Source organism: Rhinopithecus roxellana, chromosome 3 (genome assembly GCF_007565055.1).
Source record: "Rhinopithecus roxellana isolate Shanxi Qingling chromosome 3, ASM756505v1, whole genome shotgun sequence".
NCBI lineage: Eukaryota > Metazoa > Chordata > Mammalia > Primates > Cercopithecidae > Rhinopithecus > Rhinopithecus roxellana.
Window position 1 is genome coordinate 4,437,863 of NC_044551.1, and position 72,089 is coordinate 4,509,951.

The 72,089-nt window shown below is 39.0% G+C and overlaps 1 protein-coding gene and 1 pseudogene across 1 annotated transcript; one reads left to right on the forward strand and one right to left on the reverse strand.

Moving 5' to 3' along the window:
• Nucleotides 1-14,254: 14,254 nt before the first annotated feature.
• LOC115896476 lies at nt 14,255-16,156 on the reverse strand. The gene is made up of 3 exons (XM_030927356.1): nt 16,060-16,156; nt 15,688-15,943; nt 14,255-14,453 (listed from the first exon to the last, which is right to left on the reverse strand). The coding sequence occupies exons 1-3, from the start codon at nt 16,154-16,156 to the stop codon at nt 14,348-14,350; spliced, it is 459 nt and encodes a 152-aa protein (XP_030783216.1). The 3' UTR covers nt 14,255-14,347.
• Nucleotides 16,157-51,217: 35,061 nt separating this feature from the next.
• LOC104681650 lies at nt 51,218-52,090 on the forward strand (annotated as a pseudogene).
• Nucleotides 52,091-72,089: the final 19,999 nt, after the last annotated feature.

A 72,089-nucleotide genomic window follows, 5' to 3' on the forward strand; every position in this document is an offset into this window, starting at 1 on the left:
ATGAAAAGAACCAGGCAAATAACACGTCTTGCAGTGTGCAGATTCCTGTGGCTGTATTATATAGAGTGCTCAGCTCAGTGTTTCGCCGTGGAGAAGAATGTACGTTGATATGCTTTCTGGGTTTGAGCTCTTTCTTCTTCATCCAGAAGACAGAGCTGGGTAGAGAAAAGGATAACCAGCAAGACAAAAGGCTTTGTCCCAATGTTATTTGTTTAAAACTCAAAGTCATATGGTGAAAATGAGACTTTATTAAATTTGCCTGATTGGAAACAAGCATGCAAATTGTACAAGACTCCTAAATGTGGCAAAATGGCAGGGAGGGAGTCCTGACAAGCATGGAGAATAATGAGTAATGCTAATGTCCTAACAGTGCACCTTGCCTTCATTGACTTTTGGAAATATTGTGAAAAAGTCGACCTTTTCTGCTCTGTCTGTGCAGTCTTATAGTGTTTCGTCTCTTTTTCTTCCTCTCAGGAGTTATCCAAAGCCCCATTCACAAGAAATGCTAGCTTTCAGGAATAATCGATCAAGCACACCTTTGAACAAATGTAAGATTTATGTTCATTCTATTTAGATATTTGATTTTGACATTGTATCCTTTATTTTGGAACAAAATGAATGTCACCTACATGCAGACAGATGAGGCATTTTATGCTTTTGTTGGGGGAGATATGTTTAGGGGAGCTCTCCCATTTGCAACCTGGCTTTAAACTCCACGTGGCATGAAGAAATCAATTAAACAGACAGAAACTCTTCTGGGATTGGGAATCTGGCTTCTCATTTAAATGAATATCCCTTTTTTTCTAACCATAATTAATTATAATTTTCAAGTAAAAGCTATTACATCAATTTTAATGTCAAATAAATTTTAAAAACAAGATGCAGACTGTTGGAAAAGATGGTGGAAATGATTATAACCTAAGCTTGGAGCTTACTGAAGTCAATCAGCTTCAGCCTGGAGCTTGCTGAAGTTCAGACTGCGCTTAGATGGTTTTGTTTTAGTTTCCCCATGTCAGTGTAGCGGAGGCTGTTTTGTTACCCGATCTTTCTTTGTGGAGAGAATGAAACTGCCTGAGGGACAATACAGTGCACTGGAGAGGGATGAAATAAAGTCTCAAGAGCTGCTGTACTATACCACCTACCTCAAACAGCAGATGTTACAGAACTGCTTTTTAAAAAACGTTGCCTTTCACATGTCATGCTACAAATGTATACCTAAAAAGACCTAAAAAAAAAAAAAAAAAAAAAAAAAAAAAAAAAAAAACCTTGAGAAGCAGGCTGTAGTTATACAAAAGCTATATGCAAGATCATGGAAGCAAAAAAAAAAAAAAAAAAAAAAAAATGCATAAAGACATATTAGAGCTTTCTTAAGTTCCAAGGGAGCTTTTGATAATACATTCAAAACATAAATGGGAAAGTCATCAGAGAATTGAATAGTTCCCGGGAGACTGCAGAAGTCTTTGAAATGGATTTAATAACATTGATGGGTCGGATAGGAGGCCCTTATTCCCTTTCACTTATCATCTTTCCTTTTCCTTTTAAAATTCACTCTGAGAAAAATGTTATGTGATCAACTCCACCTGGCTGACTCAAATTTGATTCTCGGTTTGAACTCTAGTTGTCTGCACATCTTACAGCTGTACCGTTCAGTTGCTTATCATGTGACTTGTCATTCTGACTGGGTTTGAAGCTTACAGAGGTCAAGAAACACATCTTTCATATCTTTGGGATTTCCTCTGTAATTTTGGTACCCTGATTGTATTTGCAGATGGTGTTTAACAAATGTTGCCTGGCTCACTGGATACTTCCAGATTTTAAAAAAAGTTAACAGAATGATCTTCAACTCTGCTTCTATTATTAATATTTATGTGCTGTATTCTGATAAACTTGTAGAAGACCAGATAAGACAAAAACAGGAGGAACAAATGGTAGATACAATAGTGAGCATGTAAAAGGCATTCAATAATGTCTTGACATGAATAATAAACATACAAGTATTAATGATACAATAACCTTACATTTCCATAGATTCTTGATTCTTCTAAAAGCACTTTCATATAATAAAGGACAGAGGGATAAAGGAAGGAGTGAATATAAATGCAAGGAATACCAAAGGAACGTAGATATGAAAAAGCAAGGGGACAAAAGTAAGACAGAAAATAATAGCCAAGAATAAAGAAATCGAGGGAGAACTTAGTAACAGCTTGGAACAGTTGTTGGCTAAGCAGCACACATAGCAGAGTATCAAATAAACATTGACAATGTTGGTGTTCTTGTAGTGGATAGAATACCGTATCGACAGAATACTCTGTCTATGTTTTGCCTTGTTTTCTGCTAAGTAAGTGGGGAAAGGAGTATCGTGGATTCCTTCACTTTCTTTCTCTTCCATTTTTATTCATAAGGATTAATATTGATACTAGTATGGCTATCTTTACTGCAGATAGTCAATCCACATCATCAAAAAGATATGGATGTGTGAATGATACTCAACTTCAGTAGCTTAGTTCAGTGATTTCATGAAAGCTCAGTTAGGCTTGCTACAGAGAGCACCAGTGAATTTTGCCCTTGTTGTAGGGTTCTAAAAATTTCCTGACCTTAGGAGGCAGATCTAAAATTATTGTCTATAAGGCTGAATATAGTACCATATTATAAAGAAATTCTAAGAAAAGAAGACATATCAACTATGTTATAGAACTAATATTAAATCTAGAACTGAAAAAAATACAGATAAAAAAGTTCTGCCTGTCATGTGCTAGAGGCTACAAGAGATCCCCAAAACACTTTTATTACCGCTTTGAAGGGATAAGCTCCCTCCAAAAGCATGGATCAACTCTTTTAGAGATTTAGAGATTGACACTGCTGTTTTGGCAATAATTCTACCTTCACATTTTGAGTTTTGGAACAGCACAGAAAACTCTTCTCGTTTGGCAGATTGAAAACCTGTAGCTCTGGTATCGTAGTGGCTGTAGTGACTGGTTGAATGATTTAATCTATTTCAGCCTCAGTTGCCTCAGCTGTTAGAGGAGTTAATTATATAAGGCGTGTCTTATAATCATAGCAATAATTCCCATTTTCAGATACCTGCCATGGGTCAGGTTCTTGCTGTGTCTTTGGCACATATTATCTTTAAGTCTCTCATCAACTCTGCAAGGAAGGAACAATCGTCATTCACAGTTTACAGCTGAGAAAGCTGAGGCTCAGATTATTTCAGTAAGCTGCCTGAGGACACGCAGCTAAGTGAAAGCCAGGATATAAACTTCATATGTATGTTCACCAAGTCCCTGCTTAGTCCTCCATGAAATTTTGAGAGTTATTTAAAATGACATATTTGAAAATGGCAAAGTTCCTGTAAATGCCTGTTATTATTATCATACTGATGAATATAAATTACTTAACATCTATTTACTGAGTTCCTTATAGATATTTAGCACTGAGTCAGATTTCATTTTGAACAATCCATGGAATTATTTCTCTAATGTAGTATCACATAAGATGCATTATAAATAAATCTTAAATATTTTCGAGTGGAAATTTCTTCCATCCTTGGAACCAGGTCCTTCTTCCTTTTTCCTTCTTCCCTCTTCCTTCTTCTGTCCTCCTTCCTCCTTCCTCCTTTCTCCCTCCTCCCTCCTCCTCCTCTTCCTCCTCCTCATCATCCTTCTTCTTCTTCTTCTTCTTCTTCTTCTTCTTCTTCTTCTTCTTCTTCTTCTTCTTCTTCGTCTTCGTCTTCTTCTTTCTCCTTTTTTTTTTCTTTTTTTGAGACTGGGCCTCTGTCACCCAGGCTAGGATGCAGTGGCACAATCATGGATAGCTTACTGCAGCCTCAACCTTCTGGGTTCAGCTACTGGAGAGGCTCCCTCCTCAGCCTCTCCAGTAGCTGGGACCAGAGTTATGGCCACCACATCCAGCTAATTTTTTTATTTTTCTAGAGATGGGGTCTCACTATGTTGCCTAGGCTGATCTCAAACTCCAGGGCTCAAGTTACCCTGTTTCAGCCTCCCAAAGTGCTGGGATTAGAGGCATGAGCCACCCCACCCAACCTGGGTTTTAGTTTCTTTTTGATCACATTTGGAGAGGAAAAGAAAAGAAGGAAATTTGCTAAACAAAATTGAGTCAATGTGTCAATAAACAAAACCAATTAAATGTAGTCCAACCTTGAGAATCAGCAAGTAAAAACCCCTGAAGCCAAGAGGGCTAACAGGAGAACTGAAGGAGAGGAGAGAAATGTAGCATAAGAATTTTCAAATCTCTGCTTCAAATTCTTGTATTTAGAAATGGTCTGGGCCAGCAGTGTAACTCTCCCTGTCTGGCTCTTTGTTGTTTGTTTTTGGAGTCTTTAATGACCAATCGGGTTGATGAAATTTACTTGAAGAGTTTATTCTTGATTCTGAGGTATAAGACTTTCTGTGTGAAGATGGCTGGGAATCCACACAACTCTCCTAAAATAAGCACCAAGTTTTGGAAAGAATTTTCTCTTGTGAAAAATATCCATTTCCAAAGAGAGGCATCAGCATGAGATTGCTTTTTTTTTTTTTTTTTTAACCCCCCCAAAGAGAAAGCTGAGGGGAGTCAGTCTGTGAAGCAGCCAGGAATCAACTTTCATGACACATTTAACATTCAAGGCAGACTTTTCCCTTGGTCTTTTGGAAGAACTGCTGACATCTCAATGAAAGTTCATGAAATTCTGTAGAGGAATCAGTTGAGTCTAGAAATAAGCTGTTCCTTATTGTTTCCCCTGTTTCCTTATATATAAAGAGTGGATAAAAAGAAGCACCTTAGAAAGTCATTGTGAGATTAAATGGCATAATGCATGCACATCTCCTGGCACAAACTAATCACCACTGTTGTGTTCTAAGCCAGTTTCATAAATACGCTTATCCAGTTGTTTTTTAAGTCTCAGTGTGAACTATTTATTCTGTTCGGCCCATGTGGATATCTAAAGAGTTCACAAAAATGCTTTCAAACTGAGAAAATATGGAGGAAGCCGCTTTTCTAGGCTTCATCAAGGATCTGTGTTGGGTGGAATAGAATCTTTGTTTGGGTTTGGTGAGAGTTTCATGACGCAGGGTTTTATAGAGAGGGAGCTAATGCCATTGGGTGGCTGATCACCTAGGTGGAATGAATGTGGGGCCACTCGTCCATGCATTTTTCTGCATGTGAGATGGGATAAGGTAGCCCTTGTACAGTTCTTCTGTCAGAGATCTTGGTCACATTTGAGTCTCCACTGGGCTAAGGCAGAAGCCCTTATGGGAGGATAGGACCACTACCTGGCCAGGCTTTGTTTTTTTTTTAGCTCAGAGCCTGGAATTGGCTAAATTTGAACAGACAACATTAAAAAAAAACAAGGCGGCCGGGCGCGGTGGCTCAAGCCTGTAATCCCAGCACTTTGGGAGGCCGAGACGGGCGGATCACGAGGTCAGGAGATCGAGACCATCCTGGCTAACACGGTGAAACCCCGTCTCTACTAAAAACTACAAAAACTAGCCGGGCGAGGTGGCGGGCGCCTGTAGTCCCAGCTACTTGGGAGGCTGAGGCAGGAGAATGGCGTGAACCCGGGAGGCGGAGCTTGCAGTGAGCTGAGATCTGGCCACTGCACTCCAGTCCGGGCGACAGAGCGAGACTCCGTCTCAAAAAAAAAAAAAAAAAAAAAAAAAAAAAAACAAGGCAATTATACAGTGATATTGTAAAGAAAAAGCTAGATACCATAAGAGCTGGATACCAGCCCAGTGTTGCTGTTTGGATTTGATCATATTCTTTCTTGAGTATAGGAACAAGAGGGCAGCCTAACATTGTCCCTGAAGTCGTCTGCCCACAGCCAGTCAGATCCATGTCCAACCTTAGCAGCTAGGATGCTGGCCATCCACGTGGCCCAGCTCCCATTTGCACAAGTTCTGGGACTTGGGTGAGGGTATTCTTTTTATAATGCCTTTTTAACACAATTCTGGCATTTTGGGAGAGAGAGTCAATGTTTTAAGCCCTGGGGACTCAACTTGTGCTCTGCTTCACCTTTGGCTAGGGTCCTCTAGTGGAATGGGCTCTGCCCAGGGAGTCAGTGGACTGCTGTTTGCTGGTTGATTTTAGACAAGTTCCTTTATGTCTGTGGGCCTCCTTTTCATCTGAACAAAGACATCTGTAACCTGAGTCACAGCACAATCTTTGTGGTCTAATTCTGGGGCATGGAAAAGTGTGTGTGTGTGTGTGTTTGCGTGTGTGTGTGTGTGTGTGTGTGATTTCTCCTCTCCAGTCACTGGTTCTGGGTATGTTCCTCCAAACTGTTCTTGCCTTGTTTCTATTATTCAAACTTTTCTGTGCAGAAGCACAAGATTTAAGTTTGAACAGATTATTGTTTCTTTTCAGATAAACAACTGCTGATAGTCAGAGGATGACCTATTTCTGAAGCAGACAAACAAGGAGAAGTTTATGGCTTTCTATTCTTTAGACCAAACCAGTGTTCCTTCTTTGAACATATGTTATAGAACTTGACTAATCGCTCTGACAATATGTTGCCAAAGTTTTCTTGGCAATAGATCAAAGTGTGTAATATACTAGCACATCAGCTTTGCAGAGCTCAGACAATGAGAAAACAGATAGGGGTGGGAGAAAGCACTTGAAGTTAATTTTGGAGTCAGACTTTGATAGAAAAGAGGATAGGACTAATTGATTTCTGAAAGAATTACAAGTGGCTGGTGTGCCCCATGCCTCACACTGTAATCCAAATACTTTGGGAGGCCAAGGTGGGAGGGTCTCATGAGGCCAGGGGTTTGAGACCAACCTGAGCAACATAGTGAGACACTGTCTCTACAAAAAATAAAAAAATTAGCCAGGCTTAGTGGCATGTGCCTGTGGTCCCAGCTGCTTGGGAGGTTGAGGTGGGAGTATCACTTGAGACTGGGAGGTTGAGGCTGCAGTGAACCATGTTTATACCACTGCACTCCAGCCTGGGCAACAGAGCAAGATCCTGCCTCAAAAAAAAAAAAAAAAAAAAAAAAAAAGAATTGCAAGTGACCAATACATAAGAAAAGATGCCTAACACCTAACCCTCCTAATTAGTATTGTGATTATAAAGATAACGATGCTATCATTTCCCTGTATCATTTTGGCAGAAATGTGAATGGGTGGTTGAACTTTGTGTGCCTGTGAGTTTGAGGAAATGGGCATGCTCATACAACTACCTGATACAACCTGTGGGAGGGCAGGTGGCCGATACATACTGAAATGTGAAATATATAATCTTCTTGCCCAGAAATTCTGGGTCTAGGACTCATCCTAAGAAGACAACTATACAAATGTAAAAATAGATTTATGTAGTGTGTCTGCAAAAACATATTCATGGGGAAAATGAGAAATAACTTCAATGTTTATCAATAGAGAACTGGTATAGTAAATTATGATAAATACCTACCTGAAATCCTGCATAGTCAATAGAAATGATGGTGTAAAGCTTCATATATTAATGTGAAAAATTACTTAATGGTGCAAAACAGATTATGAAACACAACGATCACATTTCTATACAGTTATATTACTAGAAATATGAGAAGTTGTTCATTTAAGTGTTAACAGTTAGAATTTCGGGCTCCCTTTACTTCTTTTGCTATTTAACTGTTTTCTCTCACACCTATCAACTCTGTGTCCTTAGGGAAAATTATTTAACCTTTCTCACTCTCGGTGAAAATGAAGATAATTCCAAACTCTTAGAGGTTATTGTGAGAATCAAGCAATAAAATACATGTCAAGCACCTAGTAAAAAATGTATTTTGATTTTTTTTGTCATACACAGTTTCCTTTTTTCTTTCATTATATGAGTACAAACAGCTGTGTCCCTATGCCCAAGATTCAAAGAGAGAAAGCTACGTTCCAAATATGTGGAGCAGTATCTAGTTCCAAATATGTGGAGCAGTATTTTCCTAAGGCTGCAGTGTGTCAGAAAAAGGCCATATTGAGTCATTGTTTTCTGAAGCCAAGAGAGGAGATTGAGAGACGGATGCTGATGGTCAGGCTAAAATAATATTTCATTCCTGTCATCCTTAGGCAGTTTAAGACCAAGTGATTCTGGATAGATCTACAGTTTCCCTCTCAGTTTGGAAGAACAAAGCTTTTGTTATTTACGTTCTTACACAACAGTGCTTTGTCCTATACTCAGGAGCATGCAAAGCAAACAGAAGATTTCCTGAAAGGCCATCCCATTTATGGTGAGGAGTGAGTCTAAGAGGTAAGTAGACATACTCAGCTGCAACCATCTGCAGAGGGCCCACACTGGCAGCAAAAGGAAATAGCCAAGACTCACAGGAGCACAATAGCCAGTCAGGTTTGGGATTCACTTCTCCGATATTGTGCCAAAGTTGGTGGACTCAGCCATTCTGAAACTCGCTGTTCACTTGGGGCCTGCTTTGCTCTACAAAACAAATAGCCCTGTTTTGCTTTCCATATCTGAGGCAGAAAAATAAAAATGGCAATATTTTGAGTGTTTTTTACATTGGGAATTTCTGGTCCATAGATAATTATTTCAGATACCCCTGTGTAATCTTTTCAGAGCTGCTGAAAACTGTGGAATAGGGGATAATTAGGGCTGAAGAGATTTCATTAATGGTTAAAGGATTATTAGAAGGACACATACTGTATCCCTCTTCTTATTTCTCTTCCTGCACTAAAACAACTCCTGGCTTGCTAACATACTTCTGCACCCATGTGCAATTTTCACTTAGCAAAAGGTCAAGTCTAAGTAGAATCTCTGAAACTGGGATTGATTCTGATTGGTAATAATGCTAGCTAGTAAGCATTGAAAACTTGTACCAGGTTTTCTGTTAAGTAGTCTGCATGCACTGTCTCAATGTTTCTCAAGGAGTGGTCCATAGATCACTGGCTTTACAAACATTGACGAGTGGTGGTGGGTGGGGGCAATGAAAAGGCAGATTCCTAGATTCTACTCGAGATCCATGGCATCAGCATCCTGTAGTGGGAGCAAGGGATCTACCATTTTAGCAGGTGCCTTGGGTCATCCTTATGCAAATGACGTTGGAGAGCCACTGTGTTATTTCCTAGTGCAAGTGTGACTCAATGTAATCTGCTTTCTTTCCACTCCTCTGATTTCTGTGTGTAAATTCTCATGACAAAAGTTAGACAAACTACCATGGACTGTAAGATATAGAGCAACTCATGTCTCTTTTAGTTGCTGGTGAGTACAAATGTATCTCTATGGCCAAATTGTTTTTGAGGCACTATGTGTGACATTTATCTCTATTGTGGGAGGGTTAAAGAAGTGAGAACTCTTTCCTTGCTTAGTGGTGGCCTGTGCTCTAGAGGTAGAGGGGAAGACACAGGGGCCATGGAGGTGGGACTTACAGGTGTTGTACAGGTTGTATAATCGTGATGGTTACCCTGCATGGAGAAGGGAGAGCTTGGCCTTTTCCTTGGCCCAGGGCTATGCAAATAGGGCTGGCCCACTTCTGAGAGGGGAAGGTAGCTGATATGCAGGTGTGATTCCCTGGGGCCCAGAAAGACCTGCCTGCCTTCTGTCTTTGCTGTCATGCTTCATGAGGCCTGAAATGTTCACTGGTGGTTATTTCTCTGGTTCTCAGCTTTAGTTCTAGAAAGCCCCTATTGAAATGACATGCCACTTGGAAGATAGCAGGAACATTTACTTATATTTTCACGGACTGGTTTAATCTGCTGCTCTGGGGATGACACACAAAGATTTAGTTGATGGGAGGGAGGATAGGCCCCTTTGTGGGCCACAAAGAAGAAGCAGGGGAGCCCAGGGAGACTGTTCTGGGGTCAGAAGTGAGGAGGAAAGGCTCTAAAGACAAACCGGACCTGTGTCACAGTTCCAAAGGCTGTCCTCCAGAATACATTGTTTTCCTGAAATTCTCCAGCCTCTTCCATCATTTTCTTCTCGGTGAATGTCCAGTGCTGAATAACTGCCCCCTCAGTCACAGGACTGGACTGCAGCAGTCCTGCAGGTGGTGAGGCTCAGTGGCACAAGTGGCTCTGGGAGGAAATCTTGATGTCGGATTCTGTAGCTGCACCAGCAGAGGGGGAAGAGGAGGTAATTACCCACCTCTGAATATGAGATACCCCCCGCCCCCAGTGCATTCTTCTGCCAGGAGCAGGATCATTAGAATAAGTGAGACTTAGCTTATCTCATTCAACTCCTTGCCAGGCCCCATGCAAAGCTTTCAAATATACAATCATTTCCAGAGACTATGTTGGGATCTCCTGCATTTCTTTATCCATTTGTTGAGAAGGACCAGAGATGATGCCTAAGTTTAGTCAAGAGTTTGTTTGTGGGTCCAATAAGCCTCACATTTGATTTTATTGGAATTTTAATCTTGCAGAAATTACCTTATGTTTCAATTTTACATCTTTTTTTGTTAAACTGAAAACATCCCTCAATTTTTCCAATGTTTATTTGTCCTCTAGTGCTAATTTATGTGGTAAATGGTACTGGCTCATTAATTTACTCAGCAGAGAGTAACCACCTTTCATGGGGAGGGAGTGGCTAGGAAGGGGTTTCCAGTGAAGGAACTCATTTTTCTTGGTGGTCATGGTGGGTGCTGGGGAAGGGTGTTCAGTTAGAGGGGCTGCATTTGCAGAAACATGACTCTGTGTGTGAGCCGGGACTCTCAGGAATAGGAAGCAGGTAGGCGTGGCGGGTGGGTATTTATGTGACAGTGGACAGTGGAGGAAGATGAGGACGAAGATCACTCATGAGTAGTGAGTGAATGAATGAACACCAAGCAGGCTCTGTTCTTTCTTCTACTGCTTCTTAGTGAGCACGTCTAAGTCTCGGTTGATATTCTCTTGCTCTGAGAAATTTCTCATCAATGGGAGGAGAAAATATAATTAGCTTCAACATTAGCTCATATTTAAGCTGAGAATTCAGCATGAATTCCACACATGGTTCATGTAGTTTGGATAATCAGCATAGCTGTTCATGATAGGTAACCGTCTTTTTCCTCCTCCTTCAAATCATTTTTGGTTTGGTTACCATGACTGAAGCTTAATGACTTCCATTTTTTTTTCCCCTTATGCAGGAATCTTTAAATGGTCTAAACTTTGTACAAACTATCATATGAATCATGTCTACTACAGTTACCCCTTCTGTGTCACATTCTGGGTTAGTGTCCTTACATGACACAGTAAAATGCAGGGCAGAGTTAAAAGCGTCAAATGAGAACCAGGCAAAAAACTGATAATTAATAGTGACCGACACACTTCACTGTGCTGTTATCTTAGAGGCCTTAAGGAAAAATCTTACTTACAAATATCAGTTGAAATGCAATATGTGATGTTAGTAGACACATTTCACCACATCTGGTAGTTCATTAATTCACCTTAATTTTCTTTTTCTTCTCTTCTTTTTTTTTAAATCTTTTTTTTATACTTTCAGTACTAGGGTACATGTACATAACATGCAGGCTTGTTACATAGGCATACATGTGCCATGTTGGTTTGCTACACCCATCAACTCATCTTTTACATTAGGTATTTCTCATAATGCTATCCCTCCCTCAGCTCCCTACCCACTGACAGGCCCTCATGTGTGATGTTCCCCACCCTGTGTCCAAGTGTTCTCATTGTTCAATTTCCACCTATCAGTGAGAATGTGCAGTGGCTGGTTTTCTGTCCTTGTGATAGTTTGCTGAGAATGTTGGTTTCCAGTTTCATCCATCTCCCTGCAAAGGACATGAACTCATCTTTTTTTATGGCTGCATAGTATTCCATGGAATTCACCTCCATTTTCAGTATTGTATATGTTTATTGCAGTGAGCTTAATCCTAATACAAATGACAACTTTATTTTTTTTTATGTTTTTTAATTTTTTTCTTTGAGACAAGATCTCACTCTGTCACTAAGGCTGGAGTGCAATAGCACAACCATAGCTCACTGTAGCTTCCAACTCCTGGACTTAAGTGATCCTCCCAACTTGGCCTCCCAAGTAGCTGGGATTACAGGTGTATGCTACCTTGCCCAGCTATTTATTTATTTATGTATTTCTCTTTTTTGCAGAGATGGGGGTCTTGCTATGTTGCCCAGGGTGGTCTCAAACTCCTGGATTCAAGTGATTGTACTGCCTTGGCCTTCCAAAGGGCTAGGATTATTAAAGGGGCGAGCCACCATTTCTAGCTGACAGTTTTCTTTTAATGAGCAGTCACCATATAATAGGCTCAGTTCTAAGCATGTATTTGCCCATTTCAAATTCACACCAGCCTAGGAGGTAGTTACTGTGTGTGGCACCCTTTCATATAGGAGGAAACTGAGGCATAATGCTGTAAAGTAGCTTACTCAAGGTCCAACAATTAAGAGTCAGAACTGGGATCTGAACCCAGGTGGCCGACTCCAGAGTTTCTACCAACCACCATGTTATACTGCTTTACATGTTTAAAGCAAAGACGTGGTTTTAGCATCAAATATTAACAACGCACTCCCCACATTTTTCTTATTAAATGTAATTGCCAGTTTTTATATATGTCATTGTCCTAATGTTTTTGAGAAACTTAGACAAAGAGCAAGACCACAGATAAATGGATCCTTCTGTTCAGGTCTCATTACCTAGAAGAGTTTTGACTACAATATATGAGTACTAAAGGTTGATGGTTTATGCTAATTTTAAGTGTAATATATTTCAGAATTTTGTCACATGCATTATTAGTATGAGTTCCTATTCATGGCCTTAGGAGAGACTGATTTAAACAATAACAACAACAACAACAAAATACAACAAAAAATTTCCCCCATGGGCCAAGAGCAAATTTTAATTTGAGGTCCATTTGTCCAGATAAAGTGTTTTGTTACCTGAACCAAGAACGTGAACTTTGTCCTTATAGTGACTACAGACTCCCATCTCTAGTATCATGATTTTTAATTTGAATTAAAGCATTTTTTTTTTTGCTTTGTTAAGGTGAGGCAGGCCTTCTTGCTGACATTTTAAAAAGCAACTATTTTTCTTTCGGTTTACACTATAAGGCTCCCTGTCCGCATTGAAACTGTCAGCAGATCCCTACCAGGAAACTGGTTCTGAGGTCTAGGGTTTCCTGAGGTAGAGGCTGGTCCTGTGAAAATAATGGGGCTATTTATCCATGTCACCTGGAATGGAGTTAATACCCTGCCAGTCTTAGTTGATTTGACATGCTAACAGGATGGGTCTGAACGTTTTCTATAGTTTACTCATGAGTGACTTTCTTTGGCTTACATAAACGGCAAGGCCAGACAAATTAGCTTACGGACCTAGAAATCATTCTTGGCCCAGATTTTGAGACACTTTTCCGTCAACCATAGTTGCTCTAATACCTGAGATTTGCTGACAGTGCTTGGTTCAGAAAAAGGTTCACTTTCCTGGGCAATTTTTCTTTTATTGGGATCATCTTAATTCTTGTTTGCAGGGTTGAGATGAAGGAATTATGAGCCAGGACTGCACTTAGCTATTTGGGTGACCCTTGTATACCATGAGCTTCTTAGATAGGGCCTGATGTTTTCTGATTAACCAGAAAACATTAATTGATCGTGATGACAGGAGATAGTCTCTCTAGCCAGAACCTGCTAATACAATTCCTGATGAATTGAGAATGAAGTCTGAAGGAAGCAGACTCTGACATGGTGCTTTAGTAATTTTAGGCAAAAGAGGATAATGGTACCAGTATGTATATTTTTTAGTTTCCTCTTCCATTGCTTTGTTTTGCACAGGCTGAAGAAAATAAATGTAAACAGCATATTATGGTGGCTCAGGGTGGATAATAATGGGACATCACTTCCTTTGTTTCAGTGTGAGGTTGCCCCTGATATATGACAGCTCCAAGGACTAAATATTTTCAATCCCCAGAAAAATATCGAGTCCCAGTAACACGTTTCAGGTTATCATGATTATTAGGATTATAGGAGGGGAAGGCAGTGCTGGTCTTTTAGAAAGCTCTCGTCATGAATGTGTTCTGGAGTGAATATTACTTACTAACAGATGAGCAGCTTGAAGTTGAGTCAAACAAAACTTTTAGTGTTTGTAAGGGTCAGGGAGCCAGGGGACAGTCTGTAACTCAGTTGTATGTTGACACAGAGAATGTACGAAAGCTGTGAAAGCTTCCACTCAGATGACTGTGGATGGTTGCTGGCGATTGTCTTGGACAGTAAGAGTTTTCTTCAGAATTGTAGGAGGTGAAGTCTTCCTATGGGAATTTTTGGACAAGAATACAAATGAAATGACTTGCATGCCTCAGTTTAGAGTATTCTTGGCCTTGTCTGTCAACAAATGGAGATTTGAACATGGGAATTCCAGGGGATTTTAATGAAATTTTATTAAGGAGATGAGAAGCAGGGAGTCTGTGTTGAAAATTCAATAAAGGGCTTGTTTTCCATCTCAGCCTGGATAATCTATGTTATCTCCAAGTAAAGGGGGTAACAATTCTAACAACCTGGCTTCCTTAGAAGTTTCCATTCTCACATAGGCACCAAAGGCAGCAGCACTGTCAAATAAACAAAGGTTTAATTAAATAAAAACTATTTAAACAGAGCAGAAATATTCTTCCCTGGCTAGTCACAGATTGGACAATTCAAAGAACAATCCCTGGGGGGAAATTGCCAATGGATTACTTTTTCTGTTTTCTGTCTATTGCCATGTTTTTCTTTCTGGTGTCAAATCTCAAGTTGAATTCAGTCAATTATCTACAGCCAACAAAAAGTGCATAAATGTCTCTTCTGTTACTGTTTATATTTCACCACTAAACAAAGCACAATTTTCTTCTCAGCTTCTTGCCTTAGGAGCTTATAAGTCCAACAAAACAAATAAAATATGTACATTCTATTGTCACTATGAAAGCATAAGGACTGATTTAGTTATGTACAAGTTTATTGCCAAAGTTTTTCTTGTTGCTAATGTTACACTTGCTAAAATGTGTTAAAGAAACAGACAATTTGCTGAGGATTTGGAAGGATTTGTTATTGTGTTAAGTACATTAAGTATCTAAGGGGTGTGGTGTTGGGGTTATTGTGTATGTCAGTTTCATATATTTTTTGCTTTCTTATTTTAGTTGCCTCTATAATAATTTTGACTTTAAAATGTTTTCTACAGATCCATTAATAACTGCAAATGTAGAAGTATAGTGTAACAAGTAATTGGTGTAACTAACACTAAAATGTAATGGGAAATAAGGATACTATTGTAAAGAAAACAAGAAAAACCTGGGGCAGGGGAGCAGTATTGATTCTCTCTTAGAATTCTTAAGATTCTCTGTTCCAACCCTTCTACCATGGAACAGTCTTATGTGGTCTAAGTGTCAAAGGTCAAAGGAACGGGGCAGTAACTTATCTTCTCAATTTTCTCTCTGAACATAGATTATTTTCTTTAAGATAGAAAAACTTTTCATTGTGCTCCTGAAACCCATCCCTCTCACGTCTCAGCCCCGTCGACTCTTCTTTCTGTGGGTGGGTGAAAAGCCTGCTCATCTGAGAAGGTAGCTCTGAAACTGTTCTGGAAAATCCTCTATTTTCCTCCACAAATGATCGTTTTAGTTTCAAGTTTATTTCAGGTACATTAATTCTCCCCCTCCTCAGACTTGATCCTGCACACGATCCTGCACACGATTAGAATAGGAAAAGATAAAATAAAATCGAAGCATATCTAGTTGCCTCAGCGACTTTATGCTTATCACTTTCAGTCAGCATTATTCTACTAAAAATAAAAAGAAAGATGAAAATTACCTCAGGCGTTTGCTGCCGTGCCTGCCCTTTGGTTTCTGGGACGACTCGGGTCCTGAAGCGCGGCACAGTTGGGATTGCAAAGCCGGGAAGAGACCTTGCTCCAGGTGTAGCTGCGTTTTTACCAGATCACCTGTCCTTTTCCCCTCCAACAAGGAAGCTGTGATTTTTCTCTGGCCTTTAGAGTCAAAGTGATTCCAGATAAGTAGATTAATGTGTAGAATATCTCTTCTGTATTGTTCCAGTGCAGCCCTTTCAGCTTTCCAGAGCCAGTTAGACTTGTTATGAGGAGCTAAGTGATTGGCTGGCTCTGGAGCTCAGTTTCATAGATTATAGCCCAGCGTACGAGAAGCACGAGTCCTATAGTTGGCGTACCCAGAGGCCTGCCAGTTCCTGCCTTAATGCATATGTAGTCGTAATTGAGTTCTGACACGGCCTTGGATGTTTCTGTCCTAAATAGCTGACATTGCATCTTCAAGACTGTGTGAGTAATCCTGATTTTTTTTTTTTTTTTTTTTTTTTAAGCTCAGTAAATTAATTACATGCCCTGGGAGGGAGTGATTGTAAGTAGAAAATAGTGAACTAGCAGATGATTCGTTTTTAAGGCGCTGTACTATGTGTATCAAGTTCAAAACGATGAATCTTAAAGCTTCTAAGACCTGGCAGGGTTATTCCAGCTTTGTGCCATGAATTAGTCAAGCTGCATTTTGAAGGAGGCTGTTTGATGCATTTGCTAGCTCTGTTTGTTTTATGGGGTCAGTAAAGTGGCAGAGGTCCAACAGGAGTAGGTTAAAGCAGGATGCTGGGATCAAAGCAGTGGCTTAGAGAGCACTTGAGTCAGGCAAGTTTTAAGGTTTCCCACCCCCACCATCTCAGTCCAAAACTGAGAGCGAGCATCAAATATTATAATAAATGCTTTGGAGACACGGGTGCACAGCAGATAGAGCACAGGCAAAGGAGAAATGTAGAATGATGGCAGCAATGCTTTCGTTCACTGTAATCTGCAGCCAGCTGAAGACACACACTATGAATAACGGAAACATTTTATATGAACAAACATGCTCTTCAGTGGTTCTGTTTATGTGGTAGAGGGCTGAATGAAACACCATGAGCTTGTTGTAAAAAGCCTTATAAAAGTACATTAAACACATACAGACACAACCATAACAGAAGAAAGTATGTGGATTGGAATTTGTGATTGGAGCAGATCAAATTAACCCAGGGAAGCCGTTGTTAGGTTTGTATGGTTGCTGGGGGTAACTTCTGTTGCTGACAAGGTTTAGGATAAAACTGGAGCAGACTGAAGTCAAAAACTAGAAAACATCAGCATTTCATTACCTTCTATAGCATACACCGCAGGATAGAATTAATACTGAGTATAGACTGGTAAAGGTGAGCAGTTTACTTTTTGCTTTTAAGTCATTATTGATTTCTCCTAGCCTATCACAAAAAATAATAGGGCTTTTGCCTATGAAATTAGAGCTTAGAAATATTTTTCTTCCTCCCAGATAATTTTTATACTTTTTCTCAATACAGCACAAAGCTAGGTCATTAAAAAAATTGGGTTGCTTTTCAAGTTGCTTTTTGTCTTATTTTTCCTCTTTAAACCTGTAGATACAAATGTATATATTTATGTTATGTATAACTCTCAAGCATAAATCATTTGAACAGTTTTTAAAATCACAGGCTCCTGTGGCAAATATAAGCTTTTAATAGTTATAGTTGGTAATTACTAGCCAATTCCTATAAAAATAACATTAGTAGTTTATTTTTGATTGCACTTGGTTAAACAACTGGCATGATTTAACCAGTAGGAGAGATATATTAGTTGTGTTTTGCATAATTTTGTGTTTCGATCACACTGGAAATGCAAAGTTTTGTTGTTAAAAATATTTTTGCTTTCTAAAATATTACCCCCTTTCAGATCACACCAATGAATGAAGTTTATAGAAAGAAAGAAAAGTAGCCAACATAGATTCCTTTTCTGTATCAACCAAATATATGCAAAACAGATAGATTTTTTAAAATATAATTTTAATACATTCCTTTAGAAACACATTTACTTCGTGAAAAAACAGTATAATGAGTTCATTTATTGACCCAGAATAGCGAGCTGATTTATTGAGTTTCTGTAGCCATAGACATGAATAGTAATGGTTGGCTCATTCTTAGCTATACATTCCTAACTGTATTAGTGGGAGAAAGGAGTGCATCTATAAAAGAAATATAATCCCATCCCTCAAGGTGGTTTGGAGCCCATCTAAGAGTAAGAAGTAGTAGAGTTGAAGCTGCTCTATCTGAATCAGCTCCTGACTTCAACTCAGCTCCTGTTTTTCCTTGGGTCCATGTGGCCCACTTGGTGTAGTATTCATATCTCCTTCTACCTTTTCATACCTTCATTATTTATGTTACCTTGCTTGGGTGCTTATTGAGATGAATCACATAAAAATGCTTAATTATCAAACATTAATCAGCTACCTATATAATTCAGAGGATGTTTAAAACCATGGCTCAGGGAAATTCTGGTGGGTGTATACTAGGAGTATTTATGTCTTGCATCCGTTCTTTCCTCTGGGACCTCCATCTCTTCAGTTCTTCCTGAGATGCCAGAGTCATATCTGTTACTTGTGAAAGAATAGAGCTCTAAGAAAAAGAGTCTAGAGGTGCCAGGTGCCCAGTGGACAGTGGGCTGGGGGCAAGGCATGGTGGGGAAAGCAAAAAAAATCTCCCAAACAGCAATAGTTGATCTTTCTTCTATCCACTCCTCTCAATTTTCTAAAGCCATTTTTGTCTAACTGTGGAAGTTCTTTTGCAGATAAGGCTCTGTAAAACTATGCATATCTGCCATAGACAGATGGATTTGACAAAAGATGTTTCCAAAAAGGAATGTATCACATCATGAACTTGCTAAGTGTTCATGAATACACACTGGCATTTGGAGACTATTAACACTACCTACTGAAGCAAAGACATAAATCCAAATTGAAAAAAATATTATTTCTTGATTGAATTACATTTTCCAATGGGGTTTTTTTTTTTTTTTTTTTTTTTTGAGTTAATTTTGTTTTTGGAAAAACTTACTCTTCCCTCCAACGTTTTTCCTGTGTTATATATAGGACTAATTTGATTTCTTCAGCTTGCCCAAGAATTTAATCATTTTTACTTTGTGTTTTCAAAAGAGTTGCTGTCTACCTTGAGCATATTAAAAAAAAAAAACAGAACAAAATGAATGAAACAAATGTCCTCCTTCCCACAGAAAAAGCACACCATCAAGGAGTTAAATGCCTTACATTTGTTTAAGTCCCTCCTTTTGTGGAGCTAGACACTGGTGGAGGAGGAGCTTTCATTTAATTTCAAGACAATCAATGATTCCAACTTAACTATAACTGTGCTCCTCTAATTTCTGATTTCAAGAAGCAGAACATTTTGGTGAATTAATCTTGGAGTCAATGGGACCACACTCAGGCCATGAAACGTTTTCTAAGCCTCAGTGTCTATGTCTGTAAAATGAAAATAATGATATATGTTCTGATATTTTACTGGATTGGTGAATACCCACATCACAATGAGAAAGTGCTTGTTAAAAGAACATTGTAATATGTAATTTGTAATGTGCTATACATGTACTCTATTATTATGATTGTAGCTTATCACGCTAGGGTTAGGACCCTTTACTTCTAAAAGCATATTCCCAGTAATGGACAAAACTTTTGAAGCAAAGAAAATCTTCACTGTTTGATCCTAATGTTATGAAGGCTTTTGGAGCTTACATTTGTTTAAGCTCCCATTGAGGATCCTATTGGAGCTTCAATGCTGATCCATCTATTACTTGAGTATTAAAAATACCAATAGGTTTACTGTGATAAATGAAGGTGGCATTGTATGTGAAAACATATTTAGTAAACTTCCATGTGTCATAGCCATATAAATGTTACATATTACAACAATTATCAGTATATTAATAAAAATACTTTTTCAAATTTTTAATTTTTAAAATGGAAAGTATCAGATATATTTCTTATTGATTAGATTGACTAACTTTCTAAGCTATGTCTGCTTCCCTCAAACAGGATGAATGTTCTTGTTGGTTAAGCTTGTACCATAATTTTCTTTCCACTTAGATATAGCACTAAGCCAATAGTTAGATAAGCATTCCTTCACAGCCTACATTTAGAGCTGCCAGTGACGAAGTTTTGGAGGACATATTTTCCTCACCGGAAAAAGTGGGTTAGGAAATTTAGACTGACAGATGTTCTTGGATTTTTTTTAATCCCTGTCTTGAGTCTCATTATTAAATTTTGCTAAGGAAATAATCTTGTAGGTTTTAAGGCAATGCTTGTTCCTAGTAGGTCTTTTCATCTCAGGGATACAATGAATGATCAAAATGACTTTCTGAATGATTTGAAAGATCAATTAGCAGCTTTGAATCCCAAATTTTTAGGTGGTTCTGCTTCAGAAAATCATTATGCTTTTTGGAATAATGTCCATAGCTGCATCCTACATTTCAGTGGTTTGAGCTCACTGCTGTTATAGTTTGATGATTTCCTAACAGCAATATTGGTTAGGTTAAAGCAGTTACCCATTTCACCTGTTGAACCCTTTTTAAAAAAATAGATGAAATCATAGAGGAATCACAATAAGTAAAACATATTAAAATGGAATGGATTCTCTCCCACTTTTATCTCACACAGCTCACCCAGAAATTCATGAGGGAACTTCCTAGGAAGGAAACAATTTCATTTGTAGTAGTATTTGAAAACTGGATCTAGGACTGTTGACCTGACTTTTTTGTGCCTTTGGTGATTGGGTAAGAACACTTCTTCAGTAATTTAAAACTATAGTGAAATAATGTTATTTTTTAAAACTTCTCAATAAGACTTTATTTATTCAGCAAAAATCAGCAGTTAGGTGCTAGAAACACAAAGATGAACAAGACATAGTTTCTTTGAGGAACTTATAACCTAGTAGATATTTATTTCACGTTTGCAGAACTTGTAGGATACTTCTCAAAGAAGAAGGGTTATTTATGAGGTTGCTACTTTTCTCCTTAAAATATTTACTATGTTAATAATGAAGGAATGACCAATCTGTACTATATACAAAAAGTGCTGGGTAGAAATATATTAATTTTCTTGGCTGGGCGTGGTGGCTCACGTCTGTTGTCCCAGCTACTTGGGATACTGAGGTGGGAGGATCACTTAAGCCTGTCAGGTCCATGCTGCAGTGAGCTGTGATTGTATCACTGCATTCCAGCCTGGGCAGGCAGCAGAGTGAGACCCTGTCCCCCACCTACCCCCAAAAAAGAAACATAAAAATTTTCTTATAAAATTTTACTTTTTAAAGTCTCCAACCTTATTTAGTTCAGTCCCCATATTTGACAAATAAATGGTGGAACCAAGATGTTAACAGGTTTAAGTTTCATATACAGTAGAACTGAGACAGGAACTTAGAGTACCTGGAACTAGAATCCAGATCTCTGCCCGTTCAGTTTAGGATGTACTGACAATATATATTGCTACTTAAAATGGCTAAAACAAAATTTATAAGCATCTATATATTTTGCAGCTAGGACAATTATCTACAAGCATGATATTTAATAGAAGATAAGGTAATAACATCTAAGATATACAATTATGCTATAAAATCCAAAATCAACAAGAAAGGAATAAAGTTGCACCATTCCGGGAAATACATTTCCAGAGCTTTAGATATCCTTATTAGCTTCTACATGTTAGTTTTGGTAATGTTAGCTGCTATAACATATAAAATCTGAAATCTTGTTGACTTACCTGAGAAGTTTATTTCTCACTCAGTCAAAGCCTAAAGTGAGTATTCTTGATGGGCAGATTCTTCTCATTCATTCAAGCAGTATTCTTGTGACTCCACTCTTATCACCTTGTTGTCACAACCAGCTTCCTGGTGCCTGTGCTTTGGCAAAGGAGAAAACTCATAGAAGTCTGCTCACCTTCTATTGGCCAGAGCTTGGTCACACAGCCCCATGTAGTGAAAGGGAAGCTGGGGCTATAGTCCTATTTGTGTCTGGGAAGAATAAAAAGTTGGTTTGGTGATTGTCTTAGTTCAGGCTGCTGTAACAAAGTATCATCGACTGGGTGGCTTGTAAACAACAGAAATTTATTTATTTTTTTTTACAGCTCTGGAGGCTGGAATTCTGAGATTAGTGTGCCAGCCTGGTCAGGTTCTGGTGAGGGCTGTCTTTTGGGTTGCAGGTGACTGACTTCTAGTATCTTCACATGGTAGAAAGAGAGTGATCTAGCTCTCTGGCCTCATCTTGTGAAGGCACGAACCCCATTCCTGATGGCTCCACTCTCATGACCTAATTATCTTCCAAAGACACCATCTCCAAGCACCAACACATTGGAAATTAGATCTCAGCATATGAATTTTGGGGTGACATAAACATTCAGTCCACAACAATGATCAACTAAGCTGTTTCTGCCATACCTTTTTTTCTTTTCTCTTTTCTTTCCTTCCTGTTCTTCAGTATGTCTATGTAGAATCTATGCCTTGTAACCAATAAAAAAAAAATTATAATATTTACCATATGGAAGAAATTAGGATAATGATTTTACTTTTAAATTCTTGATCCATATGTTAAAAAATTTCCAAGGCTATTAAAATATCACTGAATGTTGTGATTATAGAGATTGCTATGATTTAATACTTATGTTTGATAATGAAAAAGTAGTCCTGGGCTGTTTTTCTCTCTTTGCCTCACCTATCCTCTTCTATGTCAGGTATTTGCATCCCTTGCTTCATAGTTTTATGAAAAGGTGGGGAGAAAATGAAAAATTGTCAAGGAAGATGAAATGGCTAATCAAAATTCATTCATTCCCCATAGTTCCTTGAGTATTTTATAAACTTTGCAGTAAATGCTAACTTCTTATTGGGGAAAACTGCTGTAAAGTAAGTGTACAGGTAGGTTTTGGAGAAATTTTTCTTGCATTGAGTTGAGCAAATGGTGCAACTAGCGTAAGCTTGGTTTGTAGCTTCTCTATTTTTTAGAAGCTAGAAGGTTTTTCTCCACTGTGAACTTCTAGGGATCAACAAAAGTATTTATATCACAAATAAAAAAAAACAGTTACCTACTCAGTAAACAATGTTTTTTTCAGATTATTCTATTTAAAAAATCTCTCCAAATCTGTTCATTTTCTTTTAATAAAACATCAGGTTTCAATAAAAATCAAGAGCCTGTCAAACCAATTTTAGTCCTTTACCTTGGATATATTAGGTTCAAATATTTTTGTTGGGTGTTAAGCCAATCATAACCTCAGCTATTTTAACAACTAAATTATTTTCCTCCTATAAAGCAAATTTACAATCAACCTATTTAAGAAATAAAGACAACAAATAGAAACTGTTTTAATCTTCATATCCTGACCTAAAAAATAGAAGCACTAACTCATATCACATTCTCATATTTATCTGATTAGACTAGGAATGCCTAAAAAGAATTTTCCCATAACTCCATTTACTTGTTGTTTATTTCCCTGGCTCATTCCAAAAACAATTTTAAATGCAACACCAAAAGAGTAAAATATCCTCAATCTAATATCTGAGCAATCTTTTTATTTTGTTGAAACTGAACAATAATAATAGGCACTTGCATACTTCACTCTGAGGCATCGAAAACACTGACATGTCTCAGTTTTCAGATTCTGAAGATTATGTTCTATTTAATAGAGATTTTAAGCATATTTATTATATTTTTAGTCTTTGAACTAAGGCAGTCCATATATGGGTATAAAGTAATGCCTCAGTATAGTGTAGTAATTATTGGTGCTAAAGGTTGGTGCAAAAGGAATTGCAGTTTTTGTCATTAAAATGGCAAGAACTGCAATTACTTTTGCATCAACCCATAACTCTGTGGTCTCTGGAGCCAGACTGCCTGGGTTCATATCCCAGCTCTGCCACTTAGTACTTGAGTTACTCTGGACAAATTAATTAATCTCCATGTACCTCCATTTAATTATCTGGAAAATGGGATAACAATAGTACCTATCTGGTTAGGCTATTGTAGAGATTAAGTCAATTGATATACATAAAACACTTTGCATTTTATGTATATTAATTCCAAGATTGCTTGGAATGATGCGTGTCTCATAGTGCTTTATAAATGTTTGTCATCTTATTATTATTTGGGGAACTGATTATTTCGCAAAATACATGTTCTAGATAGCTGAAGTTTATTCAGTCAGTTTCAAAACTTCTAGATGTAGCCAGTTTTCATCTAAATGGATCCCTGTGTCTCTGTTTCTTCTGCTTTAGAGAGATTAAATGGAATCTTCCTTTGGTGATACTGACTGAGGTAATGCTGAGATGATTAAGAGGACATGAAGGAATTTAGGGAGAGTGTTTGCCCGTACACTAACTGGCCCAGACTGCTTTCTGCATCAACCCTCTGGCGATGTTCTAAGGGTTTGGACTTCAATCTACTGGACTATACTAGCACCTTACTTTAAAATTCCTGCTCCTATTTTGCTATAGGCTGTAAGCAAGAAAATAGCCTACTTTCTAAAAACTATGTATAAAATGAGAGAATAGGTGTCACTCAGGGTGTCAGTTCTCCCCTGAGAGTAAATAAGACATGACTGCATTTTTTCCTTCTGGGTGAGGGTTATGTTTTAGAGCAAGGGTTGGCAAACTACTGCTTCCTGTAGACCAAATCTGTTTTTTGTAAATAAAGTTTTATTGGAACACAGCCATGCTCATTTGTTTGCATATCATCTACTGCTGCTTTCACACACTGTAAGGGCAGAACTGAGTGGTTCCCGCAGAGACCGTATGGTCTGTATAGCCTAAAGTATTTAGTATCTGACCTTCTACAAAAGTTTACCAGACCCTGTTCTAGAGCTTTAAAATTGGACAGAGACAGAAATAAATGAGATGTTACTATATTTTTAGTAGTCCCCACTAACCTGCCTATTCAGTTGTTTGCAGCACCACATCCCTTAAATGTATTTTGGATAAACAAGAATTTATTGCAGTAGGCTATGTTGGATAAAGAACAAACAGCCCACAGTAGCACATTGTGAATATTAAGAGGTGGTGAAGCTGTGATTATCAAGCCAAGTTGTTTGGGAATCTTCATTGTAGTATTTGTTGCTCTACTGTGATCAGTATAAAACACGATGCAAAATTATGTAGCTTTCTGTTGTGTGCAGTAGGATGTTGTTCTAGAGATATTACCAGTTGGTAGCTCCTTTTTTCGTGCAATTATTCAAAGTAAATGTAAATATGTCTGCTGTCCTTTTCTCTTACATGAAAACTTCCCCCTCCCCAACACTGTAAGATTCAGGAGCATAGTGTACAGAAAAGGATCTTGAACTTGGGTTTGAATCCTGACTCAGTCACTTTATGAAGGAGAAACATCAAGTTACATTGCCACTGCCAGCCTCAGTTTCCTTGCCTGTAAAACACAGGTAGGAATCCAGGCTGTGCTTGCCACACAAGGAAGACCAAATGAGACTCAGCGTACTAGAAGGCTCTACAGTGCATATTATTACTTGTGTCTTTAATGTTCTCAATTTGGTTCACTTTCTCCTCATACAAAGATGTGTATGTTTATGGAACAGAATATACAATGGATTCTGCATGAACTAAAATTGTCAGCTGCACTGGGTGTGAGTCTGCAAGCGTGAAGGAGGCAGGGTGAGAAAGCCTCTTCAAACAGCATATGTATTCCTCTGGTGTCTGCTTTATTATTCACTTCTCTAATGTGAAAGTTTATGCTTTAGTGCAGAGCTCCTGGGAAATATGCAAAGAAAAAAGAAAAGATAACCTTGGAGGGGAAAATAGGTAGTGCTTATGCCAATACAAAAGCATGAATAGAAGCAAATAGGTGCTGGTTTCTTTTAGCTATAGTTCTTTAAGTGAATCTGGTATATATGCAAGAAGTAGTTAATTTTTTTAAAGATGAAGGAAGGAATAGTTCCTTTTAATGAAAATAAACTCTAGTGCTATGGAAATGAGAAGTCCTCTGTGATGAGGCTAGAGTAGAATTACTGAAGGAGGAAGTGAACGTACGTGGCTCCATTTCGTTTTTCTTGGAGGCCATAAAGAAAACCAAACAGCTTACTCAGTGTAAGTTATTTATACTTGTAAAAAAATCACCCCATTTTTATAATTTAAGGGGATGCTGATGGTTCAACTTTGGATTGCAATTACATTAAATGTATTTTCTCATAATCGTGTTTTCAAATGACTTAAAAAGATTTAACCAGAAAATTCAGAATTCTTTTGCTGAATTTGTTTTTTAAATGCTTTAGACTTTTAGATAAAATATTTTAAAATTATGACCTTGAATTTGAATTTAAGGGACTCCTTCAGCCTCCTCTTTTAATCTCCTTTGTTATTTGGAGGAATTATCCAAGTTGTATCAGTTAGCTATTGTTGTGTAACAAACAGTTCCAAAACATAGTGTCTTAAAGGATAATCACTGAAGATTTTCATGAGTCTACCAGTTGGCTGGGGAGTTCTGGTTATCTAAGCAGATTCTGATTATTTTAGCAAGCCTTACTTATGCATTAGGAGTTAACTGGCAGACCAAGATGACCTTTCTTGGTAAAGTCAATGCTTCTTCCCACATCTCTCATATCCCTCCAGCAGGCTGGCTCAGGGATGTTTTCATAGTGGTGTCTGGGGTCTAAGCATGGGCAAGTCCAATTGTGTAAAATGGTAGTTGGCAACACACGCGCACTTTTCAAGTCTCTGTGTGTGTTACATTTACTAACACCCCACTGGCCAAAGCAGTTTGTGGTGAAACTCAGAGTCCGAGTGGACGATTGTAAAGTTATGAGTCAAAGTGTGCATACATAGGAAGGCCATGAGTTGGGCCATTAATACATTCAGTCTACCAGAAGTCATTTCACCTTTTTTCCTCCATCTTAACAGCTTCCCTTCTGGAAATTTAACTATTACATACTGTGTAAAACCAAACCAAACAAACAGAAAAAAGCTCAACTTGCCTGACTACTTTTCAGCACTGTTTTTAAAGCTTGGTCAGGGAGTAAGCTGTTATTACAGGCTAACATTAAAATTTTGCTTATTTACTTACACACTTCTCCCCTAACTCCTCCTTTTTAAAGCAAATTGAGTTTAAGCCACAAATTCTTGAATAGTGAGGTTGGTTCTTTTTCAATTTTATTCATATCTATCCCTGAGCTCTATTCTGTCTCTAATCAATTTCTGTATTTTGGAGCCGCTATTACTATAGCATTTGCTGAATGAATCTGTGGGGTTTTGATCTTGCTTTCATATGCTCTTGCTGTTTGATTTCCTCTCCCTTAACTCCGGGTTTGCATTTCTTCCTGCCTATTCTACATGTCATAGAGGAACTTCAAACTGGACATGTTTTAAAGAATACTGGTTATCCACTTTGCCCAGTCACACATACCTTCAACCAACAAATATACATTTGTTGAGTGACTTCTATACTATTTCAGGCATTAGTAATATACTAGTGTAAAAGTAGACAAAATGGAGGCCATCCTAGAGTTTATAATCCAATGGGGATTGACAGACATTAAACAAGTGTGAATATATAATTTAATGCTTGTCAGTGATAAGGGTTATTGAGAAAATAAAGCAAGGTGAGCAGAAAGGGAATGATGGCTGAAGTGCTTTTTTGATTAGTGTTGAGACAAGGCCTCTGAAGTGAGGGAGTAAGCCACGACAATCTGGGCAAAGTGCGCTGCAAGCAGGGGCATTAGTGGAGGCAAGGCTGTCTGAATGACATTCGGTGCTGCAGCAGCTGTACTTCCAATGGAAAGAAGGGTATGAAATGAGGTGGGGGAGACAACCAGGGACCAGATTACGCAAGGCCTTTGTAGACAACAGTAAGCTCGTTACATTCCTTCTAAGTGCCATGGCAATCCATTGGTAGATTTAGGGCAGGGGAGAGACATGGTCTGATTTCCAGCTGCTGCATAGAGCACAGACTATAGGGAGGCAAGAGTGGAAATTGGGAGGCTATGACACTCATGTCAGAGACACTGAGGGGCTGTGTTAGGAGAGTAACAGTGGAGATTGTGAGAGGATGGCAGACTGTGGAGCTCTCCAAAATGTGTTTCATTTAAAGAAGCCAAATTTAGATACTGTGATCAGTTCTGCCAAGTCAAGCCTGGGGAGAAGTATCTCCCAAAGTAGATCCAACAGACTTCCGGTGACATCTGAGTTACTTTTAGGTGCTATGTCACATGCATGGACTTTTAAATTTTAATAGTTACTGATGATTTTAATGTGGATTAGAAATATATAAAACTTGCATGTAAAAACCATGATTTTACAGTTATTACTTGGAGTGAGAAAAAAGTATTGAGTGCAGTGCAGACTTGATGCAGAAATAGCAAAAATCTCTAGGGTTATATCTGAATGATTGGATTCAGAACATGCTGACAGGATTATTCATTAGGTTGAGTCCTGAGGGATAGTGAAGGATAACTCTGGTAGTATGTAATCAGAAGTAGATATTACCCCTTATTGATTATCTACTGAATGTCACTCTATGTTAGGCACTTTATATATGACATTTCACTCAGCTTTCACTGCAACTCTATGTGATGTGGGTGGTAATTGTTTTTCATTTAACAGATGAGAGAAACAAAGTTCATAAAGAATAAATAACTTGTTTTAGGAAGTCTCTGATTTTCAGATATTACATGATTACAAGAATTTACTCTGGTAAATTCTCTGCAAACAGGGGCTTAGTCTGTTTTGTACACTACTGTCTCCTTAGAACCTAGAAACATGTCTAGTATATGATAGACATTAATCAATACTTGCTAAATGAATGAAAGGAAAAAGAATGGTTCTTGTATTTAGATCTTACTCAAGTATGGTACATTTTGTTTTCCTCATTATAGAATGAATTTTAGGAAGTAATCTGTTGGAGTTTAATGGAAAGCCATTTTCATCATAGGGTGACTGCCTGTGTCCCCTAAATGCAGGTTTCCTAATGTCCAGACCTTGGCCTTATATTTTTCTTGTTATTCTCCTTTAAGGACCTGGCTTTTCTGGCTAAAATGACATGTGCAATCCCCAGATCTCAGTGTTTGATCCTAAACTCCAGTTGTAGGATGTATAAACCCACTAACAAACCTAGAGCCGCTTTAGGGCAACATAACCTTGGCCAAGTGACTTAACTGCCCTTGAGCCTTAGTCTCTGTCAGTAGAAGGAAGAGATGGAAGAAGAAACTGAGCCTTGATCTGAACAAAACCGATGGACACTAGAAGAAAGAAAGACAGGAGGCTTAGGGAGCATGACATTAGGGGAAAGAAGACCTAGAAAGCAAACAGAATAGAATTTCTATTCCTTTTGAGCACCCTTATTTTGTTTTCTATCTAGAACTTTTTCTAAGGAGTTAAAAAAAGACAATTTAACATAAGTTTTTTAAAAAGGCTTAAATTTCCTTTTTCTTAAAAAAGGTAAAGTGTTGAAAATAAGCCATTCAAGCATTTGGAGTCCTGGAGAAGCTCTAACCTGCAGCTAGAGCAGCTTCACACACATCCTTTCTCTGCCAGCAGCAGCTGCACAGAGCTTGCTGGAAGGTCTGAGGCAGGGTGGGACAAACTGACCTGACTGAATGAAGGGGCTTCTGGAAATGGGAGGAACTTCGTACAGGAACATTGTTGGGGGTAAGGCGAGCCTGTGGAGGATGTCACTCCTCTCTGCCTTTCCTTGCAGAGCTGGGAGCTGTGGAGAGTGGAAAGTGTGTCTGAATGACTTCATATGTTTAGTGAAGCTCATTGCCAGAACTGTGCCTTCCTCTGTCGCCTTGAATCTGCTGATCAGCCCTGGCAGCACACATTTTAAAAATTATTTAAAAAGGGACAAGGGTTATAAAGATGAATACCACATTTTTTTTTTTTATTATACTTTAAGTTCTAGGGTACATGTGCATAATGAGCAGGTTTGTTACATATGTATACTTATGCCATGTTGGTGTGCTGCACCCATCAACTCGTCAGCACCCATCAATTCATCATTTATATCATGTATAACTCCCCAATGCAATCCCTCCCTCCTCCCCGCTCCCCATGATAGGCCCCAGTGTGTGATGTTCCCCTTCCCGAGTCCAGGTGATCTCATTGTTCAGTTCCCACCTATGAGTGAGAACATGCGGTGTTTGGTTTTCTGTTCTTGTGATAGTTTGCTAAGAATGATGGTTTCCAGCTGCATCCATGTCCCTACAAAGGACACAAACTCATCCTTTTTTATGGCTGCATAGTATTCCATGGTGTATATGTGCCACAATTTCTTAATCCAGTCTGTCACAGATGGACATTTGGGTTGATTCCAAGTCTTTGCTATTGTGAATAGTGCCGCAATAAACATACGTGTGCATGTGTCTTTGTAGTAGAATAATTTATAATCCTTTGGGTATATACCCAGTAGTGGGATGGCTGGGTCATATGGTACATCTAGTTCTAGATCCTTGAGGAATTGCCATACTGTTTTCCATAATGGTTGAACTAGTTTACAATCCCACCAACAGTGTAAAAGTGTTCCTATTTCTCCACATCCTCTCCAACACCTGTTGTTTCCTGACTTCTTAATGATTGCCATTCTAACTGGTGTGAGATGGTATCTCATTGTGGTTTTGATTTGCATTTCTCTGATGGCGAGTGATGATGAGCATTTTTTCATGTGTCTGTTGGCTGTATGAATGTCTTCTTTTGAGAAATGTCTGTTCATATCCTTTGCCCACTTTTTGATGGGGTTGTTTGTTTTTTTCTTGTATATTTGTTTGAGTTCTTTGTAGATTCTGGATATTAACCCTTTGTCAGATGAGTAGGTTGCAAAAATTTTCTCCCATTCTGTAGGTTGCCTGTTCACTCTGATGGTAGTTTCTTTTGCTGTGCAAAAGCTCTTTAGTTTAATTAGATCCCATTTGTCAATTTTGGCTTTTGCTGCCGTTGCTTTTGGTGTTTTAGACATGAAGTCCTTGCCCATGCCTATGTCCTGAATGGTACTACCTAGATTTTCTTCTAGGGTTTTTATGGTATTAGGTCTAACATTTAAGTCTCTAATCCATCTTGAATTAATCTTCGTATAAGGGGTAAGGAAAGGATCCGGTTTCAGCTTTCTACTTATGGCTAGCCAATTTTCCCAGCACCATTTATTAAATAGGGAACCAAAACAGCATGGTACTGGTACCAAAACAGAGATCTAGACCAATGGAACAGAACAGAGTCCTCAGAAATAATACCACACATCTACAGCCATCTGATCTTTGACAAACCTGAGAGAAACAAGAAATGGGGAAAGGATTCCCTATTTAATAAAAGATGAATACCACATTTTTACCAGCCTCTGCAAACTCCTAATTTGGTGGCTGAAGGACACATAAATAAAATTTCCAGTATAAGGAGTGGAGGTAAGTGCTATAGTCTGAATGTCTGTATCCCTCTCAAATTCATATGTTGAAACCTAATCACCAAAGTGGTGGTATTAAGAGGGGGACCTTTGGGAAGTGATTAGGTTGAGGGCTCTGTCCCCATGAATGAAGTAGTGCCCTTATGAAGAGGCTTCAGGGAGCCTGTTTGCCCCTTCCATCATGTGAGGACACATAGCAGGTGCTGTCTATAAGGTATGAGTCCTCATCAGACATTGAATCTGCTGGCGCCTTGGTTTGGAACTTCACAGCTCCCAGAACTATGAGCTATAAATTTCTGTTGTTTATAAATTGCCCAGTCTAAGGTTTTTTTTAAATAGCTGCTCAAATGGACTGAGACAGTAAGCCAAACACAGAGTTCAACACCTGCCTTGGGAAGATAAAAAATTCCAACTGGGTGGATCCAGGTGATGATTTGGAAGGAATAGGATTCAAATTAGGCCTTGAGGCAAAGATGTGACAGATGCTTATCTTTAGGAAAAAAAGGTTGTTTTACTCTAGGTAAAGGAAATAGCCTCTTCAAAGGCTTGGAAGCAGAAAATTGCTGGGGGCTGGGCTGGGGTCAGGGGGTATGGTACCTCAAACAGTGGAGAGGGAGTAGAGTGCATAGTGTTGGGAAGAACACCATGAAACTGGAATGGCAGAGGTGAAAGCATATGGTAGTATGGGTTGAGTACCAGATGAGCTCTTTGGACTTTTTGGGTTGGCATGAGAAGCCATTGACACTTTGGTGAGGGGATCCGAGGAGTGGAGCGTCAGGGGAAGGCCACGATCAGCTCTATGTGTGCGCCAGGGCAGCAAGATTTGTTAGCTTAGAAGAACTTTTTGAAATAATTTTAATTTACAGAAAGTTGCAAGAATTGTCAAAAAGTTTTAGGATATTCTTTGTCTGAATTTACCAATTGTTAACATTTTGCCACATTTACTTTATCATTCTCTGGTTCTCTAACATGTACATATTACTAAGAGCACGTTTCTAAACATTTGAAACGTGTTTACAATGAAACGTGAAAAATTTGAAAGTAAGTTGCAGACTTCATACCCCATTACCCCTGTGTGGTAATATCTAATATCTGAAGTCTGATCTCAAGACTATTCAAATTTCAGCAGCTGTCCCAAAATATAGGAGGTCTCTGTCTTTCTCCCTTCTCCTCCCTTGCGGCCGAGCAGTAAGACGGAGTGCAAAAGGAGGAGGGAAGCTCTCAAAGGGAAGGAAGTGCAGGAAAGACTAATGCAGGAAAGCAAAAGGAAGGACGGAAGGAGGGAAGGAGGGCGGAAGGAGAGAGGAAGTAAGAGGGCGGAGGGAGGAGGGAGGCGAAGGGAGGAGGAGGGATGGAGGATGGAGAGGGAGGGGTGGGCAGGGAGGGCGGAGAGAGGGAGTGAGGGAGGGGAGAAGGGAGTACGAGAGAGGGGAGTAAAGGTAGACGGATCCTGGATCTCGTGTCATCGCTCTTCCCAACTCATACTCTCCATCACTCCTCCATCCTCCCTCCTCCCTCTTTCTTTCTTTCTTTTTTCTTTCTTTCTCTTTCTTTTCTTTCTTCTTTCTTTCTTTCTTCTTTCTTTCTTTCTTTCTTTCTTTTCTTTCTTCTTTCTTCTTTCTTTTCATTTTTTCTGTTTTTCTGTCTTTCTTCAGATGCTCCTCAACTTAGGAGAGGGTGTTGTCCCAATAAACTCATCATAAGTTGAAACTGCATTTAATATGCCTAATCTATCAAATGTCATAGCTTAGCCTAGCCCACCTCGAGTGTGTTCAGAGTACTTACATTAGCATGCAGTTGGGGAAAATCACCTAATATAAATCATGTAATAAAGTAAATTACATAAATATTTCATGTAAGTTATTGAATACTGTACTGAAAGTGAAAAAAGTATCCAAAATATGGTTCCTACCTAATGTGTATTACTTTTGCACCATCACAAAGGTGAAAAATCCTAAGTTGAACCATCCTAAGTCAGAGACCATTTGTAGTCTAGGTGACAGTGAAATAGGCTTGAGTGGAAGCACTGACAGTGAGAATAAGACAGCCATTTTGGAGTTGAACACAGTAAGATTTGGCAACAATGGGCTTTAGGGTGGGAGAGGGAGTAAATCTGATAATGAGGTTGTAGTTTACAGGGTTGGTGTCCTTAACCAACAAGGATCTCAGGAAAGAGAATCAAAGTGCAAGGGTATGCTTATATTTCGGATTTTTCATTTAATAATAATAATTAGATTTCTATAGTATTTCTATACTATAGTATAGTGCTTTCAAAAGCAGAAAGGCAGTGTGATTGGAGGCAGCTTAGGGTAGTGATCAAAAGTAGGAACTCTGGTGCTAGACTGTCTGGGTTAGAATCAGGCTTTGCTGCTTATTAGCTGTGAGACCTGGGAAAAATGACCTAAGTTGGCTGTGTCTCAGTTTTCTTATCTGTGAAATGGGAATTTTAACATAGTTTCCCTCACAGGATCATTGTGAAGATTAGATTAGTTATTATTTGTAAAGTGTTATTTTTTATAAAGTATTATAAGTCATTCTGACATATAGTAAGTGCTGTATGTGTTTGCTGAATCAATATAAATAAACTGATTCTCCTGTATTACTGAATCCTCACCAGCAAGTCTTTGAGGAAGGTACTATTATTATTATTGCTAATTGGGACATGGTTTGGGGCAAACCATGTAACTATTGGTAAAAATGCCCGTTCTGTTCCACGTACGAGACTGTCCCCGGGCTCGCTACATGAGGATACCTAATAGGCCATAGAAATGGGCTAGTGTCTCAGCACAGGCATACTTTGGGAGCTATTGTGGGTTCAGTTTCAGACCACTGCAATAAAGTGAATATCGCAACAAGGCAAGCCATGCAAACATTTTGGTTTCCCAATGCATATAAGTTACATTTATACTATACTGTAGTCGATTAAGTGTGCAATAGCATTATATCTAAAAAAAGGACATACCTTAATTTAAAAATACTGGTTGTTAAAAAAATGCTAATGATCATTGAGCCTGCAGCAAATTGTAATTTTTTTGCTGGTGGAGAGTCTTGCCTTGACACTGATGGCTGCTGAATGATCAGGATGGTGGTTGCTGAATGTTGGGATGGCTGTGATAATTGTATGAAATAAGACAACAATGAAATTTGCTACATCAGCTGACTCCTCCTTTCATGAAATATTTTTATGTAACATGCAATGCTATTTGATATCATTTTATTCACAGAACTTTTCAAAATTGCTATCAGTCCTCTCAAACCCAGCTGCTGCTTTTTATCAACTAAGTTAATGTAATATTCTAAATCCTTAGTTGTTACTTCTACAATGTTCACAGCATCTTCACCAGGAGTAGATTCCATCTCAAGAAATTAGTTTCTTGGCTCATCCATAAGAAGCAGCTCCTCAACTGTTCAAATTTTATCATGAGATTGCAGCAATTCAATCACATCTTCAGGCTTCACTTCTAATTCTAGTTCTCTTGCTATTTCCACCACATCTGCAGTGACTTCCTCCCCTAAAATCTTGAACCACTCCCATCCATGAGAACTGGAATTACTTCTTCCAAACTTCTGTTAATATTGGCATTTTGGCCTCCTCCTATGAGTCATGAATGTTTTTAATGGCATCTAGAATGGTGAATTCTTTCCAGAAGACTTTCAATTGGTATTACTCAGATCCACCAGAGGAATCATTATTTATGGCAGCTACAGCCTTACAAAATATATTTCTTAAATAATAAGACTTGAAAGTTGAAATTACTCCTTGATCTGTGAACTACAGAATGAATATTATGTTAAAGGCATGAAAACAACATTAATCTCCTTGTACTTCTTCATCAGATCTCTTGGGTGACTAGGTGCATTGTAAATGAGCAGTAATATTTTGAAATGAATCTTTTTTTTTTGTTTTTTTTTGAGCAGTAGATCTCAGCAGAGGGCTTAAAAAATTCAGTAAACCATAATATAAACAGATGTGCTCTCATCTAGTCTTTGTTCTATTTATGGAGCCCAGGCAGAGTTGATATAGCATAATTCTTAAGGGCTCAACGATTTTTGGAATGATAAATGAGAATTGGCTTCAATTTAAAGCTACCCCCTATACTCGCCCTTATCAGGAGAGTTAGCCTGTCTTTTGAGGCTTTGAAACTAGGAATGGACTTCTCTTTAGCAGTGCAAGTCCTTGGTGGCATCTTCCAATATAAGACTGTTTTGTCTAGATTGAAGTTCTGCTGTTCAGTGTACCTACCTTCATTGAAAATCTGTGGTTTAGCGTAAGCTACCTTCATTTGTTATCTTAGCTAGATTATCCAATTCACCTGCTGCAACTTCTTCATCACCATTTACTGCTTCACCTTGTGCTTTTCTGTTATGGAAACAGCTTATTTCAGTAAACCTCATGAACCAATCTCTGTTAGCTTCAAACTTGTCTTCTGCATCTTTCTTACCTCTCTCAGCCTTTGTAGAACTGAAGAGTTAGGGCCTTGCTCTGGATTCAGCTGTGACTTTAGGAAATGTCACTGGTTTGACTTTCTATTCAGACCACTCAAACTTTATATCAGCAATAAGGCTATTTTGCTTTCTTATCATTCATATATTCACTCGAGTAGCACTTTTAATTTCTTTCAGAACTTTTCTCTTACATTCACAACTTGGCTAACGTGCACAGGAGCTTTTGGCCATTCTTGGCTTTTAACCTGCCCTGCTCACTAAGCTTATTCATTTCGAGCTTTTGATTTAAAGTGAGATGTGTGAAACTCTTTTTTTCACTTGAACACTTAAAGGAAATTGTAGGGTTATTAACCAGCCTAATTTCAATATTGTTGTGTCTCAGGGAGAAGGAGACCCGAGGAGAGGAGAGATTGATGGGGAGAGCCAGTCAGAGAAGCTGTCAGAGAATACACATTATTCATTGATTAAATTCACCGTCCTATATGGGCATGGTTTGTGGTGTCCCAAAACAATAACAACAGTGGCATCCAAGATCACTGATCACATATCACGCTAACAAATACAATAACAATGAAAAATTTTTAAATATTATAAGAATTACCAAAATGTGACAGAGACGTGAAATGATCATACACTGTTGGAAAAATGGTGCTGATAGACTTGCTCAACACAGGGTTGCCACAAACTTGCAAAGTGTAAAAAACACAGTATCTGCAAAGTACAATAAAACAGATAAGGGCTGGAGGCTCTGGAGTTGAAAGCCCTCTACATGGAGATGATTATTGAAGACATGGGATGTATGCAGTCACTGAGAGAGAAGCTGCAGAAGAAAAAACTGAGTGTTGGAGAATGTTGCCTATGGGGTATACAGATGAAGGGGAGCTGGTGACTGAGACTGGGAAGGAGCAGTCAGAGAGTCAGGAGACAGAACAGGAGGGGGTGGAGTGAAGGAAAGGAAGAGATGTAAGGGCTTAAGAAGGACTTGCCCATTCTTTAGGCAAACGAGGCAGACAAATTCAGAGCAGAGACCTGGGATAGTGAGGAGTGGGTTTCTTAGTGACTGTAGTGAGAATGGTTCATTGACTTGTTGAGGACAGATGCTTATTTATGGGGCTCAGGAAGAATGGGAAGAAAGACATGGATTTTATAAATGTGTGCTATTCTCTTAAGCAGTTTGGCAGTAAAAGGAAGGAGAACTTTGAAAGAAACAGGGTAAAGAAATGATCTCTCTCCAAAAGAGGCAATTGTCTTTGTCATCCAGGTGGTAAATTTAGGCAAAGGCTTGAAGATGCAGGAAATGGTGGGGAGGATGGAGAGGGCTGGCAGGGATAGAATCAGGAGCATGGCTGGAGGGATTGGTCTCAGGAAGGAATAGAGACACTGCTTCAAGATTGGAGGGAAGGCTGGGCACAGTGGGTAGCTCATGCCTGTAATCCCAGTAATTTGGGAGGCTGAAGTAGGAGGATTGCTTGAGTCCAGGAGTTCAAGATCAGCCTGGGCAACATAGTAAGATCCCCATCTTTGCAAAAAAGTAAAAAAAGTTAGCCAGACATGTTGTCACATGTTTATAGTTCCAGCTACTTAAAAAGTAACTCTTACTCTTAAAAAAAACCTGAAGGCGAGAAAGAGACTGTGTGTGATGACCTATGACATTTCATGTGAAGGAAGGAAAAATAGAGATAATTCACCTAGAATTGCCTCAATTTTTGTTAAGTGGGCAATGAAGCTGTTTGTTGAGAAAGTTAGAAGTATATTTGAGAATCTGAAAGGACTGGAAAAGTTAGGATGTAGACTGGACATGGTGGCTCACGCCTGTAATCCCTGCATTTTGGGAGGCTGAGGCAGGTGGGTTGTTTGAACTCAAGAGTTCAAGACCATCCTGGGCAACATGGTGAAATCCTATGTTTATTAAAAATATAAAAATTATCCAGGCATGGTGGCACTCACCTGTGGTTCTAGGTACTCAGGAGGCTGAGGTGGGAGAATTGCTTGAGCCCAGGAGGCAAAGGCTGCAGTAAGCAGAAATCATACCACTATACTCCAGCCTGTGACAGAGCAGGACTTTGTCTCAAAAAAAAAAAAAAAAAAAAAAAAGAAAGGATGTGTGTTAGAGATGAAAAAGGGGACTGTCTAGTGAGGGAGGACCAGCATTTGGACTGGTTGAGTAGCTTGGTTCTACAAGGTATTATCATGGGACTTTCCTTAGTGACTGATATGGTTTGGCTCCGGGTTCCCACCCAAATCTCACATCAAATTGTAATCCCCATGTGTCAGAGGAGGAGCCTGGTGGGAAGTGATTGGATCTCGGGGTTGGGTTTCCCCCTTGCTGTTCTTGTGATAATGAGTGAGTTCTCATGAGATCTGAGCATTTAAAAGTGTGTGGCACATCCCCTTTCTCTCCTGCTCTGCCATGCCATGATGTTCTTGCTTCCCCTTCACCTTCCATCACAATCATAAGTTTCCTGAGACCCCCAAGTCATGCTTCCTGTTAAGCCTGGGGAGCTGTGAGTTAATTAGACCTCTTTTCTTCATAAATTATCCAGTCTTAGGTAGTTCTTTATAGCAGTGTGGAAACGGACTAATAGAGAAAATGTGACACCCCAGAATTAAGGCAGAAGAATTGGGCCAGTGTAAGTGTGGCTTTTAGTGGGAGGTTAAGAATACTAGGAAATCTCAGAGGTCAGAGAGAATTCAGTTGGAGATGGTTGACCATAGGCTGTGAAGGCAAGAGGAGGCTGAACAAGCTAGGTTAATGCTCCAAACTTTTCTTGTGAAATATCCATAATGACAGAGAAGAAGGAAAGCATATCTCTGAGGCTTCAAGTAGCCTCTTAGAGTTGGAAAATTCTGAAGTCTTAAGTTTTAACTTTAAAATATTTAAAATTCCAGGGCTGGGCGTGGTAGCTTATGCCGGTAATTCTAGCACTTTGGGAGGCTAAGACGGGCAGATCACAAGGTAAAGAGTTTGAGACCAGCCTGGCAAACATGGTGAAACCCTGTCTCTACAAAGAATACAAAGATTAGCTGGCATGGTGGTGTGTGCCTGTAATCGCAGCTACTCGGGAGGCTGAGGCAGGAGAATCGCTTGAACCCAGGAGGCGGAGGTTGCAGTGAGCAGAGATCATGCCACTGCACTCCAGCCTGGGCAGCAAAGCAAAAATCCATCTTGAAAGTAAAATACAATACAATACAATACAATACAATACAATACAATACAATACAATACAATACAATAAAATATTTAAAATTCCAGTCTGGATCAATTAAAATAAAGTAGTAGGTGATTGATTTCTCAGTAAATAGACACCTAAAATATATACGACATATTTTTCCATGACAAAGGCCTATACTGGGTGGGGGTAGGCTGGGAATTTTTATCCCAGTTTAAGAAGACTGGAAGAACAAAGAAAAGGAAGGACAAAATCAACTACTGAGAACGATGAAGGGACAGGATAAATTCAACAGGAGGGAAAGAGTAGGAAATGTTGAAAAATTTGAGACTGGCAGATCTTGAAAATGAGACAATCCTAGTTAATAATGGGCTTCAAAGTGTGATCAAGAAATCTCCCAAGTGATAGAGATAAAGAGATGGAAGCTGTCTTGGGTAATTTCAATCTCATTGAATTGTTCCTGACTTAGATTCCCAATACAAAATTTCTCTCTTGTGGTGCACAGAAAAAATATTAATGTTTAAAAAGATGCATTTGTAAAATGTTAAGCCAGACATTTATTTTTAAACATAGTCTTGAAGTCAGAGTGAGATTAATAGAGCCAATCTAAATTTTCTTAGGGAACATATTTGGTATCTGCCTCCTGTTGTACAATCTCCATGAAAAGTGAGAACAAGAAGAACTATAAAATTGAAATGCCAATTGTGATATCAAGTAATTTTTAAATGAATGCATCTTTCAATTCATTGATAGGATAAATCCTTATTTACTTTATCTGTGAGGGTCTCTTTCTTGAACAACAAGCAGCCAATTTGTGGAATTAGTGGCTGTTTCAGGAGGGTAAGTAACCTTTCATTTATGACCATCTCATTCTTATGTTTTAAAATAACATTGTGGACAAATATTTCCATTCAACCTAGTGGATGGATTTTGGCAATGACCGATCACACAAACAATGGATAACAATAGCAAAAGAAATGATATAGTCAGAAGTCTAATGTTAGCCATTTGTTCCTAGAATTTTGAAATACAGTCAGTCCCCAACTCATGATGGTTCAACATAGAATTTTTCAACTATTTTTATGATGTTGTGAAATTACATGCATTCAGTAGAAACTGTTCCCTTCCTGTTGAATTTACTCGGTCCCTTCATTGTTCTCTGCAGTTGATTCTGCTATTCCTTTTCTTTTTTTTTTTTTTTTTCACTTTCAGTACAGCATTTAAAATTACAGGAGATATCCAATACTTTATTATAAAGTAGATTTTGTGTTAGATGATTTTGCCCAGCTGTAGGCTAATGTGAGTTTGGAGCATGTTTAGGTAGGCTAGGCTAAGCTATGATGCTTGGTGGGATAGGTACATTAAATGCATTTTTGAATTATTGCTATTTCAACTTACAATGGGGTTATGTCCTAATATAACCCCATTGTAAGTTGGGGAGCATCTGTAGTTATAATGTCAGATATTGATAGCTTCCATTGGTAAGTAATTTCAATATTTACCACCCTTTTAAAAAAAGTTTGACGAGCATACAAATAATAAATAATAAATGTTTCTAGTAGAAAAGAGGTAAGTAACAGGAACAGAAATCTTGGACCATCTTAAATGAACCAATGGGAATGTCACCATACACATCCTTCCAAACTTTGTTTCAAGTGATTTCATGTCAAATTTATGCTTATACAAGTGGAATAATACATATGTTATGTCTTATGTTTTATGGAAGTCTTGACTTAAGGAAGGTGAGAACTTAGTCTCACTTTTTTTTTTTTAAATTTTTTTTAATTATTATACATTAAGTTCTAGGGTACATGTGCACAATGTGCAGGTTTGTTACATATGTATACTTGTGCCATGTTGGTGTGCTGCACCCATCAACTCGTCAGCACCCATCAATTCATCATTTATATCAGGTATAACTCCCAATGCAATCCCTCCCCCCTCCCCCCTCCCCATGATAGGCCCCAGTGTGTGATGTTCCCCTTCCCAAGTCCAAGTGATCTCATTGTTCAGTTCCCACCTATGAGTGAGAACATGCGGTGTTTGGTTTTCTGTTCTTGTGATAGTTTGCTAAGAATGATGGTTTCCAGCTACATCCATGTCCCTACAAAGGACAAAAACTCATCCTTTTTTGTGACTGCATAGTATTCCATGGTGTATTTGTGCCACATTTTCTTAATCCAGTCTGTCACAGATGGACATTTGGGTTGATTCCAAGTCTTTGCTATTGTGAATAGTGCCGCAATAAACATACGTGTGCATGTGTCTTTATGGCAGCATGATTTATAATCCTTTGGGTATATACCCAGTAGTGGGATGGCTGGGTCATATGGTACTTCTAGTTCTAGATCCTTGAGGAATTGCCATACTGTTTTCCATAATGGTTGAACTAGTTTACAATCCCACCAACAGTGTGAAAGTGTTCCTATTTCTCCACATCCTCTCCAACACCTGTTGTTGCCTGACTTTTTAAAGATTGCCATTCTAACTGGTGTGAGATGGTATCTCATTGTGGTTTTGATTTGCATTTCTCTGATGGCGAGTGATGATGAGCATTTTTTCATGTGTCTGTTGGCTGTATGAATGTCTTCTTTTGAGAAATGTCTGTTCATATCCTTTGCCCACTTTTTGATGGGGTTGTTTGTTTTTTTCTTGTATATTTGTTTGAGTTCTTTGTAGATTCTGGATATTAGCCCTTTGTCAGATGAGTAGATTGCAAAAATTTTCTCCCATTCTGTAGGTTGCCTGTTCACTCTGATGGTAGTTTCTTTTGCTGTGCAAAAGCTCTTTAGTTTAATTAGATCCCATTTGTCAATTTTGGCTTTTGCTGCCGTTGCTTTTGGTGTTTTAGACATGAAGGCCTTGCCCATGCCTATGTCCTGAATGGTATTACCTAGGTTTTCTTCTAGGGTTTTAATGGTATTAGGTCTAACATTTAAGTCTCTAATCCATCTTGAATTAATCTTTGTATAAGGAGTAAGGAAAGGATCCAGTTTCAGCTTTCTACTTATGGCTAGCCAATTTTCCCGGCATTTATTAAATTCCCTATTTATTAAATAGGGAATCCTTTCCCCATTTCTTGTTTCTCTCAGGTTTGTCAAAGATCAGATGGCTGTAGATGTGTGGCATTATTTCTGAGGACTCTGTTCTGTTCCATTGGTCTATATCTCTGTTTTGGTGCCAGTACCATGCTGTTTTGGTTACTGTAGCCTTGTAGTATAGTTTGAAGTCAGGTATCGTGACGCCTCCAGCTTTGTCCTTTTGACTTAGGATTGTCTTGGCAATGCGGGCTCTTTTTTGGTTCCATATGAACTTTAAAGCAGTTTTTTCCAATTCTGTGAAGAAACTCATTGGTAGCTTGATGGGGATGGCATTGAATCTATAAATAACCTTGGGCAGTATGGCCATTTTCACGATATTGATTCTTCCTATCCATGAGCATGGTATGTTCTTCCATTTGTTAGTGTCCTCTTTTATTTCACTGAGCAGTGGTTTGTAGTTCTCCTTGAAGAGGTCCTTTACATCCCTTGTAAGTTGGATTCCTAGGTATTTTATTCTCTTTGAAGCAATTGTGAATGGAAGTTCCTTCATGATTTGGCTCTCTGTTTGTCTGTTACTGGTGTATAAGAATGCTTGTGATTTTTGCACATTAATTTTGTATCCTGAGACTTTGCTGAAGTTGCTTATCAGCTTAAGGAGATTTTGGGCTGAGACAATGGGGTTTTCTAAATATACAATCATGTCATCTGCAAACAGGGACAATTTGACTTCTTCTTTTCCTAACTGAATACCCTTGATTTCTTTCTCTTGCCTGATTGCCCTAGCCAGAACTTCCAACACTATGTTGAATAGGAGTGGTGAGAGAGGGCATCCCTGTCTTGTGCCAGTTTTCAAAGGGAATTTTTCCAGTTTTTGCCCATTCAGTATGATATTGGCTGTGGGTTTGTCATAAATAGCTCTTATTATTTTGAGGTACGTTCCATCAATACCGAATTTATTGAGAGTTTTTAGCATGAAGGGCTGTTGAATTTTGTCAAAAGCCTTTTCTGCATCTATTGAGATAATCATGTGGTTCTTGTCTTTGGTTCTGTTTATATGCTGGATTACGTTTATTGATTTGCGAATGTTGAACCAGCCTTCCATCCCAGGGATGAAGCCCACTTGATCATGGTGGATAAGCTTTTTGATATGCTGCTGAATCCGATTTGCCAGTATTTTATTGAGGATTTTTGCATCGATGTTCATCAGGGATATTGGTCTAAAATTCTTTTTTTGTTGTGTCTCTGCCAGGCTTTGGTATCAGCATGATGTTGGCCTCATAAAATGAGTTAGGGAGGATTCCCTCTTTTTCTATTGATTGGAATAGTTTCAGAAGGAATGGTACCAGCTACTCCTCGTACCTCTGGTAGAATTCAGCTGTGAATCCATCTGGTCCTGGACTTTTTTTGGTTGGTAGGCTATTAATTATTGCCTCAATTTCAGAGCCTGCTATTGGTCTATTCAGGGATTTAAGTTCTTCCTGGTTTAGTCTTGGAAGAGTGTAAGTGTCCAGGAAATTATCCATTTCTTCTAGATTTTCTAGTTGATTTGCGTAGAGGTGTTTATGGTATTCTCTGATGGTAGTTTGTATTTCTGTGGGGTCCGTGGTGATATCCTGTTTATCATTTTTTATTGTGTCTATTTGATTCGTCTCTCTTTTCTTCTTTATTAGTCTTGCTAGCGGTCTGTCAATTTTGTGGATCTTTTCAAAAAACCAACTCCTGGATTCATTGATTTTTTGGAGGGTTTTTTGTGTCTCTATCTCCTTCAGTTCTGCTCTGATCTTAGTTATTTCTTGCCTTCTGCTAGCTTTTGAATGTGTTTGCTCTTGCCTCTCTAGTTCTTTTAATTGTGATGTCAGAGTGTCAATTTTAGATCTTTCCAGCTTTCTCTTGTGGGCATTTAGTGCTATAAATTTCCCTCTACACACAGCTTTAAATGTGTCCCAGAGATTCTGGTATGTTGTATCTTTGTTCTCATTGGTTTCAAGGAACATCTTTATTTCTGCCTTCATTTCCCTATGTACCCAGTAGTCATTCAGGAGCAGGTTGTTCAGTTTCCATGTAGTTGAGCGGTTTTGATTGAGTTTCTTAGTCCTGAGTTCTAGTTTGATTGCACTGTGGTCTGAGAGACAGTTTGTTATAATTTCTGTTCTTTTACATTTGCTGAGGAGTGCTTTACTTCCAATTATGTGGTCAATTTTGGAATAAGTGCAATGTGGTGCTGAGAAGAATGTATATTCTGTTGATTTGGGGTGGAGAGTTCTATAGATGTCTATTAGGTCTGCTTGGTGCAGAGATGAGTTCAATTCCTGGATATCTTTGTTAACTTTCTGTCTCGTTGATCTGTCTAATGTTGACAGTGGAGTGTTGAAGTCTCCCATTATTATTGTATGGGAGTCTAAGTCTCTTTGTAAGTCTCTAAGGACTTGCTTTATGAATCTGGGTGCTCCTGTATTGGGTGCATATATATTTAGGATAGTTAGCTCTTCCTGTTGAATTGATCCCTTTACCATTATGTAATGGCCTTCTTTGTCTCTTTTGATCTTTGATGGTTTAACGTCTATTTTATCAGAGACTAGGATTGCAACCCCTGCTTTTTCTTGTTCTCCATTTGCTTGGTAGATCTTTCTCCATCCCTTTATTTTGAGCCTATGTATGTCTCTGCATGTGAGATGGGTCTCCTGAATACAGCAGACTGATGGGTCTTGACTCTTTATCCAGTTTGCCAGTCTGTGTCTTTTAATTGGAGCATTTAGTCCATTTACATTAAAGGTTAATATTGTTATGTGTGAACTTGATCCTGCCATTATGATATTAACTGGTTATTTTGCTCGTTAGTTGATGCAGTTTCTTCCTAGCCTCGATGGTCTTTGCATTTTGGCCTGTTTTTGCAATGGCTGGTACCGGTTGTTCCTTTCCATGTTTAGTGCTTCCTTCAGGGTCTCTTGTAAGGCAGGCCTGGTAGTGACAAAATCTCTAAGCATTTGCTTATCTGTAAAGGATTTTATTTCTCCTTCACTTATGAAACTTAGTTTGGCTGGATATGAAATTCTGGGTTTAAAATTCTTTTCTTTAAGAACGTTGAATATTGGCCCCCACTCTCTTCTGGCTTGTAGAGTTTCTGTCGAGAGATCTGCTGCTAGTCTGATGGGCTTCCCTTCGTGGGTAACCCGACCTTTCTCTCTGGCTGCCCTTAAGATTCTTTCCTTCATTTCAACTTTGGTGAATCTGGCAATTATGTGTCTTGGAGTTGCTCTTCTTGAGGAGTATCTTTGTGGCGTTCTCTGTATTTCCTGAATTTGAATGTTGGCCTGCCCTACTAGGTTGGGGTCGTTCTCCTGGATGATATCCTGAAGAGTGTTTTCCAACTTGGTTCCATTTTCCCCCTCACTTTCAGGCACCCCAATCAGACGTAGATTTGGTCTTTTTACATAATCCCATACTTCTTGCAGGCTTTGTTCATTTCTTTTTCTTCTTTTTTCTTTTGGTTTCTCTTCTCACTTCATTTCATTCATTTGATCCTCAATCGCTGATACTCTTTCTTCCAGTTGATCGAGTTGGTTACTGAAGCTTGTGCATTTGTCACGTATTTCTCGTGTCATGGTTTTTATCTCTGTCATTTCATTTATGACCTCCTCCGCACTCATTAGTCTAGCTGTCAATTCTTCCACTCTTTTTTCAAGATTTTTAGTTTCTTTGCACTGGGTACGTAATTCCTCCTTTAGCTCTGAGACGTTTGATGGACTGAAGCCTTCTTCTCTCATCTCGTCAAAGTCATTCTCTGACCAGCTGTGATTCGTTGCTGGAGATGGGCTGCACTCCTTTGCAGGGGGAGATGCGTTCTTATTTTTTGAATTTCCAGATTTTCTGCCCTGCTTCTTCCCCATTTTTGTGGTTTTATCTGCCTCTGGTCTTTGATGATGGTGACGTACTGATGGGGTTTTGGTATAGCTGTCCTTCCTGTTTGATAGTTTTCCTTCTAACAGTCAGGACCCTCAGCTGTAGGTCTGTTGGAGATTGCTTGAGGTCCACTCCAGACCCTGTTTGCCTGGGTATCAGCAGCAGAGGTTGCAGAAGATAGAATATTGCTGAACAGCGAGTGTACCTGTCTGATTGTTACTTCGGAAGCTTCCTCTCAGGGGTGTCCTCCACCCTGTGAGGTGTGGGGTGTCAGACTGCCCCTAGTGGGGGATGTCTCCCAGTTAGGCTACTCAGGGGTCAGGGACCCACTTGAGCAGGCAGTCTGTCCCTTCTCAGATCTCAACCTCCATGTTGGGAGATCCACTGCTCTCTTCAAAGCTGTCAGACAGAGTCGTTTGCTTCTGCAGAGGTTCCTGCTGCTTTTGTTGTTGTTTTTGTTAACTGTGCCCTGTCCCCAGAGGTGGAGTCTACAGAGACAGGCAGGTTTCCTTGAGCTGCTGTGAGCTCCACCCAGTTCGAGCTTACCAGCGGCTTTGTTTACCTACTTAAGCCTCTGCAATGGCAGGCGCCCCTCCCCCAGCCTTGCTGCTGCCTTGCTGTTAGATCATAGACTGCTGTGTTAGCAATGAGGGAGGCTCCGTGGGCATGGGATCCTCCCAGCCAGGTGTGGGATATATTCTCCTGGTGTGCCCGTTTGCTTAAAGCGCGGTATTGGGGTGGGAGTCACCTGATTTTCCAGGTGTTGTGTGTCTCAGTTCCCCTGGCTAGGAAAAGGGATTCCCTTCCCCCTTGCCCTTCCCAGGTGAGGCAATGCCTCGCCCTGCTTCAGCTCTCGCTGATCGGGCTGCAGCAGCTGACCCGCATCGATTGTCCGGCTCTCCGTAGTGAGATGGCCCCAGTACCTCAGTTGAAAATGCAGAAATCACCAGTCTTCTGTGTCGCTCGCGCTGGGAGTTGGAGACTGGAGCTGTTCCTATTCGGCCATCTTGCTCCGCCCCCCGTCTCACTTTTAAACTTCCTTAGGAAAATGATCTAAAGCATAGTGAAAAGAACAATAAAGCAAGAGGAATGAGGTGTTAGTTTAATGAAATAGTAGTATGCCATGGACTGATATATTGAAGAGATATTTCTTCAGCTTGGCATGATTTCAGGAAGAAAGCGGGTGCATTTAATAAATTAAATTTTTATTTAATTATTTTTGTTTATTTATTTACTTATTTTAAAAATGAAGTTGTGCTGTCACTCAGGATGGAGTGCAGTGGCATGATTATAACTCACTGTAGCCTTGAACTCCTGAGTTCAAGCAGTCCTCCCACCTCAGCCTCCCAAAGAGCTGGGACTGCAGGCATGTGCCACCATGCCTGGCTAATCAAAAAACAAAACAAAAGTTTTTAGAGATAGGGCCTCACTTTTTTGTCTAGGCTGGTATTGAAATCCTGGCTTCACACCATCCTCTCACCTTGACCTCCGAAAGTACTGGGATTACAGTCATGAGCTGCCATGCCTGGCCTGGCCTTGCTTTTTTATTCTTTAGCTTTTATAGCTCCATACCCTCTAATGCCACAGGAGTATGATGAGTGGAATTTGGATACCATGTTTAGTACTGATTTGCTCCCTTGGCGAGGAGGCACCACTATCATGCTATGTTGAGATTTTTGGCAGCCAAGATCAGAGGGACTCTCTTGTAATGGCCCCATCCCTGAGATCTGAGGGAATAACCCAGGAGACAGGCACCGACTGCTTCCAGGGGAAGCAGCAATCAGTGCACTGAATGCCTTAGCAAGCTGAGTATCACTGAACTTCAAAACTGTGCCAGAGGAGTAGAGTTTTTTTAACTTCCTCTCCTCTGTCAACAGCTGACTTAACTGATTTTGCCTGTGATGATGACATCCCAGAGTGATGACTGGATTCTCATGATCTGCTTCTCTACTGTTGAGGGATTTTTACCTGATAGCATTTCTCTGATTTTACTTATTTTATTAATTCTTCTATGCCAGTTACTTATAAATTTTGGCTTATTTCTGATTACACTATACCATTTGTAAAACATGAAATTCAAGTTGATTGTAATTTTCTCCTGTAATTTTCTCCTGTCCATATTCTGATGAATCAAAGATGAGGCTGGCAGTGCTTCTTACCCTTTGAAAACGTTTGGTTCATTTTCACAAACGGAAAAATTACATGGCTTCCTGGAGACATTGATGTGTTTTTCCGGAAAGTTTGGGCCTCTATTCATTGAGAATCACTAATTTAACAAAAAGCCCACAGATCACTGTATGAATGTGTGTGGGATGGGGAGGAGGAGAGAGAGAAAGAAGGAAAGAAATGTGTTAAAATTTCATTTGAAAGAACCATTTTATTGTTGGACTAGAAACCAAAGACTGTCCATGAAAAAGAGGAACCATTCTAAAATTTTCATAACTTGCTGCATGTGTGTATTTTATTTCTTAATAAAGCTCAAGTAGTTTCTCATGAAAGTCAATGAATAGAGAGCCATTTCAGGACGTGTCTGAATTGGCAGTTGGTTGGAGCTTGGCCATAACGGGAAAGGACAGCTGTTTGTTGTGGGGGCTCGTCTCCATGGTGTTGGGCAGCACATCTTCAGCTCTTTCTGGGAAGACTCCAAAGTAGGAATAGACCGAGAAAAACAGCATGAGGACATGACTGCATGCTGGTCAGATGGAATTCAGCCTGTACTGCTCTAGCAGAGCTTCTCCAGAGGTTAGAATGTTTTGCTTTTATAGTCATCCGGATTGTTTGTTTACTAAGGGTAGAAAGGTCCCAGCCTCACCCGAGACCTCCCGATTCAGTCTCTGTGGGGAGCTGCTTGGGAATCTGTATGTTAGAGAAGCTCCCAGGATAATTGTGATGTGTGGTCATGTTTAAGAGCTGCTAGTGTAAATAATAGTGAGCAGCAGCACTGGCTGGAAGCACTGTAGAAGTTGCGTGTGTGTGTGTGTGTGTGTGTATGTGTATGTGTATTGTGCAAGAGCTATGAGATAAAATCAGGCTACTGGAATTTGCCAAGAAGCAGCACGGGAGACACATTAACCAGACGCCAAGGATGTGGCCATAGACCTTCCTAGAAACTCCCTCATCTAGAGTGTGCATTTCTGGATTGCACTGACTAGTCCTGATTAAATCCTGTATCCATAGACTCAGCACAGGCTGGGCTCCAGAAAAGGCCATCCACAATGTTTTCTTTTAAAATTCCACATACTATTTATCTTTGATTTTCTACCTCCTATGGGAACCCTAGATCCAACTTTCTTTGGTGAGTTTGCAGGGGTTTCTGATGGCTCTCTGGTTTCACGGGTTTCCTTCTTATTTTCTACCCCTTTTATTTGGAATGTCAACCTACAAACTTAAAAGATTGAGCAAACTTCATAGGAAAACTACAGAAGCTGGAACCACATATGATGCTTTCTATTATATGCCTGTTGTATATGATAAAAATGAGGTTTTATTTACTTCTTGGGTACACTAAACATAAACACTCTCTAATGAGGAAAAGAACCCAATGAGGGGGAAAAGGCTGGACGCCAATGGATGGCAGTGATTTATGGAACTCTGGGCTCAGTGGTAGTGAAGGATCATCATAAGGAAAGAAACTATTCTACAGTTTGGTGTAGCTGGGATGACTTTATATCCTAGTTTGCAAGACAGTCCTGGCCTCACTTGTTGAGCTGGTGTCCTATCTAGTTAAGATACATTTCATGCTGCCCAGTGTCCTGGTTGAGATAATCCATTGTGGTCACCGTGAGGATAGGAAACAGAGAGAGGAGATTTTTCTTTGGATCACTGAAGTACTCATTTCATTATATGATATATCCCATTATAGGGTCACTCCTAACATTTGAGGGCCCAGGACAAGACATCCCCCTATTCCATAACCTGTTCCTTCTCCTCTTGACCTGGCTCCACCGTGCAGCCTGAGGATCCTTGTAAGAATGTGTGTGGATGAGCCAGCCTGCTCATTCAACTTTATTCACACCCACATCCACCAGCTACCCATGAATACCCCTCAGGCCTAGGGGTGTGCACACCTGTGAGTTGATCTGCTTTGGAAGGGTGAAAACTCACACAGGCCCTGGAAGCTGGTTTCAGACCACTTGGGGCAGGAAATTCCAGGCTCATAAGTACCTGGGGAAGAGTCTAGAAGGGAAGTTGTTCCTGCAGGTGGGTGTGTATCACAGCCCTGCAGACTGCTGGCTCCGTGGAGAGGCATGGCTGGAGGAGGGCAGGAGAGGGCATTCTGAAGCATCAGCGCCCTGATTAGGGATACCTGGCCCTAGAGTGGTCCTGTCCTTTTCATTCCTGCTTTTCAGAGATCCTGCTTCTAACACATCCTTGAGCATCTCAGTAAAGCCAGCTTCCTAAGCCGTTCTGAAGTGTTTGGGTTAAGAACGTTTCACATGTGAATAATGCTTGGTCACCAGCCTGAGGTCCAGCGTATTCTTCATCTGGTCTGATAGAAATCCCTTGTCTTTAAATGTCATATATTTAAGGCAACAACTCAATTTTGCAGGTTGAAACAAAAACTTAAACTATATGAGTTAATGTTTTTAAAGTCAACCAAAGGGAAGGTACCTCTTCCCAGTGTGTTTCATCAATTGAAATCTGGTGAACGTTTTTTTATTTGCTGGTATGTTCCACCATGTGTGTAAGCATGAAGGTAGGAAAATGTTTGCTCAGCCATTTCCTCTGTGGTTTAGTTTGTTGGAGAATCAGTCAAATGGAAAGTTTTTCCTCTGATGTGATTACAGAATCAAATATTTTATAATTCCCAGGTACTTCTGAATCTTGAATAATTATTAAAGTCAGTGAACACTTTCTCTTTCTTTTCCTTGACTCGCTTTGGATTGAACTAACCCATAGGGCAACACAATATTATTTCCCTGGGCTAGGTGCACTTTCCTCTTCGTGGATTATTGGGTGCCTGTAGATAGAGTCCCCATGCACAGCAGGCAGACTGTGCACCGCATAGTCCTGGAGGTAAATTTCACCAAGAGTATGAGTGGGATTGTGCAACATGGTAGCCCTGGCTATGCATGTTTGGGGCAGGGATTCTCCTCAACTGTGTATTCCCTGGGAGGCTTGATTTTCCTCTTCTTTCTCTCACCGATCATAAGCATGTGGAGAACATGGGTGTTTGAAGAGAAAAAGTTGAAAATAATGTTATTTTCTGCACTTTCTCCCATTTTTTGAGAGCACTCATTCTCCTTCTAATATTAATGTAGATCAGGGAAAATAAAAGCCATTTGTTAAAGAACTAACTATTATGTAACAAATTGTCAAACAATCATGCCAAAGGTGTGTTTACAAACTCCAGTTCTATCTTGGTGGGTTGATTAGCTTCCTTGGGGGTCCAAACAGCTATGGCTTTTCCATTTTTATGAATGGTTCTGCATTTATAAAATTAAGAATGGACATTTACACGATTAAGAATAGAATTAATAGTGTAAAGGGATCCTTCAAGTACCCATGTGTTACTGCTTACTTTTAACCAATAAATCTTATACCAGAGTGTTCTGCCTGCTTCTGGATGAGCAAGGAGACTCATGGTCTGGTTCTTGGACTTCCCTAGCAGCATGGCCCCCAAATGCCAGTCTCCACTCCCACCTCAAAAGAAGAAACCAAGAATGCCTCTCTGGGACCGGAGGAGATATTGGCCTCTGCAGGCTTGCTGAAGAAGGGAGAAAAAGAACAGCAAGAAGCAATTGAATGCATTGATGAAGTACAAAATGAAATAGACAGATTTAATGAACAAGCCAGTGCGGAGATTTTGAAAGTAGAACAGAAATATGACAAACTCCGCCAACCATTTTTTCAGAAGATGTCAGAACTGATCGCCAAAGTCCCAAATTTTGGGCTAACAACATTTGTCAACCATCCACAAACGTCTGCACTGCTGGAGGAGGACAAAGAGGCACTGAGTTGAAATGACAGAATTTGAAGATATTAAATGAGGTTACAGAATAGATTTTTATTTTCATGAAAATCCTTACTTTGAAAATAAAGTTCTCTCCAAAGAATTTCATCTGAATGAGAGTGGTCCATCTTCAAAGACCACTGAAATCAAGTGGAAATCTGGAAAGGATTTGATGAAACGTTCAAGTCAAACGCAGAATAAAGCTGGCAGGAAGAGGCAGCGTGAGGAACCAGAGAGCTTCTTTACCTGGTTTACTGACCATTTTGATGCCGGTGCTGATGAGTTAGGAGAGGTCACCAAAGATGATACTTGGTCCAACTCATTAGAGTGCTACTTGGTTCCTGATATGGATGATGAAGAAGGAGAAGGAAAAGAAGATGATGATGATGAAGAGGAGGAAGGATAAACAGATACTGAGGAAGAAGAGGAGGATGAAGGTGAAGAAGATGAAGACGATGAAGGGGAGGAAGGAGAGAAGGATGAAGGAAAAGATGATTACTAGAACACTGACAGATTCCAACTATCCTTTTCAAAAAAAAATTCTCCAGTCCCTGGGAGCAAGTTCTAGTCTTTTCTTTTTCCTCTTGTGTTCTGTCACCCTGTTCTTGAGGTCTCTTTTCTCTACACCATGGTTCTCAACTTATTTTGGGGGAAATACCTTGAGCAGAATACAATGGGAAAAGTGTCTCTACCCCTTTCTGTTTGAAATTCATTTTTATCCCTTTCTGTCTGAATAAAAACTGTATGGAATCAACACCACTGAGGTCTGTGGGAAATAAGAAAAACCTGCTCCCTCCGCTCTGCTGGAAGCTGGAGGGTGCTAAGCCCCTGTGTAGTAGTCCATAGAATTCTAGTTTTTCCCCTCCTTTCTCTGTATATTGGGCTTAGAGGGTACACAGTGTCTCTATGTGAATATGGACAGTTAGCATTCACCAACATGTATCTGTCTATTTTCTCTTGTTTAAAAAAAGAGAAAAGAACTAAAAAAAAAAAAATAGGGTTATAGAAGGTCAGCAAAGGGTGGATCTGAGATGTTTGGGTGGGTTAAGTGCACATTTTGACAACATGGCTTCTCCTTTGGCATGTTTATTGTGATATTTGACAGACACCCTTGTAGTTTAAGAAGACACTTTTAAAATAAATTTTCTTCTAATGATGACTTTAGCCCTGCCACTCAATGGAAGAATCGGCAGAACCTGTAGGATCCTATTTGGAATTGACTTTCTCTATTGTAATTTTGTTCCTGCTTATTTTAAAATTTCCTTTTTGTTTCACTGTAAAGGAAAGATGATGCTCGGTTTTAAATGTGAAAAGTACAAGTTGCTTTGTTGTACAATAAAACTAAATGTGTACACACACACACACACACACACACACAAACTTATACCAAAATCACACCACTTTAGTTACTTGTCCACTGGAAAGGTACTCTTTGTTTTTGAGCTTTAAAGAAGCTAGTCTTCTTTTATTTGGCTGTAACTAGGAACTCAACTGAGCAGGAATGACTATTCTGATATGTGCTTGTTACATTTTTGGTTTTCAGAGGTGGCATGTTGAGGAGGTGCACTTATGGATTGCAGCATAAATATCCACGGGTCCTGGTGTGGGTGCGTGCGCTCACTCATTATCTTGATGTGCTACTCACAACCACATCTCTCCTTACACTATTGGAAACTTTCGTTCTTAATCATTTAATTTATCCCTAGCGACTCCAGCCTCTCATGACAGACTGAAAGACCAGACTTGATGAAGTCCAGATATATTTTAATTCTCTTATATTAAGCCCAAGGGAGAATTTCTTAGCGACTATGCTGACTTATGTGTCTTGAAAAAACTTTAACTGTGGGAATTTTGATGTATAATGAAGCCAGAAGAGGGACACACTTCATTCCAAAATGCTGCAAATAGAATTTAAGCAAGCAACATGACACACATTCTTTGTTTCTTTTGCTTTTTTTTTTTTGCGATGAAGTCACACTTTGTTGCCCAAGCTGGAGTGCAGTGGTGCCATCTCGGCTCACTGCCACCTCTGCCTCCCAGGTTCAAGTGATTCTCCTGCCTCAGCCTCCTAAGTAGCTGGGACTACAAGCACGCGACACCATGCCCAGCTAATTTTTTTGTACTTTTAGTAGAGACGGGGTTTCACTATGTTGACCAAGCTGGTCTCAAAATCCTGGCCTCAAGTGATCCACCCACCTTGGCCTCCCAAAGTGCTGGGATTACAGGCGTGAGCCACTGTGCCCAGCCGTGACACACATTCTTAACTATTCTCCAAAAGGGAGAACACTAGAAAAGTGGTAGTTTGAAAAAAGAAATGTCCAGTAGCAACTGGATGGCTCATAGCTCCAGTGGTTCTGATAAGTGCTCAGTAGAGAGTCTGATACACATTAGGTGCTCAAGAAAATATCTGTTAACTGAATAAACAAATGAATCGGATCTTGTTCATATAAATTCCAAAGCAGAGAATATCTGCCACAAGTGCTCACATCAGCTATGCCTATTAAGCAGCACTGTGTTGTTTGCTTTCACAGAAAGGGATTTGATTTGGTATTTGCTGAAACAGGCCCCCATCTTACAGATGGCATTGAGACTCAGAAGAGTTAAATACTTTCTCACAGCTACTAAGCACTAGGACTAGAATTAGAATGTGTGCTTTCTGACCCTGAGTCTAGGATTCTAGGACTTCAAGGGTTTCCTATCTTTTTGAAGTCATGGGGCAGAACAATATAAAGGAGCAGCTGGAAAAACTGAAATGAAATTACTATTCACTCTTACATAGGAAGAATAAAGATAACTCTTGAGGACCCTGATATATTATGGTAATAAAAATAAGACTGAGGTAGCAGAAGCACATGGACATGCAGGGAACACTTCCAAACATCCTTCAAAAGGCCTAAGTTCTAAGGACAGGAAACATGAGGAAGCAGAGAAGGAAGGAAATGTGTCTAAATTCTTCTAAGCTGTTTCTTTTACTCTTCAGGCCAAGCCGTCTAACTCTAATCAAAATTTCAGGGAAAGCTTATGGCAGATGAGACTTTTGGAAGTACATTAGAAAACAGGAGGGAAAAAGGCCTTATAACTCATTGATTTGTATCTTTATGTTATTTTATAATATTATTAAAGCTCTTTCCATTTTATGTAGATTCTGTCTCTCAGCTGTACTTTCAAATCTATTAGGACAAGTCTCTTGTCTCTTTTATATATTCCTTGTACTGTGTCTATATGTGGTGGTCTCTCAGTCAAGCAGGCTGTACAATTTATTCGAAGTATTCCAAGGAACTTGTGTCCCTCCACTGCTCTGACCTCATTTTTGCAATGTTAATTAAGTTGGGTAGATGACCTATTCGACTGATAACACTCAATAGCTCACTGGTATATGGTAAGTAGTTTATTCTCTTAGTTAGTTGACCATAACTAGATTAAAGCCCAAAAAGATATGAAAAAAAATCAGGTGGTAGAGAGTGGGGAACAGAGGTATAGGACACTGTTTTGGGAAAGTGGATCTTACCTCGGTTATGTCAGGATGAGGTGTTACAAGAAGAGAGAACAAGAGAGAACGCTCACCATTAAATTTGGCTTCTGGCCTTGGGTCAACCTTGCATGATGTTTTGTAGACTGAGAGTAAGGAGGGAGAAGTTGAGACAAAAACTTTACTCTCTGTTTGGTCACTGAGAGCAAAGGTTCTCTTTGTGCTAGTTTATTCTTAAGTAGTAGCGTGAGGAGTTTAGGGGTTTATTGCTGAAGAAAATTCATCCTCTTGTGCTAATTGGGCAGAGATTCCAGGGTATTAAAACCAAAATCATTTGACCACCTGAGTTATAGTAATTTTAGTGCTTACATTGTTTATTTTCACTGTATAGCACAACCAAATACTATTCAGTCTGGCTGCATGGAATGAGATATGGCTAATTAAATTTCCTGGCAAACCCAGGTTAAGGCAGAAATGCCATATTAACAGTAGCACCCTTAAACCTGGGGAAAGAGGCTCTTGCCTCATGTCACTTGCTTTAGAGGGCCCTGCTGGTCTTCCTCCACTGTGCCATGCCTTATGGTGAGAGGATTCTGCCGAGCCATGTGGATATTGTCAATCCAAAGCACCCCCATTCCCTCTTCTAAACCACTTGGTACCCCACAATTCCTGCCTAAGTGATCCCAAGATGACTTCCAGAGCCTACATGGGTCTCTCTTGGGGTCTCATCTCCCAGTGGTGAACTGTACCACTTGTGTTGAGCACTCCTAGGACCAAAGAGTGTAGGGCTGTGTATGAATCTTAGATGTGTGGGCTGAGGTGTCCTCGGGAGTGTATGCAAGGCTCCTCACTGCAGAAAAGAACTGAAGGTGGGAAAGAGAAGAGAAGGGAGTAGGCTACTGGCTGGAGACCCCGGCTCCAAAAATTTTAGGCATGGGCTGACATTTCAAACTCTCCAGTGGCAAACCATTTAGAGCAGTCAACTCACATTGACTATGAAGTGTATGCACTACTTTGAGTAACTAGGCTTGATTGCAGAGGTCCTTGCATGGCCTCCTGGTCTGCATGTTGAACAACAGTGGTTATTGTTCTCTGGACGCTAATGCTGTAGGTACTAGATGTGACTGTTCTCCAGAGACATTCCTAGGGAGTTGCTAATGGTGTGGTGGTAATTGCTGTTATTATTTCATAAACATTGAAATCTTTTATTTTTTGTAAAGTTGTCTCCTTGAATACTGGACTGTAAAGGTGTGTGGATGTGTTCTAGCAAATTGAGAATTCTAGTTAATTGAGTTCTGGTTATTTAACTTTTTACCATGGTTTGTACTTGCTGCTTGTTCAGAGTCTAGGCAATTTTACATGGACATATTTTATCCTTTCTCCCCATCTTCATTAGTCTTCAAGATCAGGAAGATGATTTATGTCATTTTAAAATAGAGCCTTCCTCTGTCTCTCATTTTCCTTCCCTCTCTCTAAGGTATATTGCTGCCTACTATATCCTGGGCCCTGTGCTAGAATTTCTCTTGTGCTAATTTTTATTGATAACATATGATGGCTTAAAATGTCATCTACTGTTTAGTAAATTCATAATAGAAAATAACTTTGTTCCCTCACAAATTTTTATAGACATTTAAAATTAGCACTTCAATATCCAAGTATTTTGCTTTTTCTTTTCTGGAGAGAAACCAACACCTGTAGGTATTTGTTGACATGCAGAAAATGCATGCAAGAACTTTAAAATTTTTTACCCTATAATTGGTTGTATACTATTAACTAGACCTCTTCTTTAGCTCTCTTACTGTATACACTCTTCTGTTTTCCCATATTCTCTCCTCTTTCTCTAAATTCTTCACCCCGTTCCCCACCCTTTCCCTGCCTTGTCTCTGGGTTTTTGTCTCTCTTGCCTCATTTTTCCTTCTTTCTCTCTCACTTTCTTCCCCCACCACTCCTTTCTTGTTTACACTCCCTGCTCATGTATGTGCCGCTTTGCATTTGTGTTTATATCTACCAGGGGAAGGACCAACCATTTTTATTTTTAAATTTTGTTTTACTTTAAGTTCTGGGATACATGTGCAGAATGTGCAGGTTTGTTACATAGGTAAACATGTGTCGTGGTGGTTTGCTGCACCTATCAACCCATCACCTAGGTATTAAGCCCTGCATGCATTAGCTATTTATACTGATGCTCTCCTTTCCCTCACTGCCTCCCAACATGCCCTGGTGTGTTTTGTTTCCCTCCCTGTGTCATGGGTTCTCATTGTTTAGCTCCCACTTACGAGCGAAAACATGTGATGTTTGTTTTACTGTTCCTGTGTTAGTTTGCTGAGGATGATGGCTTCTGGCTTTATCCATGTCCCTGCAAAGGACATGAACTCATTCCTTTTTATGGCTGCATAGTTATTCCATGGTGTATATGTGCCACATTTTTTTATCCAGTCTATCATTGATGGACATTTGGGTTGATTCCATGTCTTTACTGTTGGGAGTAGTGCCGCAATAAACATACGCATTCATGTGTCTTTATAATAGAATGATTTATAATCCTTTGGGTATATACCCAGTAATGGGATTGCTAGGTCAAATGGTATTTCTGGTTCTAGATCATTGTGGAATCACCACACTGTCTTCCACAGCGGAACCAACCATCTTTCAAAGCAACAAATGACATCCAAGTGTGAAGTTGCAAGTCAAAGAGCTAGAGAGTCATACAGTTTCAGAGTTGTCGCAGTTTTGAAGATTGATCCTCTGGCAGGGTCCTCCTCATTTTGTACTTGAGAATATAGGTCTAGCGAATTATATCACCTGTCCAAGCCCACACAATGACCAGGCTTCCTAGCTCTAATTTATCAGTCCAGTCCTTTTCTTAAAAATAGTTTCTGAATATATGCAGGTAAAAATAATAAATAAGCCACCATAAGTTACAGACTTATGTATGTCTGTTTCTACGGTGCCAAGGAAAGAAAACAAGGGGGAGGCATGAACATAAAAGAACACAGGTGCACTTATACGTTGTTTCTTCAAAAGATCATGAAATGATAGCTTAGAAATTTTCAGTAAGAACTACAGACAAACAAGCTCAGACAAGTTACGGCAGAGAGGAGTGTACTTAAAGTTAGAAAGCAGGAGAAGCACGCTTGTCAACAGGCAGAAAAGGAGGAGCTATGGACCTTACAGTTGGAAAATGTGTTTAAAAAAAATAAAGAAGTTGATCCTTCTTGATTTTTCTTGTTTTGAAATTTATGGCAACATGTACAACAAACCTATTTTAATGTACAATTTAAAATTAGTATGCTGTGATTTACTTGGGCTAATATAATTGTAAAACACTTTTAAGCTAGACCAGCTGTAATTATATTCCCAAAGATTTGATTTTTATCATTATTTACAGTTAATAAGACATTTATGATCTCTTTTTGGTTGTCTCTGGTGAAGCATTGTTGGCGATGCTTTCCTGACTTGAAATTCTCCTGTGTGTTGAAATCGAATTGGGAAAATGAGTAAGTAAATAACTTATCCTAAAAGTGTAATCTCTCCTTTGTGACATAAATTAGAAATCCATTCACATCTGTGGAATAATTCCCAGTTTTGCAACTAAATAATCTGATATGCACAAGCAAACATGCCAATCTTTTCTCAGTCTAGGAGAATTTGGTCACGTTCTACTTGAACAAAACAAGCTATATGTGCTTTTAAATAGATGTATCATTTTCTCAAAATTGGATTATAAAGAGCTGATCTGAGATGCAATCAGATGGATAATTAAACAGCAAAGGTAAGAGGCTTCTGACTGTGCATGCTTACAGTGTTAATTGAAAAAATAAAATATGATTTTTAATCCTAAAGGTAATTTGACTGATGCACATGTACAATGATGTAAGGTTCTCTCACTTTCCATTTTAATCTCGGGATCGTGGAGCCATTTGAACCTAGCTTTCTCACAGAGAATGGACAAAGTTTGACTGGAGAAATCTGACTGCATTTTATGTTTTTCTGGGGTGTGTATAGTTGAATGAAAACATGAAGATAATACTTTTAAACAATTTTTTGATTTTCTTTTTTCTTTGTTCAGCTATGATGCTTTATTTTCTCAGATCTGTTTAATCATCTGGAATGCTTTTTCGAGTGATTTTTAAAATGGCAAGAAATGTTCCCTCTTCCATAATGTACCTGTTGCCTCTGAAATGCCATCGGTGTTTGAATTTTTTAAATTCTCATTCGTGGCAGTTATTACATTTTGCTTCATGTTATAGTAATTTGGCTTGCAAACGTATCTTTTGTACCAAATTTTAAACTCCTTGAGGGCAGAGTTCATATCATTGTCTTCTTTACCCTGGACCTTTCATTGGGTTGGTGAAATGTTTGTGGAATCGGCAAATGAAGGTAAGACATACATTGCCTTCTGAGAGTGGGCAGACATGTGGCGGGCTATTGCTGGGTAATGTGCTCATAATGTCCTGCAGATTAATTTGGTTCTTTGATCGAAATGAAGTGAAAACATGCATCTGCGGTTCAACATTTTCCCCGTGTTATTCAAAATGTAATTCAATGTGATCAATTACACTGAAAATAATTGAGAAATGAGATGACACTTAAATTAGTTGAAGAGAATTATGGGTTTTGTCCTTGGTTCTTTGGATAAGTAAACTTTTAGTGTTTTCTCAGACATTTGCAAAATTCCAGGGGTTGTCTGTTCTTGCCTATAGGACATCCAGATCCTGAGGCTTTTCTTCTTATCATTTCTCATTTAACTGCTTATTAATTCTTTCCAAGAGAAGGAATAAGAAGTATGAATTTTTGCTGTTAATTGAACCTTCCCTTAAAACTGTTTGGACTGTCTTTTGGGCTATTGAGAAAAACTGTTTGGTCACTTTTCCTGGGCTTCTGAGAGTCCAGTTAGAAGAGTTCTTTATTATTGTCATTACATAGTTAATAATAATATTTTCGGGCCAGGCGCGGTGGCTCAAGCCTGTAATCCCAGCACTTTGGGAGGCCGAGATGCGCGGATCACGAGGTCAGGAGATCGAGACCATCCTGGCTAACATGGTGAAACCCTGTCTCTACTAAAAAATACAAAAAACTAGCCGGGCAAGGTGGTGGGCGCCTGTAGTCCCAGCTACACGGGAGGCTGAGGCAGGAGAATGGCGTAAACCCGGGAGGCGGAGCTTGCAGTGAGCTGAGATCCGGCCACTGTACTCCAGCCTGGGTGACAGAGCAAGACTCCGTCTCCAAAAAAAAAAAAAAAAAAAAAAAAAAAAAAAAAAAAAAAATAATAATAATAATAATATTTTCTGTTTCACTTTTACATAGCATAACTTTTCAACAAACCTGGCAAAACATCATCCAGGCATTCTGGTCAGTAAAGATCCTGTTATCAGTTGTGCTGCAAGACATTCTTGAGCCGATAGTGTAACTGGTTCAGTTTCCCCCTTTTGACTCTGTAGAGTGTCAGCAGCATAGCAGAGGGTCCCATGGAAGTAGGGATAAAAGGGAATTCTTCTTTGGCTTTTAAAAATCTCTCAACTCCATTTAAAACTCTAAGTTTTCCTCCTTGGGAGATATGGAGTGGTTCCAACATCCTTAATATCAGTTGCCTTTTGGTCAAATTCAACCTTTAATCCCTTCTAAGAATGGGAAAATAAAGACATCTACTATGACGTCCCAAAGGCCTGTAGTTATTGAGAGAGCTGGCAAGACTAGAATTATAACTTGGGCCTCTGCTATTATGAATATATTGCTTGCTGTGAACTCACTTGGAGCAAACTTGTGTTATTGTAGAAGTAGGAAAGAGGCCAAAAGAGAGACAGGGGCAAAAAGACACGATCATTACAAAGAAAAGATAAATGTTTGAGCTGATGGATATCCCAATTATCCTGATTTGATCATTACACATTGTGGACATGTATCAAAATATCATGTACCCCCCAAATATGTACAACTATTATATATCAATAAAAACAGTTTAAAAGGTGATCAAAAGCAGTAGCAGAAATATATTCCTCATGTAATTTTCATCGCATTTGAGCATCTAGGATTTTTGACAAGACTTCCGTCTATCATAAGGTGCTTAGGAGGCTTAGTGATCTCCAGAACTGTGGGGTATCAGTTCATCAGTCTGCTCCAAGACCACGTTAAGTGCTTACTTAATGCAGAGCACTATCTTCAATACTTTGGAGATTCTAAGTTCCATTTTTGACCTGTCTTCTATGTTGGGCAACTTATTTTTATGAGTTTTGCTTCTGCTTCCTCGTTTATATGTAGGTGATAGTAATAGTAATGGCTGGGTAACCTCACAGGGAACTGCAGGTTGAAGGTGGGGAAGCATCTTATTCTAATATACCCACATAAAGACATAAAGACAGCATTTATATATTTGTAGTCAAATCATTGGTTCATCCTATTTTCTGCAGGTGAAGATAGATATTGCCATGTCTATGGCCAATTATCTTTATCCAGTTCAATTTGGCCAGGTCAATGAAACTTGTATTTATGTCATACTCTTGTATTGTGGGAGATAAAAGAATAGTGCCCCTATTCACAATAGTAAAGACTTGGAATCAACCCAAATGTCCATCAGTGACAGACTGGATTAAGAAAATGTGGCACATATACACCATTGAATACTATGCAGCCATAAAAAAGGATGAGTTTGTGTCCTTTGTAGGGACATGGATACAGCTGGAAACCATCATTCTCAGCAAACTATCGCAAGAACAGAAAACCAAACACTGCATGTTCTCACTCATAGGTGGGAACTGAACAATGAGATCACTTGGACTCGGGAAGGGGAACATCACACACCGGGGCCTATCACGGGGAGCGGGGAGGGGGGAGGGATTGCATTGGGAGTTATACCTGATGTAAATGACGAGTTGATGGGTGCTGACGAGTTGATGGGTGCTGACGAGTTGATGGGTGCAGCACACCAACATGGCACAAGTATACATATGTAACAAACCTGCACGTTATGCACATGTACCCTCGAACTTAAAGTGTAATAAAAAAAATAATAATAAAATAAAAAAATAAAAAAAAATAATAGTGCCCCTAATTTAGTTTTGGTAAAATTGAGGTTAAGTGATTTTCCCAAATTTATTTTGATATAAAGTAAATTGCAGATACAAGTTTTTCAGTCCCTAACCTTTTGTTCTCATTTAATTATTCCACGAAGAAATGCTGCATATTAAAATTATCTTCTTAAATGGCTCACTCAGTCCTTTTGTCTCTGACTTCTCCAAGTAAAACAACTAACCCCATTTTTCAGTTTGTTGTGAATTCAGTTTGTCCAAACTAGGCTGGGGATAGGTTAATTAAATAATTATATAGTGATTAACATGGGTTAGCATTTATGTCAAATTGGGGCAAAACCACCTTTTGAATACCTAGAAGATAGTGAAATGTGCTTAATACTAACATCATCATGAATATCAATCACAGGTTTAGAAGTCTTTTGATATATATGAGCTAAATATGGGGTTGAATTCCCACCAATCATATTTTAACAGATTTTTTAAAAAAGATAAGTCTCTGAATCAGCTGGTTTGTCTCTTTCTCATAAAAATGACAATAAAATTATGGTATGTGAACTTCTGATTATTTAGATTCCAGTTAAACAGGATTTTACTTTAATTTCTTTTATTATGAAGAGAGAGAATAATGGTTTCTTACTTTTCAATTCCATTTAGGAGGAACTTGTTTCTTTCAGAACACCAAATGAAGCCTTCTTGCTGGCCATCCTATAGGACCTTTGCACTTGAATCTCTGATTTCTGAATTTGGGACATTTTATAATATCTCCTAAGATTTTTCCAGGTGATCTTTAAAAATGGGTTCTAGAGAGATTTTAACAATCAAATTAATGGTTTCTCTGTTTAACTCTTTTAAAACATTATTTCATGATCCTCAGTGTGTGTGTGTGTGTCTGTGCATGGGGGGTGGGTGAAGGGAGATGTGGGGAGAACAAGCAATAACCAAAGAAATAACAGTGGAACTTAAAAATATTTTCTACTAACTTGTTTGCTAATAATTATTCAGGCAGCTTTATGAAAGCTCTTTGGAAATTCTAGAAGTGTTTCCATTTCAGGCTTAATATATTTGGATCATAAATAAATATCAGATACCTTTTGGAGGCATTAGAAACTAAACATTATGCAAAGGCTACCCTCTGTTGCGTCAGGAGCTTGAATTGTTTTCATTAAAATATCTGCTATGAAAGCACTGAGATTAGATGGGATGTTAGCTCCCCTTTTTCCTGCTATCAAATGTCAGAGATTTGTATTGTTGGTAGAAACTGAGATTTCATTTTCCTTCATCCCATTCTGATGCTGGCTTCCCTGAAGCAACACTCCTGTTCCAGATTTTTATGCTCAAGGTAAGTCAGAAAAGGAATTTTGGTGAGGCATGAGTTTTTTGATGAAACGTGGGGGAAAACCAAATGGGCATCTTCAGAATGAAAGCGTACGTCTTTGTCTGTCTGAATGTGTGAAAAAGAAAAATGCTGAACACAGTCTAAACCTCCTGCTGGTGTGATTATTGAGTAGTGTTGATGGTCAAAATATGAATGAAGGTTTTTCTGTTGCAAAATGCTTTATGTTATGTACAGGGCAGACATCTGTGTGCCTGCCTTAAATTTATGAACTAATAACATCTGTTCCAATAAATCCTGTTAGGTCTTTAACAATACCATTTTGTTCTGAGTTATTCTGGCAAATGGATGATTTTGCTTTTAAGTAATTATTTTTTGAATTTCTAAATATAAAGTCACATATGGTTTAATGTATGGGGAGGATGCCTTTTTCACCAATGAAAACTTTCAGAATTGACTAATTGCATTTTCTTTTAACAAAATATCATTCATTATTTTCTTTTATTTGGAACAGATGTAAATATCAACAAAATAGATTCAAGCAAATTTTATGAATGAGATTACAGATAAATGATAATAAGAAAAATCATGAGAAAACCCAACCCAAATAATTGAGTTAGGCTGTACTATAAACAAAGTAAATTTAAAAACATACGTCCCCAAAGAACTGTGGCTAGTAGGATAGATACTCTCTGAGGCTACCCTCCTAGGGTAGTAACAGTAATTCTGCTGAAACCAATTAGGCACTGTTAAGAGCAACTTCTCGCTGCCGATGAAGGGACTGGATCCTGTAGCTTGGTGTCCTTGTCAAGTCCTCCGTGTGTACTCAGCTTGCCCCTGCTAATACACACTGGTCTTAAATAAAACAGAGTGGCAAATATTTAGAGTGAGTTTTATGTGTCTTTGGGATTTTTCCTTCCCCGCCATTGGTAAATAGCACGTTTCCTCTGGTGATCTGTGACCTTTGAGATAACTTCCCTTGTTAAACACACACTCATTTGTGTGGGTGTTTGTTTTCTTTCTTTTTTTCAGAAGCTATTCCTTCTTTTCTACTTTATATTCAATTGCTTTCAGCACAGAGTAAAGTAAAGATGAATCTCTTGTCTGTAGTTTTGAAGGGAGGGAATGAGAAGCAAAGGAATTAGCAATCGCAAAGATAAACCTACAAAGGCAAACTAAGTAGAAACATGCTTTTTCCGTTGCAAATTATGCTTCACTGCTATAGGCTCTAATCCCTATGCTGACATATCTCAGAATAAAATGTAAGTTGCTTGAGATGCTATTCTGAAGCATGTGATATGGTTTTATTGATTGATAAATTTATCCATATGATGATAGTCGTAGATTTTCAGAGGCCCCATATGGACTGTTTGAAATGAAAATGTTATATTGGCAATGGATGAGAACATGCCACTTGCCCTGCTCCATACAAACTTTGATTCCTAGGAATCAGCACGTTAGAGGGCTGGAGGCCGCCGTATGGGGTGCAAGTGCTCCTGTGCTGAAGTGACACCAGAACAATCACCACATTGCCATCAGGCCATCCATCTGAGGCAGAGTTTTCCTTCTTGTTTCAATCTGTATCATTCCTGGAGAATTTGCCGAGGCCCCCAGGGCCTCTCTTTTTCTGTCCCTTCATCATTTTCAGGTCTGACTGCGTGTAGTTTTCCTGTGTTCTCTAATTTCTGGGCCAAAGCTTGGCAGGGGGCAGGCGCAGGAGTAGGTTGAAGAGGCCAGTATGACCAGGCATACCAAGGGCCATTGTGCTATACCAGATGTATTACATTAGACTAATGACGGGATTATAGAAACTTAGCTCTCCATCTGAATTCTCTTATTAACACATCACTGTGAGTCAGCCTGCCGCTTTCAGTGTTGTGTGTTTTTTTCCTTTGTTACTTCTGTTGCTGCTAAGGATATTGGTATCATTTGTTGTATCAGTGTAACTGACTTGTACTTCAAATCAGTATCTCAACCAACCTAGAATTTCTTGTCTAGCTATGGTAGGTGGTATGGGGTGGTAGTGGTGTTGTCTCAGACTAGTATATGATAGTATGATTTTGAAGTCTGTTTTTTCTTCCCCTCGTTTAACAAACTAGTGTGAACATCTATCCATACCTTTTAAACACTTTTCTCCAAGATAATTTTTTATAGTTTTTTAATGGTTAAATAACATTAATTCAGCCAATAAAATTTAAGATTTTTTGCTACTGTAAAAATTATTGTGTATCTCCTGGTAGTTAAATCAGGATTATTTCCTTAGGATGCAGAGCTTGTAGGTTAAAAAGTATAGTTATTAATAAAGGTTTGTTTTTTTGGCCGAACTGCTCTCCAGAAAGTTCTTTTCCCCTTCAATTTATTCTCCTACCAGCAGTGCATGAGAGGGCACATTTTCCCATATCTTAAGTAGTGTTGTTTTGTAAAAACGTTGCCAATCTGATAAGGGGCCAATGGCATTTCACTGTGTTTTTTCTGTGTTTGTTAAGTCACTAGTGAGGTTGGATAGTTTTTTCCTTTGCAAATTGCCTATTAATGTTCTTTGTTTATTTTTCTTTTGAGATGCTTATTTTCCATTTAATTTTATTAACAATGTTTGTATAGTATAGATAGTAATCCATGTGTCTATAGGTTGTTTATAATGTAAATATTTTTTTCCAGGTTTCTTAGTCACTTTTTGACTTTTTCCTTTGGGTATATTTTTACATTCGAAGTTTTTGTGCATGTGATTGAGTCTTTTTTAATTGTGGTAAGAATATTTAACATGAGACTTGCCCTTTAAAATTTGTTTACATCTATAATATAGTATTATTAACTATGGGCACAATGTTGCACAGCAGATCTCTAGGACTTAATCATTTTACATAACTGGAACTTTATACCCACTGAATAGCAAATCCCCATTTCCCCCTTCCCCAGCACCTGGGCAGTGGTTGAGTCTGTGATGTTTTCCTTTTAAAGTTGCTGCCTTTGGAGTTAATTTAGAAACGACTTCATCATCCCAAGATCACACACACTTTCCCTACATTTTCTTCCAGTTTCTTTATTTTACATGCAACTCTTAATCCATCTGGAATTTATTTTGTTGTATAGGAGTGCAAGAATTTAACTTTATATTTTTCTCAGATAGTTTTCCACTTGCCAGTGGAATAATGATTTGTTGAATAATCTATCCTTTGATTTTTAAGTTTTACCTTGAAAAAACACAATATAAAATTTTGGATCTAGTTTTTTAATACAATTCATTGATATCTCTTTGTTTTGGACAGCATAACGTTGTTTTAATTACTGTAATGCAGTTAAACATCTGATAGCTTGAATCATTCTTATCTTTTTCAAACATTTCTTGCAGTTTCTTGCATCATCTCCTGACCAGATGGTTGTCATAATGTCTTAATTGCTCATTCTAACATTGGTCTCACTTGCTTCTAATCCATTCACAACAAAGCTGGCTGAATTCTTGTTCTAAAACACAAATTGGATCACATTACGCCCTTCTTGTTGTGTATACTTCCAGCTATTTTTATAAACTAAAAATGGGTCCTTTGCCTATAGCAACATTTTAACCTGAAGTCCAAGCAACTTCTGAACTTCAGAGTGTTTGTAGACACCATTTCGGTGATTTTTTTTTTTTTCTGAGTAGAGGATTGATAGTATCATAGGTTTTGAAAGAGCCATGACTCCAAGACATTAATAACCTCTGTGCAACAGGAAGAAAGTCAGACCCCCCAGAATGACTTGTGAGGAGCAGGTCCTCCCTTGGTTGACATTTCTTTCTTACCTGCCTGCCCTCTCCCTGACCACTCTTCCACATCCCCACCCTCTCCCTTCTGGACTGCTTGTAGTTCACTAGCCAGTCTGCTGTTTCACGCCCCAGTGCCTTTGTACATGTTATTCCTCCTGCCAAAGTGTTCTCCCACACATACCTCGCCCACCTGGAAAATTGTTCCTTGTCCCTCAAACAACAATCAAAGAACCTCCTCCTCTATGAATCTTTGTCTGATCCCCTTAAGGAATGCTGACCTCTCTCCTTTATTTTTAACTGCTGTACTTAATCTGCATTTTTACTGTTACTCTTCTACTCTTCTTCCTCTAGTCATACTATAATATCTTTGGGAATAAGGACTGTGTTTTTGTAACCACAGAGCCCACTGCCTGGCATAGCTTAGGCACTCGGTGAATGCTTGATGAACAGATGAATGGATATAAAAATGAATGTATGGCAGGACATAGCCCTGGAGAAATCACTCGCAGGGGCTTGTGTGAAGTAACTGCATAAGAAAAAAACAGCATGCCATTAGAGGTGAAGGGACCAGCTTTGAGTTTAACAGAAATAAGAACAGAATGGGTGAAGCCATAATGTCAACTCAGAAATACCACCATATATTAAGAAACCACATTTGAAGTTCTAAGGATCCTTAAATGAAGACGTTTTTCACCAAATAATTTTCTAAATTTCCCTAAGTGGTTATAACATAGAGGACCTATTTCCTGAGCTACCAGGGTCCTAACACAAACCTTATTATGAGCTGGTCACCAAGAGTTATTGGTAATCACAAGTAATGAAAGCATGGCTTTGGGTGAGTGTGTGGGTAGCATGGGTGAGGTGGGATATGCCATATTTTGGACCAAAGCTGTTCACATTGATGTGTAGCCATTGTTTTCATGATTCTAGCACCCAGTGGATGTTGAGTAAATATTTCATGAGTAATTAAATGCTGAGTGTGTAGCTGGGGGTATGACAGCCAGCTAACTGTGATGTCTACTTTCTCAACTCTCTGAGGTGGCAATGCTAATTTTGCTGGAGATAGCAGCATCACTGTTTTACTTGGTTCCCTCTATTCATACTACCTAATTTTAGCTAGTTCTTGCTATTACTTGCTTTGTTTACTTCTTGGATTCTCTATCGCATTATCTTTGATGCCACCCACCATCTTACTCTGGGCAAATGAACCTTGTATTTTTAAGAATGTTAAGTTCATCTGACATAAGCCCTTCAATTTCACTCCTCAAATTCTTCTACATCAGCATTCTTTTTTCTACCCTGGGGAAAAAGAACCTCCTCATTTAAGTGTGCTTCCTCTTCTTCTTAAATATTGCCTGTGCACAACAGAAAGAAATCAAGGGTATCCAGTTAGGAAAAGAAGAAGTCAAATTGTCCCTGTTTGCAGATGACATGATTGTATATTTAGAAAACCCCATCGTCTCAGCCCAAAATCTCCTTAAGCTGATAAGCAACTTCAGCAAAGTCTCAGGATACAAAATTAATGTGCAAAAATCACAAGCATTCTTATACACCAGTAACAGACAAGCAGAGAGCCAAATCAGGAATGAACTTCCATTCACAATTGCTTCAAAGAGAATAAAATACCTAGGAATCCAGCTTACAAGGGATGTCAAGGACCTCTTCAAGGAGAACTACAAACCACTGCTCAGTGAAATCAAAGAGGACACAAACAAATGGAAGAACATACCATGCTCATGGATAGGAAGAATCAATATCATGAAAATGGCCATACTCCCCAAGGTTATTTATAGATTCAATGCCATCCCCATCAAGCTACCAATGAGTTTCTTCACAGAATTGGAAAAAACTGCTTTAAAGTTCATATGGAACCAAAAAAGGGCCCGCATTGCCAAGACAATCCTAAGTCAAAAGGACAAAGCTGGAGGCGTCACGCTACCTGACTTCAAACTATACTACAAGGCTACAGTCACCAAAACAGCATGGTACTGGTACCAAAACAGAGATATAGATCAATGGAACAGAACAGAGTCCTCAGAAATAATACCACACATCTACAGCCATCTGATCTTTGACAAACCTGAGAGAAACAAGAAATGGGGAAAGGATTCCCTATTTAATAAATGGTGCTGGGAAAATTGGCTAGCCATAAGTAGAAAGCTGAAACTGGATCCTTTCCTTACCCCTTATACGAAGATTAATTCAAGATGGATTAGAGACTTAAATGTTAGACCTAATACCATCAAAACCCTAGAAGAAAATCTAGGTAGTACCATTCAGGACATAGGCATGGGCAAGGACTTCATGTCTAAAACACCAAAAGCAACGGCAGCAAAAGCCAAAATTGACAAATGGGATCTAATTAAACTAAAGAGCTTTTGCACAGCAAAAGAAACTACCATCAGAGTGAACAGGCAACCTACAGAATGGGAGAAAATTTTTGCAACCTACTCATCTGACAAAGGGCTAATATCCAGAATCTACAAAGAACTCAAACAAATATACAAGAAAAAAACAAACAACCCCATCAAAAAGTGGGGAAAGGATATGAACAGACATTTCTCAAAAGAAGATATTCATACAGCCAACAGACACATGAAAAAATGCTCATCATCACTCGCCATCAGAGAAATGCAAATCAAAACCACAATGAGATACCATCTCACACCAGTTAGAATGGCAATCATTAAGAAGTCAGGAAACAACAGGTGTTGGAGAGGATGTGGAGAAATAGGAACACTTTTACACTGTTGGTGGGATTGTAAACTAGTTCAACCATTATGGAAAACAGTATGGCAATTCCTCAAGGATCTAGAACTAGATGTACCATATGACCCAGCCATCCCACTACTGGGTATATACCCAAAGGATTACAAATTATTCTACTACAAAGACACATGTACACGTATGTTTATTGCGGCACTATTCACAATAGCAAAGACTTGGAATCAACCCAAATGTCCATCTGTGACAGACTGGATTAAGAAAATGTGGCACATATACACCATGGAATACTATGCAGCCATAAAAAAGGATGAGTTTGCGTCCTTTGTAGGGACATGGATGCAGCTGGAAACCATCATTCTTAGCAAACTATCACAAGAACAGAAAACCAAACACCGCATGTTCTCACTCATAGGTGGGAACTGAACAATGAGATCACTTGGACTCGGGAAGGGGAACATCACGCACTGGGGCCTATCATGGGGAGGGGGGAGGGGGGAGGAGGGAGGGCTTGCATTGGGGAGTTATACAAGATATAAATGATGAATTGATGGGTGCTGACGAGTTGATGGGTGCAGCACACCAACATGGCATAAGTATACATATGTAACAAACCTGCATGTTATGCACATGTACCCTAGAACTTAAAGTATAATAAAAAAAAATAAATTAAAAAAAAAAAAAAAAAAAAGAAAGTGCACTAGATACACATAAACTTTGAGAACCAATGGGCCAGTCTTGTTATATCCCCCAGAGATACTGTATTTCTGATCCTGAATCCCATCCTGGCACCTTGAACCATTTCACTCTCCAAGGCCAATTGTAAGACTGAAATTCTAAGTGTCATCAACTTTTTATTTCCAGTCCAGCTGTCCAACTACCTGTTGAGATAACAGGACTTTGTATTCACCTTTTTGTTGCTGTGAGCTATTTGCCTACCTTATGACTGAAATTGCAGCTTCCCCTTCAAAATTACATTTTGTTCTCCAGACTAAAAATCTTTGACCACAGCAGGTAGTTGCTGAGGCAATTCTTCCAGTCCAGGAGCAGGTATCCTTTCTGATCCCCATCTCTTCCCATAGTCTGTGTTCTTCCTTAGTTAACTGACCATTTCCAGATGAACCCTGGGATATAATTAATGGCATTCCTATGCTCACTTACTTAAGTTCAAAAACTCTTTGATATCTTGGACTCCCATCTCACTGTCCACAATCAGTGAATCAATCACTATGGTAGTCATTTCGACTATTTGCTGGCATTCAAATCTCCTCTACTACATGCACATAGAAAAACCACATTTCACAATTCTATAAGAGTGAGTCATGACCATATTAGTTCCTTAGATGAATAATATGGTTGCAAACGTGATTTTCCAAAAGAAAGGGTTCAGTTGCCAGTGCCTGACTTTCTAATTCATTCTTCTGTCACAGTAATCATAAAAGTACTTGTTGACATGGATGAATCACAAGATCAGAGCACCCCCTAATACCAAGCCAACACACGGAGGGCAACTTCTCTGAAGTGTCACCTAAACCCGCAGAGTGCTTTGCATAAATAAGAAATGCACTTACATTGTCTCAAGCGCCGGAGACTTTAGGTCTGCTTACTAATAAAGCATAACTTAGCCTATCCTGACTAATACGGTCACCAAGTTCTATCAAACTTAATATACACATGTACATTTACTGCAGTTGTCATGATGGCAGAAAGCTGGAAACAACCCCAATATCACCAGAAAAGGATTAGTTACACAGGTTATGGTACAATGGAGTAGCGTGCTGCCCCTGGGGAAAATCATGTAATGTCACTGAAAGATGTCCAAGATATACTGTTACAATGAAAAAAAAGCTTGCAAAGAGCAACAATGATCTCATTTTTGTTACTAGAAAATGTATACGTGTATATATAGAACAGTATATTTACTTAAGATATTTACCTGTAAATGTGGATGTGGCATACATACATTTCATATTGCTATGTGCGGAGGGAAAATCTAAGATTTTACAAACTAAAATAGAATTACAGGATATTTTTCCCTTTAAATATGTTTTTGTATTGTTGAATTATTTTTTACAAGGATCACAGTTTACTTTTATAAACAGAAAAAATGTTATTAATATGACACTAATGTCTTGCCCTCCTTTCTGTCTCATGACCTTTAAGAGTTTACACATCTCCCATAGGTTAAAAAAATAAAAATTACAA

Coding starts and splice junctions, on each gene's coding strand:
- LOC115896476 (XM_030927356.1), bottom strand. CDS start 16,156: ATGCAATGTCAGCTATTTAGGACAGAAACATCCAAGGCCGTGTCAGAA. Junction 15,944..16,059: donor AGGAACTGGCAGGCCTCTGG/GTACGCCAACTA, acceptor GGCTCTGGAAAG/CTGAAAGGGCTGCACTGGAA. Junction 14,454..15,687: donor CACGGCAGCAAACGCCTGAG/GTAATTTTCATC, acceptor TTTATTTGACAG/TGCTGCTGCCTTTGGTGCCT.